Source organism: Giraffa tippelskirchi, chromosome 12 (genome assembly GCF_054371585.1).
Source record: "Giraffa tippelskirchi isolate mGirTip1 chromosome 12, T2T-mGirTip1v1.2.pri, whole genome shotgun sequence".
NCBI lineage: Eukaryota > Metazoa > Chordata > Mammalia > Artiodactyla > Giraffidae > Giraffa > Giraffa tippelskirchi.
Window position 1 is genome coordinate 10,756,410 of NC_137286.1, and position 62,715 is coordinate 10,819,124.

Sequence of the window (62,715 nt, forward strand, 5' to 3'; positions counted from 1 at the left end):
GACTGATCTCCTTTAGGATGGACTGGTTGGATCTCCTTGCAGTCCAAGGGACTCACAAGAGTCTTCTCCAACACCACAGTTCAAAAGCATCAATTCTTCAGTGCTCAGCTCTCTTTATGGTCCAACTCTCACATCCATACATGACCACTGGAAACACCATAGCTTTGACAAGATGGACCTTTATCAGCAAAGTAAGTAATATCTCTGCTTTTTAATATGCTGTCTAAGTTGTTCAAAGCTTTTCTTCAAGAAGCAAGCGCCTATGGGTAATTCATGTTGATGTATGACAGAAATCAAACCAATATTGTAAAGCAATCATCAATCAATTAAAAAGAAATTAATATTTTTTTAAAAGACAATGAGGTAAACAGTGCCAATGTAATGAAGCCTCCAAAAAAGCCAGAAGGCTGGGGTTCAGAGAGCCTCCAGATTGAACATGTGGAGACTGGTGGGGAGTGATGAATTTAGAGGGGGCACGGAGCCGTGTTCGATTTCTTGGTTTCCCCATACCTTGCTCTACACACCTCTTCCATTTGGTGTGCTCCTGAGTTAATCTTTTTAAGTCAACCAATAGCCACTCTATCACATCAACTGAGCCCAGGGAAGGAGGTCATGGGAACCTCTAGGTTATAACATGTGGGTCAGAAGCACAGGTGACATCCCAGACTTGCGACTGGTGTCTGACACAGGACTGGGGCAGTCTTGCAGGACTGAGCCCATCACCTGTGGGAGCTGACACTGTCTCCAGGTACACAGTGTCAGAACTGAATTATAGGATAACCAGCTGAGGTTGGAGCATTGCTTGCTGTGGGGAAAACCCCACACAGATGGGAATTGAGTGCAGAATCTTTACAGGCCTGGCTACGTGGTGGATGTGTGCTTCAGACCCCTTCCAGAGCCATCAGGGATGGTTCACAAACATCCACAAATAGTGAGGACAACCCAAGAGCTCCTTTTGAGGCTGGGACCTTTGTGCCACTGGCCTTGGTTAGGTCTTCACTCTCAGAGAGGCAAGCAGAGCACTCGGCTTCCCTCCCAGGTAGGCTCTGCCCCAACAGTTTCACAATGAAGTCTGAGCCCAGTGTGGAAGAACTAAAGGAATTCCCTTCGGTGGAGAAATCAGAAAAGGGAACTCTCACCAAGGCAGCTCCCTCCCCACGAGGACACAGACAGCAGCCAAGGGTGGGAAGAGACTCACTCTGACAAAACGCAAGACATATTCTGAGATAGCAGCCTGTGTGACTTTGGGGGAGTTCCTCAACCTCTCCATTCCTCACCTATAAAGGGTGAAAATGAATACCTACTTTGCAGAGTTTCCATGTGGAAGAAACAACTCTTTTGCAGAGGGGTGGGGGTGGGGGTGGGCTGGGCAGCCCAGAAGTTGTTCTGCAGGCTGAGTATCAGACCAGGGGGAAATCTGGCCTCAGTTTCACGATGCTGGGAGGAGGGTGAGCTATCTGGCTCAGGGGTGGGTTTCTGGAAGTCCACTGTCCCACAGAAATAAGCTCCATGTTCCAATATCAGCTTTATCAGAAACAAAGGTGCTATATATCCCCCATAGGCCTTATTTTTATCCTCTCATTCAGTTGGTTTGGCACTTGGGCAGAAAAGATGAAGCTATTTTTAAAAGCTTGAAAGACACCAATAGGAGGCACTCAGATGGTAGCAGCAGTCTTGTGCCTGCTGCTCTTGATTTCCTGTTTGCTGTAGCAATGGTTACGCAAGGAAGGAGCAGAGGAAGTAGAGTTGGAAAAACTGAAGCAGGACCTTGGGGCCTCTTGCAGCTTGGTCCCTGTTTCATCCTGATGGGCAGAGCCTCTACATCCATCTCACAGGAGGCATGTAGAGACATCACCTTGGCAGTGTTAAGTCCTTGAGGTTCTGAGTTTCTTTGTTACTGCAGCATAACCCAGCCTGTCCTGACTAATATAGCTAGATTTCAAGAAATTGCATTCAGAGAAGTTCTTCACCTAAGAAGCAATCCTGAAGTGATGGGCAAGACTGAAAAGGAAGGTTGAGGAGCAACCCTCAGGAGGGAACCACATTAGAAGGTGCCAGAAAGGGGTGCTAAGTACATGCCAGGGAAAGTCAGCCCAGGTGCAGTGGTGAGCACATGCCGGGAAATTTGGAGGATGCAGGACCAGGTCACATGGGACACGTACCAGCAGATTCGTCCTACAGGGGCAGCCTGACCCAGGGGGAGCTGGCGGATGATTCCCAGGACATTTGCTCTCAGCAGGCAAAGCTGACTTTCCATGGCCAGGTGCTCTCTTGCCATTTGGTATCACTTTGGTTATCTAAGGACATCATATAATGAGAAATCAGAGCCATCAGAATTTTTTAACATCATGGTGTGACTTTGACAGCGCAGTAAACAGAGCAAGTAAGAAATATACATTAGGTTTTCAAAAAGTGATTTTTTCTTCTTTAGTCCTCAGATGTCAATAGCCTTGTAAGATGGTTTGATATTTTCAATATTGTCAATGCAATTTCCTTTAGTTTTGAAGTGACTTTCAGTAATATTAGGATGAAAATGCTAATGGCGGTATAAACAAAGTAGAAAGAATTCAGGAATCCCAAAACAGTCTTCTAATGAACGTGAAACCCAGAGCAAGCCATTCGAGCTCTGTGCGCCTCAACTTCCCTTCCTGCAAAATGGGGATAACTCACTGGTTTCATCTTTGGATGATTATGCAATGTGTTTTTGTTTTCATTTCTTTGGGTGCTGGTTCTTAGTGAATATTAAATGTTAATCAAGACTACAGATTCCAAAAGTAATACTTTGAGGGCCAGCTGCCCCTTTCCCTTGATTTTGTCTCACAGCTCTTCTACTCACATGTCCTGGAGCCAGGGAGATCACCTTCCCTCTGCTAGACTCCGTTTTATCACCAGCAAATTGTGAGCATTAAGGTTGCTTGAGGTCCTGATATTCTGCAAGATTCCAACTCCATCAAGATGGTCCAGTGTCGTTCTTTCACGTGATAGCTCCGAGCCCTGGCACCTGCTATCTTGGCCTGTTATCTCCCTTTTGTGCCTGGAAAAATGGGCTTTGGAACCCAAAGAACACAGAACCCAGCTCCCAGTGTGAGGTTTCCCAAGGCTGGGAACTTGGCAGTGACAAACCTGGGGACTTCAGGCAGCTGGCATTTATTGAAGGTCAATCATGCAGCAGGCTCAGTTCTAGGATCTGGGCAGACTTTACTCACTCCTCCCAACAGCTCTGAAAGATGGATCTCGAGGAAGGATGATCCCTTGCCCTTGCATGGTCACAAGGCTCCATCACCCCATCCTGCCAGGTGGCCTTTTACCTGCTGGTTACTCTGGACTAGACCACTTCAGGGGAGAACAGCAAGGCCCTCAGATGGTATCAGGCACTCGCTGGCTGAGCTCTGGATGCTCCGCCAGACTTACTTCCTCCAGGATGGAAGGAGGACAGTTACCTGGCCCATAGCACCCAGTGTCCCAGTGGCCTGAGACTGCCCGATTAGTAGGCAAGGGTGTGCGCCAGCATGGGACAGTCTATGGGGCGAGTCCAGCTCAGCAAGCCTCCTTGAGGAAGAGATGAGTTCCATTTCCTGCATGAGTAGCTCTCCATCAGCCCATCCTGAACTGACACAGTGAGTAAGGCTGGGCCCCCTTGACAGAGGAGGAAACTGAGGCACGGGCAGGTTTGACTTCCATTTGCCGAGGTCAGCATTTGAAGGCAGGCAGTCGAGGCTTTGAAGTTCTGCCCAGCACGGTCGGTGGGGAGGATGGATTGACACGGTTTTCTAAAGTCTTTTCCCGTGTAGGTTATTACAGAATATTGAGCTGAGTTCTCCTTGCTATACTGTAGGTTTTTGTTGATTGTCTATTTTATACATATGTGCTGTGCTAAGTCAGTTCGGCTGTATCTGACTCTTTGTGACCCTAGGGACTGTAGCCCACCAGGCTCCTCTGTCCATGGGATTCTCAAGGCAAGGATGCTGGAGTAGGTTGTCCCTTCCTTCTGCAAAGGAACTTCCTGACCCAGGGTCGAACCCATGCCACCTGTGTCTTGTCTCCTGCATCGGTATGCAGATTCTTTACCACTGAACCACCAGGGAAGTCAGTTTTTTATATATAGTTGTGTGTATATGTTAAGTCTCCCAGGCGGCTCACTGGTAAAGAATCTGCCTGCCAAGCAGGAGACACGGGTTCAACCCCTGGGTTGGGAAGATCCCCTGGAGAAGGAAATGGCAACCCACTCCAGTATTCCTGCCTGGGAAATCCCGTGGATAGAGGAGCCTGGTGGCTCCAGTCCATGGAGTGGCAAAAGAGTTGGATACAACTTAGTAACTAAACAACAGCAACACTAAGCGTGTATATATTTACTCCAAACATCACTGTACACTTTAAATTTCTGCAATATCATTAAGTCAATTACGTATCAATAAAGTTGAGGTAGAGGAAGTAAATGTAATAAAATAGTTAAAGGCAAAAAATGTAGCCACAAACAACTTAATGAAAATATAACTGAACATTTAACTGAAAAATAAAAAAAGGTCCCAGCACGCAGGAGGCCCCTGTAATAACCAGGCTGGTGGACAGGGCCGTTTCAGGGTTACACTTCTCCTTATCCCGCCCTCCCCAGGCTTGGACAGAAGCCCGTAGCCTCAGCGGTCTTCACCTGCATGTCTCCCCTGCAGACGGCAGGCATGAGGCCCCCTTGGAGGGGCCCCCATTCCCATGCCACGTTCTCTAAAACGCTTCTCTGTCTCAGGAAAGTTTCTTTTCTTTTTGTGCTTGTTTGTTTTCATTTGTGTTCTGAGATAGACAACATTATTTTCTTTTTCTTTGTGTTTTATTTTTTACTTTTTGAGAAGATTCTTCTTTATTACCTTGTTCTTTTAAACTCCAGCCAGAGCCAGAGTTCGGGACCTCACCTTGTAGATTTCACGCTCCCCTTTAACCCAGATACCTCACTGGAGAAAGTAGATCCCCTTTCAGCTTCCCCCTTGATAGCCTGTCCCCCAGATTTTCAGAGGACAGCCCAAAGTCTCCCCCTTTGCTCCACGGCCCCCACCTCCTGCACCGTGGGCCCTGGCCTTGATCTCGCTCTTGGAACACTTCCTCTGAAAGGCTGAGGTGTATTCATTAACTCCTCAGATAACCCTGCTAGCTTTTCTGTCACCTCCTCCCCTTTCTTATCTGGGTTCAAGGGCCTGATCCTAAAAGCTTTAGTTTGCAAAATCCACCACTCCCTACCCGGAGAAGCTCAGGAAAGACTTCTCTCTGGGGGCTGTGTTAAGTTTGAGCAGCCTTGACACTCAGGGGCTGTTGTCAGTAAGTCTTAAAGGTCGTGGTCATCAGGCTCCTGGAAGCCCAAGGACCACAGAGGCATCTGAGCTCCAAAGGTGACAGATAAAGAGATTTTTATATGGTCTCTCAAACTTGTTGCAACCTGGGAGCCCTTGACAAGTCCCCACCTAAGAAGAACACCCCAAACTGAGTCCATTAAACACTTTGGCCCCAATGAGCAAATTCAGTTGAGAATTGCTTGACCCAAGCCCATTCTGAAATGAGAAAAGTCTCTTCAACCAGGATGAAGGAGGCTCCCAAGTGGGTGTTGTGCTCCAAGCCCTCCCTCCCTGCACAGGGGAGCCCCCCAGGGGCGCTCTGACCCCAGGGAACACTGGGCAATGCCTGGACGATTTTTGATTGTCATGCCTGGGGGCTGGGGAGGGGTTACTGGGATCTAGTTTTATCCAGGATGCTGCTAAACACCCAACAATGCACAGGACAGTGCTTCACAGCATAGAATTTTTCAAGCCATAACTAATACTGAGCTAGAGACCCCTAACTCCCTGTGGGCCCAGCCCTTTGAAGCAGCCAAGCTCCCGCCTTCAGGAGGCAGTTATCAGATGACTGGCCCCTTATACACAGAGCACCAGACCAGAAATACAAAGATCTGTCTGTCTCAGCTCTGCTTGACCAACTGCATAACCCTGAGCTCGTTAACGACCTTCTCTGAACCTCACTTTTCACATCCTATAAAATGAAGATAACAAAACATGAGACAAAATTAATCTCTATGAGTGCCACACGGTTGAGGGTGCTCATGTGATCTATTTCAACAGCCTTCTCCTGGCCTAGAACATTATAGGATCTGATGATCATCAGCTCCATGCTCTAGGGGCTTATAAAATGAGGGCTGTAGGAGTTGCAAGAAAAATGCGAGATGGAGGAACTGTGTGGAGTTAGGGAGAATCTGGGCTGGAATCAGGGAAGATGGATTCCTCACAGCTCTTCTGTGTTCTGGCTGTGTGTCGTTTGGCAAGATCCCTCCCACTTTGAGAAGCAGCCTCTCTGTCCGTTAAAAAACAGGGTTCATTGGAAGTCCTCCTAGGGCTGTTCCAGATCCAGTCATCCTTGAGCCTGATTTGGCCCGCTTCCTGGGTAATCACCCACTTCCTGTCCCCCAGCTTCCTCTTTGAAAACTAGGGGCTTCAGCACTTACACCTCGGGGTCACGGTGGAGGTTAACAGAGTCATCAAGAGCGTGGACTCCAGACCTGGACGACCTGGGGGTGTGATTCTGATTCTGCTATTCATCTGTCCTGGAACCTTGGACAAGTGACTTAATCTCTAGAAGCCCAGTCTCCTCATCTGTAAGCCCAGGGGTGTCTCTTGACCTAGGTCATAGGGCTGTTACCAGACCGTGGTGAGATAAGACAGTAAAGGGCTTCGAATGGAACTTGGTGTGCAGTAAGGGCTTCCCTGGGGGCTCAGACTGTAAAGAATAGGCCTGCAATTTCAGAGACTGAGATTTAATCCCTGGGTGAGAAAGATCCCCTGGAGGAAGGAATGGCTACACACCCCAGTATTCTTGCCTGGAGAATTCCACGGACAGTGGAGCCTGGCAGGGCTGCAGTCCATGGGGCCGCAGAGTAGAACAGGACTGAGTGACTAACACACAAGTGCCATAAAGTCTCTGCTATTGTTCTGAGTCTTTCAGTGATGCTGACGTAGGAGAGTGCCTGGCACACAGATGCTTGATGAACTGTGGTTACTTTGACCTGGCATCAAGCCGTGGCCAAGGGACTCATTGTGTGGTCTGACCCGGGCAGGGTACCCTTGTCTGTCTTGAAGGACAAAGGCATTCTCTATCAGGTGAGGCCCCTTCCTGCTGGCAGGTCTGTGTGGCAGAGTCCCTGGTACCATGTGTCAATCTAGCCCTGATATTTACAATGTCCCACACTTCTCCAAATCCACCTTCAGCCTGTACCATGAACTGGCCTGTCAGTCCAATGACAACATCATCTTCTCCCCAGTGAGCATCAGATAGCCTTTGCAATGCTCTCCCTATGAACCAAAGGTGATACTCACACCTGTATCCTGAATGACATAGGCTTCAAGCTTAAGAAGGTACCTAAGGCTGATATCCACAAACGTTTTGGTGGCTCTTCTTGAAACCCTTAATCAGCTGGACGACCAGCTCCAGCTGATCACCAGCAGTATATTATTCAGTAAGAAGAATATGAAGCAAAAAGCCTGCATTTTTTAACAAAGTCAAGAAGCTGTACCACTCATAAACCCTCTCCATGAACTTCAGGAACAGCAAAGAGGCCAAGACACAGATCAACCAATAAATAGATATAGGAACTCAAGGAAAAATTGTGGATTTGGTCAAAGAGCTTGACGAAGACACAACTCTTGCTCTGGTGAGCTACATAATTTTTGAAGGTAAGGTTGTATGTACAACTAGCCTGAGCTGGTTATTTAGATTTTCCTTGGGTATGCAGGATGGAATGTAGCTATGGATATGTTATTCAATTTTCTACACACAACCATTAAAAGACTTTTAATAGGAAATAGTGGGTTAAACAATCAAATCATCATGCTCTCAGCAGGACTTTTCAGAGCCTTAAATGTCATGTGCACTGTAAATCTCTACCAGGGAGGGAGGCAAAACACACAAAATCCCAAAATAGGGAGCCATAAAAACAAACTTTGCCAGAGAGTATGAAGGGAATAAAGCACAAGCTGGAATCAAGATTGCTGGGAGAAATGTCAATAACCTCAGATATGCAGACATACGACACCACCCTTGTGGTAGAAAGCGAAGAAGAACTAAAGAGCCTCTTGAAAGTGAAAGAGGAAAAGAGTGAAAAAGTTGGCTTAAAACTCAACATTCAGAAAACTAAAATCATGGCATAGGTCCCATCACTTCAAGGCAAATTTAGATGGGGAAACAATGGAAACAGTGACAGACTTTATTTTCTCAGGCTCCAAAATCACTGCAGATGGTGACTGCAGCCATAAAATTAAAATTAAAAATTGAAGTGTTCCTTGGAAGAAAAGCTATGACCAACCTAGACAACATATTAAAAAGCAGAGACACTGCTTTGCCAACAAAGGTCTGTCTAGTCAAAGCTTTGGTTTTTCCAGTAGTCATGTATGGATGTTAGAGTTGGACTATAAACAAAGCTGAGCACCTAAGAATTGATGCTTTTGAACTGTGGTGTTGGAGAAGACTCTTGAGAGTCCCTTGGACTGCAAGGAGATCTAACCAGTGAATCCTAAAGGAAATCAGTCCTGAATACTCATTGGAAGGACTGATGCCAAAGCTGAAACTCCTGTACTTTGGCCACTTGATGCGAAGAAATGACTCATTGAAACAGACTCTGGTGCTGGGAAAGATTGAAGGCAGGAGGAGAAGGGAATGATAGAGGATGAGATGGTTGTATGGCATCACCAATGCGATGGAGATGAGTTTGAGTAGGCTGCAGGAGTTGGTGACGGACAGGGAAGCCTGGCGTGCTGCAGTCCATGGGGTTGCAAAAAGTCGGACACGACTGAGCGACTGAACTGACTGAGATAGGTGCCCAAGGAAACAAGAACTGGGCTTCGCTGGTGGCACTAGTGGTAAAGAACCCGCCAGCCAATGCAGGAGATGTAAGAGACGTGGACTCGATCCCTGGGTTGGGAAGATCCCCTGGAGAAGGGCATGGCAACCCACTGCAGTATCCTTACCTGGAGAATCCCATGGACAGAGGAGCCAGGCAGGCTACAGTCCGTGGGGTCACAAAGAGTCAGACACGGCTGAAGCGACTTAGCACATAAGGAAACAACTGCAGTTCAGTGACTGTGAACAGAGTGCCTGGGTGGGGATGAGGCGTGTGAAAGTCCCCATCAAAGTCCTGATCCTCAAGGAGCTTAGAACCTGGTTCTACAAATAAGAGGGGAGCCAAGGAGATAGAGTGCAGGAAAATCTCTCTCCCACAGTGGGGGGCTGCTTGCCAGGGACGCTAAGGAGGCTGGCGAGGAAGAGGTGGGGTGCCCTCGTGGGTCAGACAGAGGCCTTGCGAGCATGCCTTATGTGTCCCCTGCAGGGAGGGGTAGGCAGGGATGGGGAAGAGCAGGACAAGTCGTGAGAGAGGCATGAGTGTGGTGTTCAAGGACAGAGAAGGGCCCAGTCCCCTGGAGAGAGAAGGGTTCAGGAGAGGCATGTGGGATGGTGTTGGCTAAGTAGGTGTGACCAGTTGATGGAGTCTTACAGTCACCAGATGAAGATCTTGATTTTGATGTCCTTGTTCACACACACACATATGTGTATACCTCTCAAACATGCACACACATTTATTAAGCACCTACCCTGAGTGAAAGTCCTCACAGGAAGTACCATAGTGGCCCTGGGTCCTACTATCCCATTGCACTGAGTTTTCTGTTTAGGAAACCGAGGTTTCAAGAATAGTCTCCTCCTGGAAGTGACACAGTTAGTTAGCAGGGAAAATTGGATTCGAACCCAGATTCTTTGGATGGAAAGTTGTGTTCATTCCACTACACCATGGTGATTCAGTGGTGAGTCTTGCGGTTCTTTATTTAAAATGCTCTGGAGAGAGCGCCTCCTTGAGTCCCAGGACAGCTCTCACCAAGCTGAGCCTTGCTCCCAGGCCTGGGTGAGGGGTGGTGCAGCCTGTCTCTGCCTCAGACAAGCCTCTGTGCTCTCTCTCCTCCAGGTTGTTCATAAGGCCTTGATGACCATCAGTGAGAATGGGACAGAGCACCTCTCAGGAGAGAGTACCTGGTATGAGCCAGAAAAAGAAATAAAAGACTTCCACATTGGAAAAGAAGAAGTGAAACTATGCCTGTTCAAAGATAACACAATCTGTCATGTTGAAAATTCTAAAGATTATACACACACTCACACAGAAAGCTGTTAAAACTAATAAATGGATTCAGCCAAGTTGCAGGAGTCAAGACCAACAGGCAAAAGCCAGCTGCATTTCATACACTAAATTTCCAAAGGAAATTTCAAGAACAATTCCATGTATAATAGCATCAAAAAGAATAAAATACCTAGGAGTAAATTTTCATCAAGGAGGCAAAAGATTTGTACACTGAAAACTACAGCATTGCTGAAAAAAATTAAAGAAGAACAAATACATTGAAAGACGTTTCATGTTCATGGATTGGAAAACTTAATATTGTTACAATGTCAATACTACCCATACCAATTTATTCAATCCCTAACGAAATCCCACAGACATCTTAGCAGAAATAGAAAATTCCATCCTAAAATTCACATAGAATCTCAAGGAACCCAAACATCCAAAACAATCTTGGAAGAGAAGAACAAAGTTGTGGGTTTCGTATTTCCTAATGTCATAACTACAGAAATCAAAATAGTGTGATTCTGGCTTAAAAGCAAACATAGAACAGTGAAATAGAATAGAGAGGCCGGAAATAAACCCTCACATATATGGTTAAATGATATGACACAAAGATTCTGAGACTATTCAATGGAAGAAAAGCAGTCTTTTCAACAAACGGTGTTGGGAAAACCAGATATCCACATGCGAAACAATAAGCTGGTCTCTTAATTATATCATATACAAAAAATAAATATAAATTGGATCAAAAACCTAAATGAAACTTGGAAGAAAATATAGAAGAATGTTTCAAGCATTGATTTAGCAATGATTTCTTGGATAGGACACCCAAAACACAGGCAACAAAAGTAAAATAGACTAGCTGTACTATATCAAAATTAAAAACATCTATGCATCGAAGGGGACTTCCCTGATGGCTCAGATGGTAAAGCGTCTGCCTACAATGCGGGAGACCGGGGTTCAATCCCTGGGTTGCGAAGATCTCCTGGAGAAGGAAATGGCAACCCACTCCAGTATTCTTGTCTGGAAAATCCCATGGACGGAGGAACCTGGTAGGCTACAGTCCATGGGGTCGCAAAGAGTCGGACACGACTGAGCAACATCACTCAGATGCATCGAAGGACATAATTAACAAAATGAGAAGGCAACCTACGGAATGGGAGAAAATACATGCAAATCACATATCTAACCAGGGGGTTAATATTCAGTTAATATTCAGAAACATAAAAAAACTCTTACAACTCAGTAATAACAAAAAACAACCCAACAAAAATACAACCCAATTAAAAATGGGTCAAGAACCTAAGTAGACATTTTTCCAGGAATATATAAATGGCCAATAAGTACATGAAAAGATGCTCAATGTCATTAATCATTAGAGAATTACAAATCAAAACTACAGTGAGACATCACCTCACACTATTAGGATGACTAGTTTTTAAGAAAGAAGAAGAAAAGATAAGTGCTGGCCAGGATGTGGAGAAATTGGAACCTATGCGCGTTGTTGGTATGAATGCAAAGTGGGGCAGCCACTAGGAAACACTATGGCAATTCCTCAAAAGAACTAAAATTGAATAACGATATAATCCAAGAGCTTCCCTGGTGGCTCAGATAGTAAAAGAATTTGCCTGAAAATCAAGAGACCTGGGTTTGATCCCTGGGTTGGAAAGATCCTCCGGTGAAGGGAAGGGCTACCCACTCCAGGACTCTTGCAGGGAGAATTCCATGGACAGAGGAGCCTGGCAGGCTATAGTCCATGGGGTTGCAAAGCGGGACACAACTGAGTGACAAAGCATGTCAAGCATGTCAAGCATATCATGATCCAAAAATTTCACTTCTGAATATATATCCAAAAGAACTAAAAGCAGTCTAAAGGAGATATTTGTATATTCATGTTCATAGCAGCATTATTCACAGTAGACAAAAGATGGAAGCATCCAAATGTCCATCAACAGCTGAATAAATAAACAAAATGTGGTCTACAAATTCAATGGAATATTATTCAGCCTTTAAAAGAAGGAAGATCCACGATACAACATGAATAAGCTAAGACATTACACTAAGTGAAATAAACCCGTCACAAAAGAGAAAATACTGTGTGATTCCACTTACATGAGATACCCAGAGTAACTGAATTTATAGAGAAGGAAAGCAGAACAGTGGTGCCAGGGGCTGTGGGAGAAGGAATGGGAGTTGATGTTTAATGCGTATAAAGCTGCCGTTTTGAAAAATGTAAAGAGTTCTGGAGATTGGTTGCATAACCATGTGAACGTTCTTAATTCTATTAAACTGAACACGTGAAAAGCTGGGATTAACATATACACACTATTATATATAAAGTAGATAATCAACAAGGATTATAGCACAGTTTCCTGTATAGCACAGAAAACTCTGCTCAATACTCTGTAATAACCCATATGGGAAATAGAATCTCCAAAAAGAATAGATATATGTGTGTGTATAACTGAATCACTTTACACTTGAGACTAACAGAACATTGTAAATCAACTATACTCCAATATAAATTTTTTTTAATTTTTTCATGGCAAAATAAATAAAATAAATGTTATTCTATAGTAAGTGGGCATAAGTGTTAGTGTTAGTAGCTCAGTCATGTCCAACTCTTAGCAACCCCATGGACTGTAGCTCACCAGGCTCCTCAGTCTATGGAATTCTCCAGGCAAGAATACTGGAGTGGGTAGCCATTCCCTTCTCCAGGGGATCTTCCCAACCCAGGGATCGAACCCAGGTCTCTGGCATTGCAAGCAGGTTCTTTTATTATGAGCATAAACACCACAAATAAAAAGTAATAAACTTTTCTTTTGAATTGCATGAAAAAAAACTGGTAAGATAGTACACTTTATATATATTTTCCTCAATTAAAAAAATAGCACAGATTATTTTTAAATGTAATAATAATAATTGTATAATCAATATTTTCTAAAGAAGCCAGTGAAATTTCTGACATTTTGAATTACAACTCATAATCCTATGACTTTAATGATAATTTCACATCAATCAGTTTAAAAATGGGCCTTCCCTGATGGCTCAGATGGTAAAGAATCTGCCTGCAATGTGGAGACCCAGGTTCAATCCCTGGGTCAGGAAGATCCCCTAGAGAAGGGAATGGCCACCCACTCCAGTATTCTTGCCTAGAGGATTCCATAGGCAGAGGAGCCTGGTGGGCCACAGTTCATGGGGTCACAAAGAGCTGGACACGACTGCGTGACTAACACTCACAGTCTAAAGATATATGTCAAAAAATGCCATAAACAAAGTAAAAGAACAAACTGAGAAATTATATACCAGATATGACAAAGAGAATCATTTTAATTTTAAAGAACTCTTTTAAATCTATAAGGAGACAGTAAGTAATCCAGTAGAATAATGGGCAAAGGATTTAAGCAGGCAGACTACAAAAAATATAAATACAAATGGCCAGTGAAAATATCAAAGAATTCTCTACCCATTCATTATTTTAAAAATACAAGTCAGGGTGTCACTTCTGACCAATCAGATTGGCATAAATATATGAGTTTATTTGCAGAAATTCTCACTGCTGATTTACATGTGAGGAAACAGATATTCAAAGAGTAGGTTGGTGGAATATAAATTTGTGCAACCTCTTGGAAGATAATTTTGTAACACCTATTAAAGTTAAAAAAGAAATTTGACTCAGGAAGTCCACTACTAGGAATTGATCCCATAGAAATATATACAAACAGCAAATGTTTAAAAACATTGTCTTCTTTTCAACTACAGCATTGTTAGAAGAGCAAAAACTCTTCAATGCACATAATAATAGGGAATTGATTATTTAAAATTAGATATCCCTAAAATAGAGTATCATGCAGATTTTTAAAAGTATAAGGCCAGTTCTGCATAGGCTGATGGGGAAAAGCTCATATATATAAATGTATACATATTTGCTTTTGTATATATATAAGCAAAATACAGAAGAGTGTACATAGCACGGTTTCTGAATGTAATTTCTGAATTAATGTAAACACACATTCGTTTCTCTCAGAGTTATTTACTGAGCATCTACTAGGTACCAGCACTGGCTGTGCAGCTATGAACAAGACAGACAAAATCCCCATCCACAGGAGCTCAGCGGGGGGTGCAGGGAATAAACTGGATAAATCAATACCAGGTATAGAATAGGAGAAGGCAATGAGTTCATCAACAAAAAAATAATGCAGAGACAGGGGATGGGGGGTGCTAGGGTGTGAAACACACTCGAACAGAGTGGTCAGGGAAGTCCTCACTGAGAATGTGGAATCTGAAACCCAAAGCAGGTGCGAAAAGAAGCTGTGTGGGCATCTAAGAGAAGAGTAGTCAGGCAGAGAGAACAGGAGGTGCAAAGGCCCTGGGGCAGGAATGGGTCTGGCTTGTTCAAGGGAAGCAAGGATGAGGCGGGTGCCTATCGCAGTAAAGACAATGAGAGGGAGAGAGAAGCAGAAGAGTCCAGAGGTGCGACTGCAGCACCTGGTTTGCTGAGGGCAGGGGGTTGGGAGAAGTTGTACATCATACACGTGTATGGACCAGCTTCTGTTCTGAGTGACCAGAGCCCAAAAAGGGTATCCAGCAAACGCTCAATGTGATTTTTATTTTGACACTATCACATAAAGACTTGATCTTTATGGACAGCACCACACACTGCTGTCCAGAGACGCAGCCCACCAGCCTCCTCCCTGGATGTTAACTGGAGGGCAGCTGAGGTGCAACTATCAAAGATGATAAACAGGATCGTCAGCTGGGGAGGTGGTGGCCAGGCCCTGATTATGCAAGCTCACATCACCTTGGGCCTGTTAATATTAACTTACTCTCCAGCCAGGGGAGCACCAAAAATCCCCGAAGTCACTGCCCTGATAAACGTTGTTTTGCTCGAGTTGTTGGCTAAATCTTCAACGGTACTCACTTGTACTTAGATTATGATCTTGCTGAGTCCCTCACAAATGTGTTGCTTTCATCTCCTGAAGCTATATATTGGGGAACATTTCTCCCATGGGACAGGGCAATACCAGGTGGAGGACCAAATATGAGCAGAAACCCAGCAGCAGCGACATGAATGGTCAACCAACAGCCTTCAGGGCAACTGCAACCTTGAACCATTTCAATAATTGAGCCATTCGAGCTCCTTCTGAGAAGAAAGGATTTCTTCCTACTAGGCACTCCCTGTCTTCGAAATCTGGACACTTTTTTGATTCCTAGTCATTGCTCAATAAACTAAGCTTATGAGGAAGTAGTACTAAGTGCCAACCACATGCCAGTCCTGGGCTACACATTTTGCTAGGGCCGAGTTCCGTGTTAGTTTGGAGAATAATTCTGAATTACAAACTTATTTGTAAAAAAAGGCCAAGGGCTTTGTAGAGGCTCTACCTTCCTGCTGTTTCTTTCAGAGGATTTCTTTGGGGTCAATAAGGACAGTGGTACAGGTTGTACACTGCACAAGGGTGCTGGCAGAGATAGTGTGGGGCCTGAAATCCACCCCAGCTACACTCCCCAAGTGGTGAACCCTGACATGTGGTGTCATCTACCTAGTTAAAAGATATTCTCTTTATGCCCAAAGATGCTATTATTCCAGAACATATTAAAATGTTAATGGGAGAATCTAGATGGTAAAGTGTCTACTGTAAATATTTTTCCACTTTGTTCTATGTTTTAAAACTGTCACAGGGAGGGAGGTTTTAGAGGGAGGGGACGTGTGTATACCTATGGCTGATTCACGTTGATGTTTGGTGGAAACCAACACAACATTGTAAAGCAATTATCCTTCAATTAAAAATAAATAAAACTGTCATAATAAAATGGGGGCGGGGGTTAGAATACCATTCCTCATGAGTTATGTACAAGACAAAGAGATGCTATTATGGGTTGAATTGTGTCCCTTCCAAAATTTATACATTGATCCTCAGCACCTCATTTGGAGATAGTCTTAATGCGTACCATAGGTATATGCTTAGTTGTTCAGTCGTGTCTGACTCTTTGCGACCCCATGGACTGCAGCCTGCCAGGCTCCTCTGTCCATGGGATTTTCAGGCAAGAATACTGGAGCAGGTTGCCATTTTCCTCCTCCAGAGGATCTTCCGGACTCAGGGATTGAAACCAAGTCTCCTGTGTCTCCTGCATTGCAGGTGAATTCTTTACCCACTGAGCCATAGGGGAAGCCCAGAGTCTTTCTAGAGGTCATAAACTTAAAATGAGGTCTAGGCTGGGCCCTAATCCAATATGACTGGTGTCTTTATAAGAAAGGGGAAATGTGGGCACAGAGATATGAACCGAGAGGGAAGACGATATGAAGATAAGAGAACACTGAGGGAGCATGAGGTCGGTTATAACCTACACACCAAGAAGAAAGGCCTGGAACAGACCCTTCCCTCACAGCCCTCAGAAAGAGAATCGACCTTGTCAACTGCTCGATTTGAAATCAAGCTGGAGACTCCAGCTTCCAGAACTGTGGGACAATAAATTTCAGCTGTTTAAGGCACCTAGCTGGTGATACTCAGTTACAGCAGCCCTCATGCAGATGCTTTACCCTGTTCTGCACGGAGAGAGGCACCCTGAGGGCTGGCAGTGTCCTGATCACCACCTTGAAATCCCAGAGTGGACACAAATGTAAGGAGGGCGTTGGACAGTGTTTTAGAAGAGAGATTCTCCACTGAAAAGTTTGAGAAGCTAGGAACTGACCACAGGCTAATGCTTGCCTTAGGAAGAAAAGGCATTGCCCATCAAGATTTAAAAGCCAGCTCATGTCCAACAATGGAATACAAGCAAAGAGCTTTCGCCACTCTTGACTTTTGACACCCAATGATATTCTACAAATAAAGACAGAAGACAAGATTGTTTAAAAATGCATAGGATGCTGAATTTTGTCAAAGGCTTTTTCTGCATCTATTGAGATAACCATATGGGAAAACATAGGCAAAACACTCTCCGACATAAATCACAGCAGGATCCTCCATGACCCACCTCCCAGAATATTGGAAATAAAAGCAAAAATAAACAAATGGGACCTAATTAAAATTAAAAGCTTTTGCACAACAAAGGAAACTATAAACAAGGTGAAAAGACAGCCTTCAGAATGGGAGAAAATAATAGCAAATGAAGCAACAGACAAACAATTAATCTCCAAAATATACAAGCAACTTCTGCAGCTGAATTCCCGAAAAATAAATGACCCAATCAAAAAATGGGCCAAAGAACTAAACAGACATTTCTCCAAAGAAGACATACAGATGGCTAACAAACACATGAAAAGATGCTCAACATCACTCATTATTAGAGAAATGCAAATCAAAACCACAATGAGGTATCATTTCACACCAGTCAGAATGGCTGCTATCCAAAAGTCTACAAGCAATAAATGCTGGAGAGGGTGTGGAGAAAAGGGAACCCTCTTACACTGTTGGTGGGAATGCAAACTAGTACAGCCACTATGGAGAACAGTGTGGAGATTCCTTAAAAAACTGGGAATAGAACTGCCATATGACCCAGCAATCCCACTGCTGGGCATATACACCGAGGAAACCAGAATTGAAAGAGACGCGTGTACCCCAATGTTCATCGCAGCACTGTTTACAATAGCCAGGACATGGAAGCAACCTAGATGTCCATCAGCAGATGAATGGATAAGGAAGCTGTGGTACATATACACAATGGAATATTACTCAGCCATTAAAAAAAATACATTTGAACCGGTTCTACTGAGATGGATGAAACTGGAGCCCATTATACAGAGTGAAGTAAGCCAGAAAGAAAAACAACAATACAGTATACTAATGCATATATATGGAATCTGAAAGATGGTAACGATAACCCTATATGCGGGACAGAATGAGAGACACAGATGCATGGAACAATTTTATGGACTCTGAGGGAGAAGGTGAGGGTGGGACGTTCTGGGAGAATGGCATTGAGACATGTGTATTGTCATATGTGAAACAGAACACCATTCCATGTTCGATGCATGTGACAAGGGCTCGGGGCCGGGGCAGTGGGATGATCCAGAGGGATGGGAGGGGGAGGGAGGTGGGTGGGGGGTTCGGGAAGGGGAACACATGTAAACCCATGGCTGATTCTTGTCAATGTATGGCAAAAACTATTACAATATTGTAAAGTAATTAGCCCCCAAGTAGAATAAAAAAAAAAAAAAAAAAATGCATAGGAACCCAAATAGCCAAGTATGGCCAAAGAGTGGTTGGAGTCTGAGGCTGGCACTAACTACTCACGAGCTGCATCATCTTGGGTGAGTCATTTTGAACTCAACCTTCTCATCCACAAATCCACTGGTTGTTGGGAGGATTAAGTAAGGAGTGACAGGCAAAGCTCTAAGCACATAGTAGGTGTTCAAGAAATGGGAGCAAAAATCCAGAGACAAGATAAGCCTCATGCGTACTAATAAACAGGCTCAAAGGCTTGTTTGTTCAACAAACAAATAGTTGCAGGTGAAGGTCAGCAGGACCTGTGATGTCAAAATCAATACTCAGCTGGTATCAGGTGTTTATTCCCTTTAGACGCTGCGAAAATTGGCGATGATTTCTTAGTAATCCTAAGAAAGCATGCAGTGAAGTACAAAGACTACATGCTCATGAGGCAAGACAGAGGATTCTAATTCTCTCTTTTTCCCAGTATGTGCAACTCTTGGTAAGTCCCTGTTATCTCTCCTAACCTCTGCTTCCTCATCTCTAAAATGAAAACTCGGACTAGATTAAAAATGGCAAACGTGGCCATATGCAATTTCTTCCAATCTCACATCCACAGCAGACATCACCAATCAACCATGGCCCTATTTTCATCTCCTTCAGGCATGGCCTCAGAATCTGCATGATGGATCCAAGATGGTAGCTTGGATGGAAACCATTTTCTGTCCTATCCTAGATGATCCCTAAAATGTCTTACAGTTCCTATGTTTTCTGGGCCGGATTCCTCTCTCAGCTAAACATGACTTCATTTTGCATCCTTCAAGACTTTCATGGGGTAATTATTTGGGATATTTTACTATTTGGGGTCTTACATCTTGAGTTGTCCTATTGCTCCATATCCCCTTTTCCCAGAACAGATACTCAACATTTTCACTAGTGTCCTAATTTTTGGTAACTCCATTATTTTAAATAATCTGGCTTTCTCTGTTCATGCCCAAGACAGTCATGGATAATGATTTAAGGCACTCTCACACAGAAAGATGGAGTCTCAGAGTTTTGTTTTGGTCATGCCATCAAGGCTTGCAGGATCTTAGTTCCCTAACCAGGATCTAACCCAGGTCCACAGCAGTGAAAGTGCTGAGTTCTAACCACTGGACAACCACCAGGGAATTCTCCCAAATGCCATTTCAACTTGGTCTTCCCAGGCAGCCCTTACCATAACTTGAAATTAATATATCAGGTAAAAACTTCTGGCCATTTCATCCCAGGAAAGTGCATCCAAAGAAACTCTAGAACAAATTATTAAAGCAAGAAGAAACTAGCTGTGTGTGTCTATGTGTCTTTATAGAAATCAGTTTTAAACCAGTGCTAGATGAATAATTTCATTTTCAACACTGATCCTCCAAACTACTCTTTCACTTTTCCTCTTAACTCTGTAGCAACCTCAGAATGTGCCCATTCCCAAGAAATCATCTGGTACAGTAGAATACAGATCTGGATGCTTCAAAGCTTTGGATGCCAAACTTGCCTCAATCTCTACAAACTGTTTGCTTTTGAACAAGTTACTCAATCTTTTCTGGGCTCATCTGCAAGATAGGTCTAATGCCTTCTCATAGGGTCATTTTAGGAGATAGCACATATTCTATCACCTGGAAGATAGTCAACAAATATGTAAGATTAGCTGTTATCCTTGCATATATTACTACCATGATTATTACTACTTCTGTATTAATCTGTTGATCCTTGGGCTTTTGCATAGAGAAATACATCTGAGGAAGTGCCAAAGGGGATTAAAAAAGGGTAACAAACTGGAGGAGTACTGGGTGACCACAGTGGACTGTGAGTCTACTTGGGGCACTGCTCAGAGGTTGCTTAGCCCACATTTTGCCCATCCTTCAGAACTCAGCTCAAGTCCACATCCTTGCAGGAGCTCCACTGATGTTCAATCCTCTACTCTGCCTGGTATGTCAGCTCTACTGGACTCTTTGAGACCCCATGCACTGTAGCCCGCCAGGCTCCTCTGTCCATGGAGTTCTCCAGGCAAGAATACTGGAGTGGGTTGCTATTCTCTTCTCCAGGGGACCTTCCCAACCCAGGCATCAAACCCAGGTCTCCAGCATTGCAGGCAGATTCTTTACCATTCTTTACCAGAGCCACCAGGGAAGCCCACTCTGTCTGGTGGAGGAAGCTTGCTCTTGTTATCTCTAATTGAATTCTGTTCATTCATCATAAACTTTGCCAACTCAGAATCCTTTCAGTCCGTTCAGGGTTTCCAGAGTTTTATACACTCCATTACCCATCCCTGAGGTAAGTATGTAGAAAATAGGCACCCATGGCCTCAGATGAAGTATACTTCATGAAGTCAGTGATACAATTACTCTAAATCTGCCCTCAATGCCCATCCAGGGTTAAGCACGTAGTAAGTGCTTCAGAGGTTTCCCTATGGCACAGACTAGAAAATCTGCCAGCAATGCAGGAGATCTGGGTTCGATCCCTGGGTTGGGAAGATACCCTGGAGAAGGGAATGGCTTCCCACTCCAGTATTCATGCCTGGAGAATCCTATGGACAGAAGAGCCTGGTGGGCTACAGTCCATAGGGTCACAAAGAGTCGGAAAGGACTGAGCGACTAAGCACATACACAACACACAAGTGCTTCAGAAGCGGATGAATGGTTGGGAAGGTGAGTGGATGGGAGGGTGAATGGGTGAGAGAATGGGAAAATACTTTCCTCACAGAATATGATATCTGCCCTTTCTCCTCAGCATAGTGAGGCCAACCTACTTAGGCAGGTCAGGTCAGGTCAGCACTTCCTCTTCCTCTAGTTCCTCGTGCACCGCACACTATGTACCCAAATGATGCAGGCACAGTGGTCTGAGAGCTGGAACAGGGTACAAACTGGGGAGGTATGAAAAAAGTTACATTTAAAAGGCCTAAATTATTAGAGAGTTATGCCACATCCCTGGCTTAAAAGATATACATTTAGAAAGAGAGATATTTGCCCTCAAATTAATTGTTGCTGTTTAATCACTCAGTCGTGTCCGACTCTTGGCAACCCCATGAACTGCAGCATGCCAGGCCTTCCTGTCCTTCACCATCTCCCAGAGCTTGCTCAAATTAATAGTTCTTATTGAAATCCCATCTGGATTTTTTCAATTTGGTAAATTGATTCGAAAATTCATCTGCTGTGGAATAAATCCACAAAAAAGTTGAGATTTTTGAAAAAGAAAAACAGATGGCTTGCCTTGCAAAATATACATTTTAAAGTATTTTAAAATGTATTTTTAAACTACTACAATTAAAACAGTATGGCACTGGCAGGAGAAAAGGCAAGCATATGCATGGGACCATATAAAAAGTCTAGAAGAATCTGTGATAAATTAAATTTTATATATGACAATGATATTTTTGCAAATCCATGGGGAAGTTTTGGTTTAATCCATACAGGCTATAGCTCAGTTGGTAAAGAATCTGCCTGGAATGCAGGAGACCCCAGTTCGATTCCTGGATCAGGAAGATCAGCTGGAGAAGGGATAGGCTACCCACTCTAGAATTCTTCGGCTTCCCTTGTGGCTCAGCTGGTAAAGAATCTGCCCGCAATGCGGGAGACCTGGGTTTGATTCCTGGGTTGGGAAGATCCCCTGGAGAAGAGAAAGGCTATCCACTCCAGTATTCTGGCCTGGAGAATTCCATGGACTGAATAGTCAGTGGGATCACAAAGAATCAGACATGACTGAGTGACTTTCACTTTCACTTTATACAGGCTATCAATTCACTCTGTTGTTTCTCCTGTTTGAGGAAAGGTAAATCTGTGTTCCTGCTTTACACCAAATGCAAACTAAACTCAAAACACATTAAAGAGCTAAACATAAAATTATGAAATTAAAAATCCCAGAAGAAAAAATGATGCATGCAGTTTTTTATAATCTTGGAACAGGGAAGGATTTCATCAAGTGATAACACTGGCAGATCAGAGCAGATAAAATGTTAAAGCTTCTTTATGATGAAAGACAAAATGACCAGAGTTAAAAGACAAATGACAGATGACAAGAAAAATGTTTGCAATATTTACAACAAAGGTTTAATATACCTTATGCATATAAGAATTTCCTACAACCCAATCAAGAGAAAAAAAAGATAACAGAACTACAAAAATAAGTGACATAAAAAGTTATTTTCATCCATTAGACAGTGAAAAATAAAACTATACCAATATTCAACTTCAGACAGAGTGTGGAGGAATACTCACTTCTACCCAAGTTTGTAGGAGCATAACTGGTACAGATTTTTTGGATGGCAAGTTAATAGTATCTAGGGAAATTCAAAATACACATGCCAACTTCATAAGTGAACTCTTACCGAATCTCTCACTTTTTGATATATGTACAAAGATGTTCATGGCAGCATTCTTGAAACAGCAGGAAAAAATCAACATCCATCTAGAGAAGATGATTCAATGATTTATAATACTTACTACCTAATATATATAACCATCAATACAGTGAAGTAATGTGCACCAACTAACAAATTAGTGAAGTATATCTGCCCTATGCTGTTCAATCAAAACATAAGGTTAGAACAATACATAAAATGTAACTCCACTTCGTTTTGAAGTATGGATGTAAAATTGTCCATGCATGTAAGTATGTTACATCTGTAGATAGTACATATTCAATTCGCATATAGATCCAAATTTTAAAAATTCTAGACCAACATATGACAAATTCTTAAAACCAATAACATCCGAGGAGCAAGACTAGGGTGAGCAGGTAAGGAGCTGAATTTTACTTTATATTGTAAATATTATATCTTAAATTGAATTTATTATTATTATAACTAAAATCTAAGCACACATAGAGGATGTAGTTAGGACTTTTTTTCTACACCTGTGTGTTTAATGAGTATCTATTGCATTTTTCCCACCATGTTGTCACATCAAGCCTAACACAGTTCGAGAGTCAGAGTCTGCCTGACTCCAGAGCTGGAGCCTTACCCACTGTTCCCTTTGAATTCCCCACTAAAGCTGCCCTGGGCAGTCGATGGAGGAGGAGAGCTGCAGGAAGTGTTCTGAGCGTCCTCTGTGGCTGGCTGGGCTGGGTTGAGGGTACTCTGTATCAGTTCGTCCAGGATGGATGAACCAAAGGACTCCTGATCAGGAAAAGCATCCAAGCCCAGTGACCCTGTCGGCCTCCACAACCTCCCTGAAGGACCCTCACTTTGCCTTCAGCCTGTACTGGTAGATGATAACCACACTCCAGGCAGGAATACCATCTTCTCCTTGCAGAGTATCTCCATTCCCCTCGCCCCTGCCAGGTCTCCAGGCCAGGCCAGCAGCGCCCACCCAGAGCGTGGAGGATCTGGGATTCAGCCTGGCCCAAATCCCAGACAAAGGGTTCCATGGGCACTACAGTCAATTCCTCTGTGCCCTCCTGCCACCCCCTGGGCATGCCAGCAAGACAGCATGCTGTTTGGGGCCAGAGAAAGTATGAAGTGTGAGTTGCTCGATCATGTCCAACTATAGCCCACCAGGCTACCCTGGAGTTGACCCTAGACACTGTCGGTTATATTTTTTTTAACGGTAAGTAATCCTTCAAGGATAGTTTAGATTCCGTTGCAGTTTATTACAAAGTTGATCCACCTTTTGTCTAAGATGTAATCAGGTCAGATCACACTCCCTCCTGCCTCAGCAAGACTTCATCTATTGACTAACTCCTTTCTCTCCCATACCTCCAACCTTTCTTCTAGAACCTTCACCTGCACATTCAAACTCCTGTTCCAGCCACAGTCCCAGCTCCCTCTTTCCTGCCACAACCAAAGTTCTAGGACCTGCTACATAATTTGTAGGTCTCAGTGCAAATGAGTATGTGGGGCCCTTGTTCAAAAGTCACATTTCAATGTGGTGACAGCCAAGCATTAAACCACATTCCAGACCTTTTAAGAGCCCAGGTGGCACCTCCTGGAAGCCAGCCCTGCCCACAGAAGATATCCCAAATTGCTGCCCATTCCACCAAACACAAGTCTTGCTTCTGGGCTCTTGACCTAAATTGTTTAATCAAGCTACCTCCCCAAAAGAAGCCCCTTATTTAGCAGGGGAGCCTCATCCTTGTGTCCACCTAGCTTTATGACGTTTACCTGTTTTGTTATGCTCTCCTCAGCACCCTCCTGTCTGGGCTCAGCGTGGCTTTCCTGATTCTGTTTCCACCTCACCTCCTTTGCACACACTGAGCCCATTAAATACTGATGTTCCATAGAGCTCCTCCTCAGCCACCCATCTTTTCTTATTCTCCACTCTCCCTTGGGTGAGCTTGGCCCCCTCAGTGACCTCCAAACTTCCTATGCACTGAAGACTCTCAACTCTCTATGTCCAGCCCCACTTCCCATGAACTCCAGACCCATTTCTTTACCAGCCATCTGGTCACCTCTGTCCAAATGTTCAAGAAGTGCCTCATATTTCAGTTCAGTTCAGTCGCTCAGTCATGTCTGACTCTTTGAGACTCCAGTTTTAAGAATTTTCCAGAGCTTGTTGTGGTCCACACGGTCAAAGGCTTTGGCATAGTCAATAAAGCAGAAGTAGATGTTTTTCTGGAACTCTCTTGCTTTTTTGATGATCCAGTGAATGTTGGCAATTTGATCTCTGGTTCCTCTACCTTTTCTAAATCCAGCTTGAACATGTGGAAGTTCACGGTTCACGTATTGTTGAAACGTGGCTTGGAGAATTTTGAGCATTGCTTTGCTAGCATGTGAGACAAATGAAATTGTGCAGTAGTCTGAAAATTCTTTGGCCTTGCCTTTCTTCGGGATTGGAATGAAAACTGACCTTTTCCAGTCCTGTGGCCACTGCTGAGTTTTCCAAATTTTCTGGCATATTGAGTGCAGCACTTTTACAGCATCAACTTTTAGGATTTGAAATAGCTCAACAGGAATTAAGCATATTCAAAAAAAGATGCATTTCTTCCCACTCTGTCCTCCACCCACAGGGAAAGTCCTCTCTTCCTGTTTCTTTCCTCTAAGTCTCAGTAAATTGTCCTGATTCCATGCACTGCCCAAACCAGAAACCTTGAGGTCACCTTGGTCCCTTGCAAGCAGTGACAGAGCATGGCTGACTGTGGACGAGACAGGAACAGAAGAGGAGGATACCGCAAGCCCGGGCGCCCTGTCCCAAGTCCCATATGTACAAGTTCCATGTTGACAGGTCTTCCTATTGGTTTTTTGAGGAAGGCAGCCACCCCCTTCTCTGCATGGGGAAAATGAGGATCCCATGCTAAAGTCCAAGTCAGGTGGGAAGAAGGTGTGCCTCCTTCTTCCTGCCATGCCTGCCACGCTGTCAGATGCTCTGGGCTCTTGAAGAAAAAAGAAAGCTGTGACTGAAGATAAGAGCAAAAGTAGAGTGTCTTTGCACAAGATCACTCTGAGTTATTAGACCCATTTCACAGATTAGCAAACCAAGATCCATAACAACTGTACAATTATAAGTCAAACTCATTGGTCCAGTGTGAACATTCCTGGAGGATCTATTGACCCACCTCACTCTCATGACTTTCCACCAGCTTCATATCCTCTGTTGGTTTCTGGATTTTTCTTCTCCTTCCAGTTTCCTTGCCACCTGGACAAGGTGTGCTCAGCTCAATGAAGCAGCAGGTGACAACCGTGGGTGAGGGCATTTGGGTGCCACTGGGCAGGCAGTCCCCTGGCAGGACTTGGGAAATCCACTGAGTGTGGCCTGGGAGTCTGTGTGTGTGACATAAAAGAGGGTGGGACCATCCTGTCATCACTGCCTGTTGGCATCCAAAAGGCCCAGAAGTTTACAAGGCACCAGCCAGGTCCCCTCCACTGGCTGAGAAGGAAAGCCTCTCAGGGTCTCTTTGGAAAGAAAACCTACACAACATTATTTTGTGTCTGTGTTTGGAAGCATTGGTATGCCTCAGCCGTGCCCCTGCAAAGGATGACCCAGCACCAACACTCCCCATGAGGGAATCCTCCTGTGAAAAAAGACTTGCAGGGCAGGGACTGAGCTCTTCCCAAGTCTCCATCTGATATTCAACCCTGCGTATTATCTGAGAAAGCATCCACCGAGTACCAGATGTGTGCCCAGCATGGTCCCAAGGCAGAAAGGATACAGAGATGGAGGAGACAGTCCCATCCTCAAAGAGCTATTGGTGGAGGCATGCACAGCACTTGTCACACTACAGCTACTCCTGGTGTGGGAGTAAATTTCACTACAAACAAGATACATGTTCTTTCTGGGAGTGTGTCAGATGGAATTTTAAGCTGAATGGGCAAGAAGCCCAGTGCTGACAGAATGAATCACTGTGAAGGAGAAGGGTGTAGCCTGACATCAAATCGGTGCCAGGGAACAGCTGTAGGTTGATAAGGATCCATGGGAATTTTGTTCCCACAGTCATCCCAGGCACACTGTCATTGCAGTCACCCCTTCACACGCTCAAGTATTCTACCCTCTGACCACTGCTTCTTTGCCTTCCAGCTCATTACTCTTGGTACCCAGCTCCAACAGTCCCTGAACCTCCAGGAAAGCACCATCCATGGATCCTAATAGTTTTCACCTCCCTCTGTTCCCTCAGGTCCTTGCTTCCTCCTTGTCCAGCTTAAGTTCCATGATCAATCATACCCTGAGTTCCTTTGCCTTGTCTGCCTCTATCATAGCTTCAGGACAAAACCCTCCAATTCTACCCCTATTTCGTAGCTACACTCAAACTTTTGGATGTAGCTAGAGGAAAACACAACACATTGATAGATGTCGTTTTAAATTCATGATCACTGAACCTCAAGACAGCCCTTGATCCCTGGCAGCAATCAGTCTCTATTCTAGCGCTTTCATGCTTCCTGTCTTGAGTAAATACTTCATACCTTCACATTACAGCAAACCTGCGACACTTCCTGCCCTGAATCACCTGGGGCAAGGGAACTTATTTCCTTCGCTGGCAAAATATAGGTAACCGTCTTCCCACCACCTGCGGCTCTGCTCATATGTCTATTTCCGCCCCTGTTATAATGGAGCACCTGACCTAGCTGAAGCCACCCCTCCACCTACACCCTTAGTTATATTTTATCTCAGGCCCTCAAGGACATCAAAACAGTAACCCTGCCCCTATCATCTCCTCAATCACAAATCTTCACTATCTACTAGATATTTTCTACCAGGATGCAATTTCTTCCATGTTAATCTAGATGGATGAATGGGTGGGTGGATGGATGGATGATAGATAGGTAGATAAATAGAGAGAGATAAAGACAGATCATCTCCTCCTCTAGCTGATACCATTGCTTGAAAAAATTATTCTCCTGTCTCCAAATTAGGATGATGAGCCATCCAGTTTGCCTGGGGATGAAAAATAAATTGGACTCCACTTACATAAAATGTTTACCCTTCAAAAGATATTGTTAAAAAATGAAAAGATAAGCCATAAGTTTCTTACAAAATTGAATGTGATCTTATCATACGATTCAGCAATCATGCTCCTACATATTTCCCCAGCTAATATGAAAACTTTGTCCACACAAAAAAACGATATCTATATATTTATAGCAACTTTATTCATAGCTGCCAAAACTGGAAGCAACCAAGGTGTCCTTCAACGGCAGTGATTTAGTTGTGAAATAGTGTCTGACTGCAACCCCATGGACTGTAGCCTGCCAGGCTCCTCTGTCCATGGGATTATCCTGGCAAGAATATTGGAGTGGGAAGCCATTTCCTTCTCCAGGGGATCTCCCCCACTCAGGAATTGAACTCATGTCTCCTGCATTGCAGGCAGATTCTTTACTGCTGAGCCACCAGGACTTCAATATTGAAATATAACTCAACTATCAAAAACAGAATGAAATTCTACCATTGGCAACAACATGGATAGACTTAGAAGGCACTGCTGCTGCTGCTGCTGCTAAGTTGCTTCAGTCGTGTCTGACTCTGTGCGACCCCATAGACGGCAGGCCACCAGGCTCTATGTCTGGTGAAGTAAGTCAAACAGAAAAAGAGAAACCCTGTATGCAGTAAGAAACACTTGGAATCTAAAAAATAAAACAAATGAATGAATACAATAAAACAGAAACAGACTCACAGATATACAGAACAAACTAGGATTACCAGTGGCAAGAGGGAAGGGGAGGATTTGCAAGATAGGGGTATCGGATTAAGAGGTACAAACTACTATGCATAAAATAAATAAGCTACAAGGATATATCATACAGCACAGAAAATACAGTCAATGTTTTACAATAATTTAAATGGAGTATAATAATCTATAAAAATATTGAATCACTATGCTGTATACCTGAAACTAATATAACCTTGTAAATCAACTATACTTCAATTAAAAAAAAGGAAAAGAAAAGAAACATAGGCCATTACTGTTTATCTAAAGGATAAATAAAAGAATGTTATGAAAACTTCACATACATAAATTTTAAAAGCTAGATTAAACGAGCAAATTTTCTTCTTAAAAAATATTACTTGAAGAAATAGAAAACCTGACTAGTTCTCTATGAGAGAAATTAAATCCATAAATAAAGAATTCCTTCCAAAGATAACTCCAAGCCCAGATGATTTCTCTGGCACATTCTGCCAAACATTCAAGGAAAAAAAATAATGTCAGGCTTACACACTTTTCCAGATTTTAGAAAAACAGACTGTACTTTCCAGCCTGTTAAACGAGGCTCTCATGACACGGAGACCCACCCATGGCAAGAGCAGTAGTAAAAAGGTGACAAAATAAAATTATTTTAAGGCAGAACAAGAACATTTTTAAAGATAAAATTCTCTCTGCCCGTTTAAGCCACAACCCCCCACCCCCTTCCCTTTAGTGTGTATCTGTATTACATATTAACTGGATCCCCTTGGAAGACAGAAGAATGCTTACCCACCAAAAAGAGGAAAAACATGTCACCAGCAAGGTAAATCCTTAGGAGATAAGGGTCCTTTCTCAATCCTGTAAGGGGTCACGGTGACTCATTACTCGCCTTGGACTATGTAAAGGTCAGTATGTTGCTCTGACGTACTTTGTCACAAAAACTTGCACAGCTGTGCCTTGACCTCTATCAGGTGGAACAGTCCCGGGAGTTTTCTGAAAGACTGTCTCTTAACTTATATAATCTTCAGTTTGGCTCAAATAAAATCTTCCATTTCTTTCTTAGATTGGCGATTGATTAATTTTTCATTGACAAAAGAAACTCACCAACCACCACCACATTACATTAATTGTTTTCACTCATCACCAGGAAAATGCTCTCAAGGTGGGCACAAGCCTTCCCCTTACTTACTGAACCAGAAAATTGAGGTTGGCGGAGAGTAGAGAATGAGCCTAAATCACACAACCAGCAATCGGCTGGAGCGATATTGGAGACAAGCCTAACAGACAAGAAGCCTTCTCTCTTAGGGTCTGGATTCTAATCTCCTGCCTCCTCTGTCCTCTGGGAAGCTGGGAAGCTGGGAAACTGGGATGCTAGGAAGGTGAGCCTTAGAGAAGTCAAGCGACTTGTCCAAGCTCACAGAACAAGCTGGTGACAGAACAAGAGGCAAAGCTGGGACTCAGCCCAGCCCCTGCCAGCTTCTCCTGAGGATACCTACACAGCTCGCCTGTCCGACCCCACATTTCTCGAACTTTCTCAGGCTACTGCCCACTGTGGATCTGTAGACGATGGCTGGACCAACAGGGGCATCCACATCACCATCACACCCTGACCCAATATACCCATCAGCCCTCTGGGCCCAGAATGGCACTGCAGAACTGCTCGATATTAAGACAAGAGCATCTATAACTTCTGTTTTGATGTGGGATGAGACGGGGAAGGAGTAAGGGAAGATGGAGGCAGTGGAAATTCGATAAGGGCTTTAGCTAAGGTGTGTGGGCTCCAATTCTGATTCCTCTGCTTAGTACTGTGACTTTAGGGAAGTCTTTTTGCAACAGAGAACAAATCTGACTCCATATTGGATCTATTCCTTTAGCTCTAACACCACTGCCCCTGTGCTCAGTCATGCTGGCTCTGCACCTTTGGTAAAATAAAGTAGCCTGTAGCCTGATACATGCATGGTAGTTCATGCTCAAGGCTCTGCTTACCAGGTTTAACCTTTGAAAGTATAATACTTTTACAGAAAATAAGATTTGTCTTGGAGGTTTATGGGAACATCATGAGAGACGGAGGTGGACAGCTGCAAAAGCAAAGAAGTATCACATTGCCTCTAGGAGTCTGACCAGAACCAAGAAATTTGCAACAACAAGCCACATGGCCGAATTCGGACTCTGGGAGGTGGTTCTTTAGGATCATCTTCTCAGTCTGCTGGTTTTCCAAATAAAGTCGCTATTCCTTGCCCCAGCATCTTGTCCATTGATTTCTTGGCCTGTGGTATGGCAAGCAGTAATGAACCTGGACTTGGTAACATTTGAGCTTCTTCCTGCTGGTTTCCCAGTTGCTAAATGAGACTAGAAACAACAGACATACCTCGGAGATATTGAGGGTATGGTCCCAGACCACTGCAATAAGGCAAATATTGCAATAAAGCGAGTCACACATATCAGTTTTTTTTGTTTCCCAGGGCATATAAAAATTGTTTACACTATACTGTGGTCTCTTAAGTATGCAATAGCATTGTGTCTAAAAAGGCGGTGAACTTACCTTAATTTAAACATACTTTATTGCAAAAAGATATTAACCACCATCTGAGCCTTCAGCAAGTCAAAATCTTTTTGCAATAGCAATACCAAAGATCACTGGTCACAAATCACCATAACATATATAACAATAATGAAGACATTTCAAACATCGCAAGAATTACCGAAATGTGACCCAAAGACATGAGTTGAGCAAATGCTGTTGGAAAAATGGCACTGATAGACTTCAGGACACAAGGTTGCCACAAACCTTCCATTTGTAAAAAAGACAATATCTGAGCGACTTCCTTGGCGGTCCAGCGTCTAAGACTTCACGCTCCCAATGCAGGCAGCCTGGGTTCAACCCCTAGTCAGCAAACTAGATCCCACGTGCTGCAACTAGGACCCAGTGCAGGCCAATAAACAAACAAACAAATAACCACAGTATCTGCAAAGTGTGGTAAGGCAAAGCGCAGTAAAGCAAAGTGCAATAAAACGAGGTAAGCCTGTAATCATCAGCATTCATATAGCACTTCATCTGGCACTGTTCTCTGCCCTTTCTACATATGCAATCTTCACAACAACCTAGAGTGATTCTAGGATTTCCATTTCTCAGCTGAGGCACAGAGGGCTTAGTAAGTTGCCTGATATCACACAGCTAGGTCTGGATTCAAACCCAGAGTCCCTGGTCTTGACTGCTATGTTACCCTAGATGATAATAATACCTGCCTGGTTAAGTTCATGTGAGAATCAAATAGGTCAGAACCCACAAAACACCAGAGCTGGTACCCAGCAGCGGCTCAATAAATACCAGTTACTACCCTCACTACGTACCAGACTCAATGCCCAGTGCCTTACTTTAGGCTGTGACATCAGGGCAGAGCAGGAAATGGCAGGGAAATGAGAAGGGAGATAAAAGGGGTGAGCCAGTCAATGCAGAACCTTGTTAGCAAAGTAATGGTGCCTTTGGGCTGTGTTCCTTCCTGTCCAGGAGAAGGGGGGTGGGGGTGGGGGTGGGGTGGGGATTAGATTTTTGCTTGGTCCAGGAATTGCCCAAAGGCTGAGCCCGCAGATAGGACAGGTGACCCCAGCAATGCAGGCATGCAGGAGAAGAAACCAGGAAGTCTTCTTGACCCACAATAGCGACAGGCCCTAGGACCAGTGAGGGTCAGCTCAGGTCCAGCTAGGCATGCGATTTAACCCGACCTACCCACGCCACCCCCATGCTGGCCACAAGTACAGATTGGCATCCTTTTTGCCAACACAGTTCATTATCCCTTGGGTAAACAGCTGACCAGGGCTCAGTAAATGCCATCCAAGGCTCCTCTCTGTCAAGTCTCGTCACTGCAGGTCTCTGGCTTGATGTGACCATGTCAGGCAACGGTCTTTTTTTTTCCTGGAGACCGGATTCCAGATAGCAGGTAGCCTCACAGCTGGAGAAGTTAGGAGGAAGCCTCCCCATCACAGCTTCTGCGATGCGCAGAGTTGGGAAAGAGGGACTCAGAGCAACACATCTGTAGGGTGATTTCAGAGGAAGAGATAGTCATCCTTAGAGGGCTTCAGCCAAAAGCTCCTTCCTGGATTTGGAGTGAATCCTGAAAGGCGGGTACATCTTTCAAGTGAGACCCAGGTGCAGCAGCAACTAGCCCGGGGGGACGATGGAAGCAGACCTCCTGGTAGCCAGGGAGCAGGTTGCACTCACCTGGAAGCCACTAGCCAGGGCCTGGTGGGCATAGACCAGTGGTTCAGGGGACACACAGTAAACCAATGGACTCTGACTCAACAATGCTTCCGAAAAATGTTCTTCCACTTTTTAAAATTATGTTTCTATTATAAGGGGTTAAGAGGTTGATAATTAAAGAAAAAGCCTTCTAATCAGGCACTGTCTAAGCACAATCCAGCACTTAGTAGGTACCACTAAGGGGAGATAAAATAACAGTTCTAGCAATGGGTCTCTTGACAGGCCTTACCTTGTGCCCTCTGCCATGCCAGGTTTATGGTACCATCCAGTCTTCACAGCAACCCCATGCGTGCATCTACATATATGCATATATGTACGTGTGTGTATACATATATAGTTTTTTAAAACTATAAATTTTTTATATCATGATCTTTTACCTTTAAACACTTTGATGTATATTTCCTAAGAATTTGGGGTATTATTTTTTCAGTAAAGCTATTAACTTCGGAAATTTACCACTGGCACAATACTTCTCTCTAACGTACTATCCATATTCCAGTTCTGTCAATTTTTCCACTAATGTCCCTCAAAGTACATGTTTCCTGCAGTTAAGGACCTCAGCACCACATTAAGTCATGAATAATGATTTACTGGTCTTTCTGGAGTCACCCCAACCCCTGCAAGGGGCTTGTTGCTAAAGCCCTACAAGAATTGGAGACCACTTTCTCCCCAGAAATGCCACCATTGCAAACATCATGCCTCTTCAATCTCCTCTAAGAGGTAACACATCTTCTTTGACCTTGACATATTTAAAAAGCACACTTCCTGTCATCAGTAAATGGTGTCAACATGCATATGGAAAAAGATAAATTTGACCCTTTCTTCACACCATACTCGAAAATAAATAGATAAAGCAATAGAAGCTTCATAAGAAAATGTTTCACAACATTGAAATGGGCAATGATTTCTTAAATAGGACATAAACTATCTGTGGAAAAATAAATAGAAGGATTGGACTTCATTGTGAACTATGTTCATCAAAAGATTCTGTAAAAGAGAGTCAAAGGCCACAAACTTAGAGAAGCTATTTTGCAGTATATAATACATCTAACTGGCATGTCTCCCAATGACTAAGAAAAAGACAGTCTGACAGAAACAATTTTACTAAAACAGGCATCTCTCAAAAGGTAATATCATTGGCTATAAAGGAGAAACTATGTTTTGTTTTGTTTTGACCTACAAAGTCCTGGCTCTTTTACAGGAAAGAAACAAACAAACAAAATCTAAGCTTCTCTATCTCCTCTCACATTTTACTGTAAGTAGCAGGAAGAAGCTGGAGCATACTTTCAACAGTCCGCCTGGATATCTCATCAGCCAGCAGTTCATTTGTTACATTCTCTGTTTTCATGTTTCCAGAGATGATAGTGTTACTAAATTTCCCCCACTCTTCCTCCAGCTTCTCACAACCTGATCTTCACTTTCCTTTAAGCCCTCCCGTCAAGGACCACCAGGCATCCACTAACAGTCTTCAGAAGGCCTTTTCAACTCCCATTTTCCAACTGATCCCAGGACCACTGTCACATATTCAGGCTTTTGTTATGAAGCACTCCATTTCCAGGAACCAAAATCTGTCCTAGGTAATGTGGCCTCATAAACTATCCAAAAATTTAGTAGCTTAAAGCAGCCATTTGTTACACTCTTGGGTTCTGTGGACAGGAATTCAGACAAGGCACAGCAGGCTGGCTCGTCTCTGCTCCTTGATAGCTAGGATCTTAGCTGGAGGTTTTCAGAGTTTTTAATAAAGGGAACTCATCATAAGGCCAAAAATAGAATGCGTATCTTTTAAACCCATGGGAGAAAATTGAACCTTTTCAACGCAAAGAAGTAAAAGACACAAAAAGAAAAAGAATATATAGTAAATGAAAAATATGAGATGAAGTGGTAAGTCAGTCCTAAAACAACCATAATTAAAATGAAATGTAATAGGTTAATTTTGCCAAATGAAAGGCAAAGAGACTTTCACTGTTGGAAAATAAAAAATAAATCCAGCAAAATGTTGTGTATATGAGACGCTCTTAAAACAAGAAGGCACAGATAGCTTGTAGATGAAAAGGTGCAATATACCAAGCAAGTGTGAACCAAAACAAAGTTGGGAAAGCAATCTTATTAGATAAAATAGAATTTCAGACAAAAATGTGCCACATAAAGCCAAGATAAAACAAAAATGAACAATAGAGAGAAATGATATAATAATCAAAAGTTGTGTAAGTTTTAATGGTCTCAAAGTATATCAACCAACAACTGACAGAGAGGTAAATAAATGAACAATTATGAGTAGAGATTTTAACGTTTCCTATTAAGCTTAAAATACTGATGACAGAGATTTGAAAAATAGTAAATTCCTAGTTATGTTTATATATTTCTAGTTATATATTTATAACTATTCCTAGTTATAAATTCTACAACTGGCTTAAGTAATGAAAAATCTTGAAAAGGCCAATAACTATTAATAAAACTGAAGTGCCCTCAAAACTCTCCACTGAGTTGCGGGCATTGGGGGAACATCTCCCCTCATCCCTGAAAGGTAGTAAGAGCACCATCAGTCCAGCAGAGGGCACAGTACCCAGACTCACAATTCACAGTGCTGTATTCTTCTGCACACGATCAATCCAAGGATGGGCAATCATGTCCTTTGAGGCACTGATATGAACATTGAAAAAAAGTGAGTCTCTCTCCTTCTGATATTAGACTCCCAGTTAGAACCAAGTAACCTGAAGCTGCAGTGGCCATCTTTTCCCCACCATAAAGAAACTAAAGCAGGAAAGAAGAAAGCGGAGCAAAGAAAGAATTTTAAAAAAAGAGAGAGAGAGAGATTAATTTAATGACCACCTTGGGGCTCCTGGATCCAGCCAGGCTTGAAGCCCTCCCATTTCAGAATTATCCTTCAAGAGACCCAGTATAAATTCTTTTCTGCTATAAAGCTGTTTGAGTTGGGTCTGTCACCTGCAGTCAAAAGAGAGCTGATGAATAAAAATGTAGGGGAGAGGGAAGGGAAGGTGCTAGGTTTCAGAGTTGATTGGTCTTGGATTTGAATCTCAAGAGCAGCTCCCTTAAGCTCGATGCGCCTCAGTTTCCTCGTCTGCTGCTGCTGCTGCTGCTGCTAAGTCGCTTCAGTCGTGTCCGACTCTGTGCGACCCCATAGACGGAAGCCCACCAGGCTCCTCCGTCCATGGGATTTTCCAGGCAAGAGGACTGGAGTGGGGTGCCATTGCCTTCTCCTTCCTCGTCTAGAGAATAGTAATAATAATAGTATCTGCTTCATAGAGTCATGAGGATTAAATAAGAAAATCCACAGGAAGCACTCCTCTGCTTTTATTCCACGTCTATCTTTCCCTCACACTACTGCCCCCTTGAAGGTAGGACCTTCTGGGCTGGACTCATTCCCGGCCCAAGCTCAGCGCCTGGTTCTTCACAGGTGTGAGCACCATCATGCTGATTAAAGACACCTGTGGCTTTTGCGCCCGCTGCCACCCAGGCAACCACAAACCCTGACGTAACTCCAGCTGCATTTTGCTATTAAAAAATCAAAACTCAGGGGATTAAATGTGGAATAAAGTTAATTTGCAGCATTGCTGTGTTTACTTAAATTTCCTGGAAAAGGCTCCCATTGGTTAATGACTGGGGGGAGGGGCCACCAAATGGTGAAGGCCACTGGCCCGCCTCTAACCATTAACCAGCTGGGAAGCTGGCCAACAGGATTTAGCAGCAGCGGCCCCGCTGGCTTACTGTACACATGACATGATCCAGGACAGCAGGACCAAGCCAGCAGTTGCAGCCTGAGCCCACTGCAGACCGTGAGTAACAGCTGCCCGGCCTCCAGAACCAAGCCATGACTGCGTCCTTCTTACTTGAATTTTTTTTTTAAATGGGGCATGGAGCCTTAGGGCAACCAGCAGTGACAGGAGACAACCCTAGAGAGGGTTTTCCAGAGTCTGTGGGTCACCCACAGGGGTTTTGATTTTTCCTGGGCTCCTGTCTTGCAGGAGTTGACTCAGAGCTAAGAGCCATTCCCAGCTATCACACAACGCCCCTAAGGCCAGCCAGACAGCCATTAACAGCCTCTGAGACAGAGTCTGAGAGCTGGGATGGATCAGCTCAACAGAGCGCCCCTGCCGGGGGACACAGGCAGCGGAGGGCGGTGCCCAGGTGACCCAGCACAGACTGGACCCTACAAAGCTGCACACACCTCCTCCCTGGATGACCTGGGGCAAGGATCCTGCAGATAGAATGGAACTACCAGCATCACAGCACACGGTTCGAGGTTTAAATGCACAGGGCCTAGGACTGTGCCTGACTTGTACAGAGCATCTAGAAAAATAGAGAACACAATGGGTGTGTACTGTGTGTGCAACTTCAAAAATGAGGGACAAGGAGGACATGAAATGAAATTCATGGATAATATTGATACTCTGCATTTTTACGTTGCTGGGTTTTCACGCTAGAGAAAGGCAGAACACAAGCTATGCAGTCAGACGGCTGGGCTTGGAATTTCAGCTGTCACGCCCTGGGCCTCAGTTTTCTCATCTGTACAATGGACTCGGGATGACCCAGCAAGTGAGGTCATTAAAGAAAGCACTGTTAACAACTGTGGCTGATATTCACAACAGTCTTGTGAGGTGGGTAGAGATTTAATCCCCATCTTGGAGGATGAGCACAGGAGGGGATGAGGCGTGAAATCTCAGAGACAGCAGGAAGAGAAGGGAAGAGAGAAGAACTTCTACTGGGGGCAAGCCCATCCCATTCCAGGCTGTGAACTGCATCGGGTCCTTGCCCAAGAAGGGACCAAAGACGAGTGTGGAGATGGCCAGGACTGAAGCAAAGATCTCACTACAGTCTGACAGGGGCAGTGACAGAGAGAAGCACAGAGGAGGGCTTCCTGGAGGAGGTGAGGGAGTGATCCAGGCATGACAGGGAAGGGACAGGCCAACAGAGTGCAGCGAGTAGAGCCACATGGGGCAGGACTGGAACTGGCCCATCTTTGTCTCCAGTTCTTAGGCCAGAGTCAGGCTTTGCAAACATTGGAGAATGGGATGACCTCCCTGGCGTGACCCAGGCAGAGGGATGAAAGTCTGGTACGTGCTGGGAGAACACCCCAAGAGACACAGTGTTGCTGTGACTGAGATTTCAAGGGGCCAGATTTGGGGTTGGGGGGTGAGGCAGGACTCTCTGGGCAATGTTAGTGAGGATCAGCCCTGCCTGGGAGCAACGGGAGTCCCTGACCGCTTTTCTACAGGAGACTGGCCCATCCACTTGATTCTGGAAACATACCCTGGCTGCAGAGGAAAGAAAGGTTGGCAGGAGGTGAGCAGGAGGCGTGGAGCTCAGGTAGGGGAGGAGGGACAACTGGGAGGGATGCCAAGTCCCAACCTTGGGCTGTGTTCTGAAACTGGAGGAAAGGACAGACCCCAGAAGTGCAGATGGTCAAACAGGCCAGGCCAGGGGTCGGTGCTGTTATCAACTCTATTTTATATCAATGAAACGGGCAGAGTTTAAACAGTGCACCCAGGTCACCTGGGTCATAAAGATTGTGCTGAGATCTCCATCTGACTTGGTCTGCTATGAAACGCAGGAAAATGGAAATTGTCTGTAAGCCAGGCAACTGGGCAGGGAGGGGGGGAGGTTCTTATCAAAGCCAAGAAGCCAGGAACAGGAGTTGTATTTCCACCACGTGGAGGGAGGCAGGCAGAGGGGTTGAAGGGGGCTCAAAGAGAGGTTCTCATGAAGTTCTGGGTTTGCCGTGGGCCAGTAAAGGGCCTCAGGATGTGTTCTGGAGCAGACTAGTGACTCCCACCCTCAATGTGCACGCATTCTCCTGGGGGACTGGTTTCATTGTGGGTTCCGAGCCCCCTCCCAGCATAGCTAGTCCTGTAGGTGGGGTGGTGCAGGGGGACCTGCTTCTCCTATAAGCATCCTTCCTTTATAGGAATACGGGGGCATTCCATAAAGCACAGGACTCGGGACCACTGGCCTTGCACATAGAGTGTCTGCTTACTGATTCTGACCTTGGCTGTATTTTTTGGAATCGTCTTACCAAACATTTTTAATGGCTTATAATTAATTTTTTATTGTGGTAAGATATATAAAGATTGAGCCTTTCAACCAGGTTTAAGTGTGCAGTTCTCTGATATCAGGTACATTCGCATTTTTCTGTAACCATCACCACCATCCATTTGCAGGACTTTTTCATCATCGTAAATTGAAACTCTACCCATTAAACCCTAACTCTCCATTTCCCCACTCCACACCCCCAGTGCTGTTAACTACTAACCTACCTTCCATTTCTATGAACTTGACTGTTGTAGGGCTCTCATGTGGCTCAGTCAGTAAAGAATCTGCCTGCAATGCAGGAGACATACTCATCTCTGTCCCTGGTTCCTAGCATCGAGTTCCTAAAACCCTTGTAATTCCCTAAGTGATAAGAACGCTAGAAGCATCTTTTGTTCGAGTATTTGGTCTTTGACCCTGCTTCCTGAGGCAGAGCTCCAAAATCCCTTGGCATTTCCTGGGTGACAGCAGTGTCCTTTGCTCTAATGAGGAGATGCTGGGTGACCTCTTGGATGACCTCAGGATGGGGGCTGGTCACCTGAAAGACCAAGTCACGACTGGGACTTGGAACTTTCAGCCCCAGCCTGCAGGAAAGGGCGAGGGCTGGAGATTAAGTTCATGATCAACCCCGCCTCCATAAGCATGCCAAAGGTGTGGGGTTCAGAGAGCTTCTGAATGTACATGGGCGAGAGGGTGGTATACATACAAGCCACAGGGACAAGAGCCCCTGTGCTTCAGACCCCTCTAGACCTTGCCTTACTCTCTTTATCTGGCTGTTCATCACTATTATATCCTTCACTTTTTATTTATTTTAAATTTTTAGTGGAGTATAGTTGATGTACAATGGTGTGTTAATTTCTGCTGTACAGCAAAGTGAATCAGTTATACATACACAAGTATCCACTCTTTTTTTAGCTTCTTTTCCCATGTAGTTCACTACGAAGTATTGAGTAGAGTCTCCTGGGCTATACAGTAGGTTCTTCTTAGTTAGCTATTTTATAGTAGTAGTGTTTGTATATTAATCCCAAGCTCCCCATTTATCCCTTCTCCCTCACTTTCCCGCCAGGTAACCATAAGTGTGTTTTCTGTATCTGTGACCCTATGTAAGTTCATTTGTACCATTTTTTTTTTAGATTCCATATATAAGGAATATCATATGATATTTGTCTGTGTCTGATTTACTTCACTCAGTATGTCAGTCTGTTGGTCCATCCATGTTGAAGCAAATGGCATCATTTCAGTCTTTTTATGGCTGAGTGATATCCTGTTGCATATATGTACCACATCTTTATCCATTCCTCTGTCAAAGGACATGTCCTGACTACTGTAAATAGTGCTTCAGTGAATGCTGAGGTATGCATCTTTTTGAATTATGGTTTTCTCTGGATATATGGTCAGGAATGGGATTTCTGCATCATATGGGAGCTCTATTTTTAGTTTTTTAAGGAATCTCCATGCTGTGCTCTATAGTCTGGACCAATTTACATTCCCACCAACACTGTAAGAGGGTTCCCTTTTCTCCACACGGTCTCCAGCATTTATTGTTTGTAGATTTCTTAATGATGGCCATTCTGATCTTGCATTCCAGGAATAAATCCCACTTAGACATAGTGTAACATCCTTCTACCATGGTGCTGAATGCTATTTGCTAACATTTTGTTGAGGGTTTTCTTTGTCGGGAGGTTTTCAATTACTGATTCAATTTCCTGGCTACTTATAAGTCTATTCAGATTTCCTGTTCCTTTGTGGTTTAATTTTGCTGTGTTTTGTGTTTCTATAAATTTTCCATTTCATCTAGTTTATCCAATTTTTTGGTGTGTAACTTTCAATTTTTTCATAGTATTCTCATAATTTTAAAAAAATTTCTGTGATATAGGTAGTAACAAACCTTGTGCTCACCAGGACCCTGAGACAGAACTGTGTTTGAGTGTCTCCTGAGGAGGTACGGGTCAGCAGTGGCCTGCTGCAGGGTTGGGGGCACTGAATGCAGCAGTGCATGCATGGGACCTTTTGAAGGAGGTCTCCATTATCTTCATTACCTCCACCGTAGTTTGGCCTCAGGTCAACTAACAGGGAGGGAACACAGCCCCACCCATCAACAGAAAATTGGATTAAAGATTTATTGAGCATGGCCCCGCCCGTCAGAACAAGATCCAGTTTCCTCCACAGTCAGTCTCTCCCATCAGGAAGCTTCCATAAGCTGCTTATCCTTCTCCATCAGAGGGCAGACAGACTGAAAACCACAATCACAGAAAACTAACCAATCTGATCACATGGACCACAACCTTATCTAACTCAGTGAAACTATGAGCCATGCCATGTAGGGCCACCCAAGACAGACAGGTCATGGTGGAGAGTTCTGACAAAACGTGGTCCACTGGAGAAGGGAATGCAAACCACTTCAGTATTCTTGCCTTGAGAACCCCATCAGCAGTATGAAAAGGCAAAAAGATAAGACACTGAAAGATGAAAACCCCAGGGCAGTAGGTGCCCAATATGCTACTGAAGATCAGTGGAGAAATAATTCCAGAAAGAATGAAGAGATGGAGCCAAGCAAAAACAACTCCAGTTGTGGATGTGATGGGTGATGGAAGTAAAGTCCAATGTTGTAAAGAGCAATACTGCATAGGAAGCTGGAATGTTAGGTCCAAGAATCAAGGCAAATTGGAAGTGGTCAAACAGGAGATGGCAAGAGTGAATATCAACGTTTTAGGAATCAGCGAACTAAAATGGACTGGAATGGGTGAATTTACCTCAGATGACCATTGTATCTACTACTGTGGGCAGGGATCCCTTAGAAGAAACGGAGTAGTTCAGTCCAGTTCAGTCGCTCAGTCGTGTCTGACTCTTTGCGACCCCATGAATTGCAGCACGCCAGGCCTCCCTGTCCATCACCAACTCCCGGAGTCCACCCAAACCCATGTCCATCGAGTCGGTGATGCCATCCAACCATCTCATCCTCTGTCGTCCCCTTCTCCTCCTGCCCCCAATCCTTCCCAGCATTAGAGTCTTTTCCAATGAGTCAACTCTTTGCATGAGGTGGCCAAAGTATTGGAGTTTCAGCTTCAACATCAGTCCTTCCAATGAACACCCAGGACTGATCTCCTTTAGGATGGAGTGATTGGATCTCCTTGCAGTCCAAGGGACTCTCAAGAGTCTTCTCCAACACCACAGTTCAAAAGCATCAATTCTGCGGCGCTCAGCTTTCTTCACCGTCCAACTCTCACATCCATACATGACCGCTGGAAAAACCATAGCCTTGACTAGACGGACCTTTGTTGGCAAAGTAATGTCTCTGCTTTTAAATATGCTATCTAGGTGGGCCATAACCTTCCTTCCAAGAAGTAAGCGTCTTTTAATTTCATGGCTGCAATCACCATCTGCAGTGATTTTGGAGCCCAAAAAAATAAAGTCTGCCACTGTTTCCACTGTTTCCCCATCTATTTCCCATGAAGTGATGGGACCAGATGCCATGATCTTAGTTTTCTGAACGTTGAGCTTTAAGCCAACTTTTTCACTCTCCTCTTTCACTTTCATCAAGAGGCTCTTTAGTTCTTCTTCACTTTCTGCCATTAAGGATGGTGTCATCTGCATATCTGAGGTTATTGATATTTCTCCTGGCAATCTTGATTCCAGCTTGTGTTTCTTCCAGCCCAGCGTTTCTCATGATGTACTCTGCATATAAGTTAAATAAGCAGGGTGACAATATACAGCCTTGACATACTCCTTTTCCTATTTGGAACCAGTCTGTTGTTCCATGTCCAGTTCTAACTGTTGCTTCCTGACCTGCATACAGGTTTCTCAAGAGACAGGTCAGATGGTCTGGTATTCCCATCTCTTTCAGAATTTTCCCCAGTTTATTGTGATCCACACAGTCAAAGGCTTTGGCATAGTCAATAAAGCAGAAATAGATGTTTTTCTGGTACTCTCTTGCTTTTTCGATGATCCAGCGGATATTGGCAATTTGATCTCTGGTTCTTCTGCCTTTTCTAAAACCAGCTTGAACATCTGGAAGTTCATGGTTCACGTATTGATGATGCCTGGCTTGGAGAATTTTGAGCATTACTTTACTAGTGTGTGAGATGAGTGACATCATAGTCAACAAACGAGTCTGAAATGCAGTACTTGGATGCAATCTGAAAAATGGCAGAATGATCTCTGTTTGTTTCCAAGGCAAACCATTCAATATCACAGTATTACAAGTCTATGCCCCGACCAGTAATACTGAAGAAGTTGAAGTTGAATGGTTCTATGAAGACCTACAAGACCTTCTAGAACTAACACCCGAAAAAGACGTCCTTTTCATTATAGGGAGTGAGTGAGTGAAGTCACTTAGTTGTGTCCAACTCTTTGCGACCCCGTGGACTGTAGCCTACCAGGCTTCTCCATCCAAGGGATTTTCCAGGCAAGAGTACTGGAGTGGGTTGCCATTTCCTTCTCCACATTATAGGGAACTGGAATGCAAAAGTGGGAGGTCAAGAAACACCTGGAGTAACAGGCAAATTTGGCCTTGGAGTACAGAATGAAGCAGGACAAAGGTTAATAAAGAGTTTTGCCAAGAGAACGCATTGGTCATAATAAACACCCTCGTCCAACAACACAAGAGAAGACTCTACACATAGACATCCCCAGATGGTCAATACCGAAATCAGATTGATTATATTCTTTGCAGGTGAAGATGGAGAAGCTCTATACGGTCAGCAAATACAAGACCAGGAGATGACTGTGGCTCAGATCATGAACTCCTTATTGCCAAATTCAGACTTAAATTGAAGAAAGTAGGGAAAACCACTAGACCATTTGGGTATCAGTTCAGTTGCTCAGTCATGTCCGACTCTTTGCAACCCCATGGACTGCAGCACACCATGCCTCTCTGTCCATCACCAACTCCCGGAGCTTACTCAAACTCATGTCTATTAAGCCATCCAACCATCTCATCCTCTGTCATCCCCTTCTCTGCCAGCCTTCAATCTGTCCCAGCATCAGGGTCTTTTTCAAATGAGTCAGTTCTTCCAATCAGGTGGCCGAAGTATTGGAGCTTCAGCTTCAGCATCAGTCCTTCCAATGAATATTTAGGACTGATTTCCTTTAGGATGGACTGGTTGGATCTCCTTGCTCTCCAAGGGACTCTCAGGAGTCTTCTCCAACACCACAGTTTAAAAGCATCAATTCTTCACTGCTCAGCTTTCTTTATAGTCCAACTCTCACATCCATACATGACTACTGGAAAAAACATAGCTTTGACTAGGTGGACCTTTGTTGGCAAAGTAATGTCTCTGCTTTTTAATATGCTGTCAATCTCTGTTTTCTGACTGGAGAGTTGTATCCATCTACATTAATTACTCATATGGAGGAACTACTCTGTCATTTTCCTATTTGCTTTCTATATGCCTTATAGCTTTTTTTGTCCTTTATTGAGGAACTACTCTGTCATTTTCCTATTTGCTTTCTATATGCCTTATAGCTTTTTTGTCCTTTATTTCCTGCATTACTAATATATTTTTTTTGTGTTTAGCTGATTTTCTGGATCACATAGGAAGATTTATATTCCTTAATACAAAGGAAGGGTTTTAATTACCTTCTCACTTCCCTCTGTGCATGTGCTGTGCGGTGCTCAGCTGTGTCCAACTCCTTGTGACCCCATGGACTGTACCGCCAGGCTCCTCTGTCCATGGGATCCTTCAGGCAAGAATATTGGTGTGGGCTGCCACGCCCTCCTCCAGGGGATCTTCCCAACCCAGAGATTGAACCCAGGTCTCCCACATTGCAAACAGATTCTTTACCATCTGAGCTACCAGGGAAGCCCAAGAATACTTGAATGGGTAGCATATCCCTTCTTCAGCGGATCTTCCTGACCCAGGAATTGAACTGGGGTCTCCTGCATTGCAGGCATATTCTTTACTAGCTGAGCTAGCAGGGAAGCCCCTCTCTGTGCACACTCTGTAACTATTTCTTTTCAGGTTTTGATGGAAATTACATTTAATATGGTAAAGTTATAATACTCTCATTTGACTTTATGCCAGATCATCTTCAGTAACATAAAAAACTGCTCTTATATAGTTCCATTCCCATATCCTTTCAGTTATTTAAGTCACAAATTACATCTTTATTCATTTGTGTCCAAAAAGATACATGAATAATTACAATTTATGAGTCACTCTTTTAAATCATATAGAAAATATAAACAAGTGGAATTACAAGTCAAAATTATACTAGTTTTTACACTTGCTCATATATTTACCTTTTGCAGAGATCTTTACTTCTTCTTACAGAATCTATTTACTTTCTGGTGTGCTTTCATTTTAACCAGAAGTACACCCTCTAGCACTTCTCATAGGAGAGGTCTAGTGGTAATAAGCTGCCTCAGCTTTAGTTTATCTGGAAATGTCTTAGTTTCTCCCTCACTTTTGAAGGACAGTTTTGACTGATAGAGTATTCTTGGTTGATAGTTTTTTTCTTTCAGTACTTTGAATGTATTAATTGAGTGGGTATTTAACCTTTCTGAGCATCTATTCTGCCTACCTAAAATCAAAATAATCCTTTATACTTTGTTGTTGGTGGTGAAGCAATATTTTGGGCACCTGGTTTGGTATTTGAAAATCATAGCAGGTGCAGTTCATACTTTCAGGTGAGGAAATCGAGGCTCAGAGTTCTGACTTGCCCCAGGTCACACAGCCAATGTAGAAGAAGAAATTGGAGCTTGAGTGGGGTCTTCGCTGGGGCTTCTGCCTACTGCTCACCATGCCCCGCTGCCTCGGAGGACCCACGTCTTCTAATGAGCATTTCTGATCTTGCAGGACCTGGCCATCCTGGACAATGCTGCCTGCCCTGTACACCTGTCTCCTCTGGCTGTCTACCAGTGGGCTCTGGACCGTCCAGGCTAAGGGCTCTGACACTGATATGAGCACAAGGAACCCTCACCGGGACTTGGCTCCAAACAACGTTGACTTTGCCTTTACCCTGTATAAGCACTTAGTGGCCTCAGCTCCAGGCAAGAATGTCTTCATCTCCCCTGTGAGCATCTCCACGGCCTTAGCTATGCTGTCCCTGGGTGCCAGAGGCTACACACGGGAGCAGCTTCTCCAAGGCCTGGGCTTCAACCTTACTGAGATGTCCGAAGCTCAGATCCACCGGGCCTTCCGGCATCTCCACCACCTCCTCAGGGAGTCAAACACCACCTTGGAAATGACCATGGGCAATGCCTTGTTCCTTGACCACAGCCTGAAGCTGCTGGAGTCATTCTCAGCAGACACCAAGCATTACTATGAGCTGGAGGCCTTGACCACAGATTTTCAGGACTGGGCAGGAGCCAGCAGACAAATCAACGAGTATATCAAGAATAAGACACAAGGGAATATCGTGGACTTGTTCTCAGAGTCAGATAGCTCAGCCATGCTCATCCTGGTCAACTACATCTTTTTTAAAGGTACCCCTCACCCATCCTATTCAGTTAAAGCCATCAAAACCCGGAGTGTACTCTTAGGCAAAGTCTTTGATCTTACAAAGCACATGCATGTCTGAAGAGTCTCCATTTTCACCATGATCCTATTAGAAAAGTGAATTATATCACCCTCACCAAGGACCAAAATGACATCAGAAGAACAGCTTGCCCACACTCTTGCAGGTTGGTTCAAGGTCCACAAATGTAACCATGAACCCTCTGAGTGCCTCATGGTCTACAGATATTGGCCAAGTTCTGACTGAGAGTCAGGCACTTGGGCAAGGGCTGGAAATACAGCCTAGAACCAGACACACAGCCCACACTCTCAGGAACCTCCAGATGGCCTTTTAAACACTTCCCAAGCCAGCTCTGACCAAGACCCCTCTCAGTCAAACCACAGCCCCTCCTCACCAACTTGGAGCAAGATTTTCCAAAGTGCCTGTCCATAAAAATCACCACAGAGTCCTGTTAAAATGACAGATCCCAGTGCCCATGCCAGATCTACTGGAGCAAAACTGCAGCAAGAATGTTCTAGAATTTGTATCTTTAACAAGGCCTCCCTCCCCCAATCATTTCTATGAATAGGCAGCTTGGGGATATACTAAACTTTGGTAGCTTAAATAGCACAAATTTTAGGCTAGTCACTTGTATGTGTGTTTTGAGAATTTTAACATCCGCTCTCTCAGCAACTTTTAAGTTTATGTTAGTGTTAGTGTGTCAGTCACTCAGTCGTGTCTGACTCTTTGCAACCCCGTGGAGGGTAGCCCGTCAGGCACCTCTGCCCGTGGGATTCTCCAGGCAAGAATATTGGAGTGGGTTGCCATGCCCTTCTCCAGGGGATCTTCCCGACCCGGGGATCAATCCCAGGGCTCCTGCATTGCAGACAGATTCTTTACCATCTGAGCTGCCAGGGAAGCCCCTACAGTGTTATTAACTATAGTCAACATGCTGTACATTAGATTCCTGAAACTTACTCATTTTGTAACTGGAAGTTTGTACCTTTGACCACCTTCACCCATTTCTCCCATCATTCTATTCCCTGTTTCTGTAAGTTCTATGCTTTTAGATTCCACATATAAGTGACAGCAGACAGTATTTGTCTTTCTCTGTCTGACTTATTTCACTTAGCATAATGCCTTCAAGATTCATCCATGTTGTCACAAATGGCAACATTTCCTTCTTTTTAGGGCTGAATAATATTCCAATCAGTGTGTGTGTGTGTGTGTGTGTGTGTGTGAATATAAATGCACTTTTCTTTATTCATTCATTTATCAATGGACACTTAAATTGTTTCCACATCTTGGAAACATGGCTATTGTGAATAATGCATCAATGAACATGGGAGTGCAGGTATCTCTTCAATATACTGGGTTCATTTCTTTCTGATAATTCCTAGAAATGGAGTTGCTGGATCATGTGGTAGTTCTAGTTTTAATTTTTTGAGGAACCACCATGCTGTTTTCCATAATGGCTGCACCAATTTACGTTGCCACCAACAAGGCACGAGGGTTCCCCACATCCTCACCAGCATTTATTTTCTTTTCAATAATAGTCATTCTGACAGGTGTGATGCAATCATCTCATTGTGATTTTGATTTGCATTTCCCTGGTGATTAGTGGTGTTAAGCACATTTCCTTGTACTTATTGGCCATTTGTATTTTTTTATGATTATTTATATTTATTTATACAGCCAAATATTTATTTTAATTGGAGGCTAATTACTTTACAATATTATAGTGGTTTTTGCCATACATTGACATGAATCAGCCATGGGTGTACATATGTTCCCCATCCTGAACCCCCCTTACCTCCCTCTCCATCCCATCCCTCAGGGTCATCCCAGTGCACCAGCCCTGAGCACCCTGTCTCAGGCATCGAACCTGGAGTGGCGATCTGTTTCACATATGATAATATATATGTTTCAATGCTATTCTCTCAAATCATCCCACCTCACCTTCTCCCACAGAGTCCAAAAGACTGCTCTTTACATCTGTGTCTCTTTTGCTGTCTCACATATAGGGTCATTGTCACCATCTTTCTAAATTTCATATATATATGCGTTAATATACTGTATTGGTGTTTTTCTTTCTGACTTACTTCACTCTGTATAATAGGCTCCAGTTTCATCCACCTCATTAGAACTGATTTAAATGCATTCTTTTTAATGGCTGAGTAATATTCCATTGTGTACATGTACCACAACTTTCTTATCCATTCGTCTGCTGATGGATGTTGCTTCCATGGGCCATTTGTATTTCATCTTCTTTGGGAAAAAAATATCCATTCAAGTCCTCTGTTCAGTTTTAAATTTGATTATTTGAGGCTTCTTTTGATATTGAGTTGGATGAGTTTCTTACATTTTTTTGGATATTACTCCCCTTATCTAATATATGTTTTGCAAACATGTATTTAATTCCATTCCATAGGTTGCCTTTTTACTTTGTTGACTATATCCTTCGCTATGCAGAAGGTTTTTGGTTTGATGTGATCCCACTGGTTTATTTTTCCCTCTGTTGCTTGTGATTTTGCTATCTTATCCAAAAAAAAAAAAATCATAGCTAAGATTAATGTCAAAAATCTTCTTTTCCCCTAAATTTTCTTCTAGGAGTTTTATGGTTTCAGGTCTTACATTTAAGTCTTTAACACATTTCAAGTTAATTTTTGTAAATGATGTAAGATAGGTGTCCAATTTCATTCTTTTGTACATGAATATCCTTTCCTCGGCTCCATTTATTGAAGAGATTATCTTTCCCCTTGAGTATTCTTGGTTCCCTTGTCATATATTAGCTGACGATATATGTGAGGGGTTATTTTAGGCTTTCAGTTCTGTTCCATTGATCGATGTGTCTGTTTTTATGCCTGTACCATACAGTTCTGACTACTATAGCTTTATAACACAGTTTGAAATCAGGAGGAGTGATGCTTCCAACTTCCTCCTTTCTCAATATGGCTTTGGCTATTCAGGATCGTTTGTGATCCCAATCAAAAGACGGTATTCTTTATACTTAACCATGGGAGGACCAAGGAGTCTAGGAATATTTGCCTGGAAATGTTTCTGGATGCTCTCATGAATTCTCCAGGCCGTGTCTCCCACTAGACTATTCACTCTTATGCATGGCATCCTCATCTCTTTGGGGACCCTAGTGCCTTTGCATGGTGCTTGGCACATACAAGGAACTCAATAGTGGCTCATAGAGGTTCTGCAACACCAGTAGAGAGAGGACCCTCTTGAGCCTAAGGGGAGACATAGAGACAGCTGGCAGGACAGGGGCTGACAGGGTGTCATTTGACACAGGGCTTTGCTCTCACAAGCATTCTCATGACCACAATGGGGCTGAGTTGATAGGAAATAATAGTTCCTGGTAATAAAATCAGAAAGAGTTTGAACATCTGAAAGAAGAGCAGACGTTGACAGGAGTGTGGGCTGCTTGATTATACACAGATTTTCTATGATAAAGCAAAGCTAATTAACAAGCCCCTGTTTAAGCTGTGAGGTACCCTGAACTGTTTCCAGCAAGCCAGGATAATAACAGAAATGAAGAATGGTGTGGCTCTCATCACTAAACTTAGGACATGGACAGTGTCCCTGCTGTTTTCCTTACTTAGGAAACTTCTTAACAGCTCTTTTTTGGAGAACATTAGAAATATTGTTGAAAGATCTTTCGGGGACTCGTCCTTGGTGTCTCCAATTTCCCTTCATAAATTCATAGGAATTTTCAAGAAAAAAATCCCTTAAAGTAGAGGTTAGATGGCATTCTGTATTTGGTTTTCCACCAAGCTGGATACATGATACACTTGCTTCTAGAAAAGAAATACTCAGTAAAAACCGCACAGCAAACTTTTAAGGATGAAAAACCTAGCACCAAAAAATACTTCACCCACATTTTTTGGGCTGTGAATTGGAGCCATTGGCCACAAAACACACACCCCTTTAATTCTGAGTCCAGACTTCCTTTGTTTTTGTTTAGTCACTAAGTCATGTCTGACTCTTGCAACCCCATGGACTGTAGTCCCCCAGGCTGCTCCGTCCGCGGGATTCTCCAAGCAAGAATACTGGAGTGGGTTGCCATTTCTTTCTCCAGGGGATCTTCTGGACCCAGAGATCAAACCCGTGTCTTCTGCACTGGCAGGCAGATTCTTTACCACTGAGTCACCAGGGAAGCCCATAGGATGTCTTGAGAGCCCATAAATTATCTCACGTACTGTGAGACAGCCTCAGTCATGAGAGATGGACCAGGAACAGTCCCTGAGTCTCCAGGATCTGCATCCATTGCTCTTTACGCTGCATCCTCTGGCTTCTGCCTGTCATCTCCCTATGAAGCCCTTCCAGGGTGCTGAGGCTGGCTCAGAACCAAGAGTTTTGGCCTCGTGGTCCAGAGAACCCACAGGTGGACGGATGGAGAATGGTCTGCTTGGGGCTACGCTCTGGCCACCTTCAGGCAGCCTCAGTTGGGAAACAGTGACCTCACAAGGGTTTCTGGGTTGGAGGTCAAGAGCAGCCAGAACACCTGGGGTCTGCTGGACTCAGGATCCTCATTCATCTCCAGACCTGGAGAGACAACCTAGAGCCAAGGAGGCCCTGGTGAGACTCAACCCACGTCTGCAAGTGAAAAGTGAAAGTGAAGTCGCTCAGTCATGCCCGACTCTTTGCGACCCCATGAACAGTAGCCTACCAGGATCCTCCGCCCATGGGATTTTCCAGGCAAGAATACTGGAGTGGGTTGCTATTTCCTTCTCCAAGAGATCTTCCCAACCCAGGGATTGAACCCGGGTCTCCCGCATTGTAGGCAGACTCTTTACCGTCTGAGCCACCAGGGAAGTCCAGCCTGTGTCTAAATATCCAAAAATCTGTCATCTCCAAGAGGACTTGGAGTTGCCTGGAATAAACTCAAGGGCTGAACAGGTTCAGCAGGCAGGCATTACCATCAGGCAGGCTTTAGCTTCATCTAAGGAGCAACTCCAGTGGCTCAGATGTAAAGAATCCACCTGCAGTGTGGGAGACCTGGGTTCAATCCCTGGGTCAGGAAGATCCCCTGGAGAAGGGAACAGTTACCCACTCCAGTATTCTTGCCTGGGGAATTCCATGGACACAGGAGCCTGGTGGGCTACAGTCCACGGGGTCACAAAGAGTCGTACATGACTGAGTGACTTTCACAAGGAGCAACTTCCTTCCCATCAGTACTGACCAGTAGTGGAAAGTCCCATCAATTACAGTAGTGAGTTCCCCATCACAAGAGGGACAAACAGATTGCATGATGCTATTGTGGAACGTGGTGAAGGGGATATGAGTCCAGCTGGGGGTGGGAGTCTGAGACCTTGAAGGACTCATCTTACCCTGATCCTGTCTCTAGGAAAGGTACTATGGCCCTTGGGGCCACTCAGGAGGGGAGGAGCCTCCTGCAGGAAAGTGGGTACAACTGACTGGGTGACCAGGCTGCCTGCTGTGCATCTGTGGCCAGGACATCAGGGGGTGAGGATGGAATGATTGATCAGTTCCCCCAGCACTACTTCCAGAGCCCTCCAATCCAAGATCCACTTGATCCAAAGTCTAGTTTACTGAATCCTACTCCCAAATGCCAGGACCGGCATTCTCTGTTTTCTCTCTCCTTCCGTTTTTAGAAGTCAGTCTCAGAAAGCATACTAATCCTCAGTATATCCCAAAGGAGGATGGAGCAGGCTTTACACCTCTGGGAATTTCACATCCTAGCACAAAATTCCAGCACCCCTGGTGAGGACCTTCCAGGTTGAGGAGGCCACTACATAACTTGCTTGGTAGTCATCCCTGGTGCTTGGGTGCCACCCAAGCTGTGTTTCCCTCCTGCTCTCACAGGCCTGTTTTCTCCCCTCCCCTTTCCTCCTCTCCCCAGGCACGTGGGCACACTCCTTCAACCTGGAAAGCACCAGAGAAGAGAACTTCTACGTGAACGAGACAACCACAGTGAAGGTGCCCATGATGTTCCAGTCGAACACCATCAAGTACCTGAACGACTCGGTGCTCCCCTGCCAGCTGGTACAGATGGACTATACGGGCAATGAGACTGTCTTCTTCGTCCTCCCAGTCAAGGGGAAGATGGACTCGGTCATCACCGAGCTCAGCCGGGACACCATTCAGAGGTGGTCCAAGTCTCTAACCATCAGGTAAGCCCTTAGCCAACTGAGTTTCTGCAGTTCCCAGAAAGTGGGGCGAGTAGAGAAGGGATCCATCTAGCTATCCTCCTACCCCTAGACTTGCCCTCCAGGGCTTATTATTTCCCTGTGTGTTGGGTTCTCTGACCTAGAAGTCACACTTGTTTATCCACCTGTTGATTGACACGGGGATGCTCTGGGGCATTCCACAAAGGGAGGTCCTTCTTAACCAGGAAGTTAATAGCCACCCCCTGTGTTATCACATCTTTCATCTTTTCCTTAAACTGAGTTCACCAGCCCACACTGATCCATTCTATTATCTTGCTTACCCGCCACTGAGCACTGCTAAAGATTCCTGAGAGACCACAAAAATACATAATGAAACTGACCACGGTACCCACCCTGGAACAAACGCAAAGCCTGAAAGTGAAAGTCCCTCAGTTGTGTCTGACTCTTTGTGACCCTATGGACTGTGCAGTCCATGGAATTCTCCAGGCCAGAATACTGGAGTGGGCAGCCTTTCTCTTCTCCAGGGGATCTTCCCAACCAGGGATTGAACCCAGGCCTCCCGCATTGCAGGTGGATTCTTTACCGGCTGAGCCACAAGGGAAGCCCAAGAATACTGGAGAGGCTAGCCTATCCCTTCTCCAGCAGATCTTCCCGACCCAGGAATTGAACCAGGGTCTCCTGCATTGCAGGCAGATTCTTTACCCGCTGAGCTATCAGGGAAACACACAAACCCTATGAATGGTTAAATCTCTTGAGGGATCTAATGCTTCTTCCATCAATCAACCAATCAGTAAACAAGTAAGGACATAAGTACATAATAAACTCATTTTTCCCAGGAGCCCCTGAGCTACAGGGAAATCAAAATTATAGTCAAGCTTGTGTCCAGCCCTGATCCTCACCTTGGAGGAGGGAGCAGATGTTCTCGAGAAGACAGTCCTCACTCTTGGGAGATGGGAGTTTTGTCTGTGCATGAACCAATCAACATGAGAGCTGGTGGGGGACAGGATGCAGACTCAAAGGGGAGAGGGGCTGTAGGAGAAGGAAGCTGCACTTGGATCTAGAGTCTCTCGAGAAGGCTCGTGGGCCAGGCACCATGTCATTCATTCATTCTTCCATTCATTCAGTATCCATATATGGAAGCAACTGCTATGTACGATGCACTAGGCTAAGCAGAAGGGATGTACTCTAGAGAAGAAAGCAGATTCTAGTGGAATTATTAGTGGTACAGTGATGTAAGCTCTGTCAGAGCAAGAGAGGGAAGGAGAGGCATAATGTATAAAACTCGGGGGAGGGTGGGAAACCGGACTCTGCCCCGGGAAACTGGGGGACTGCAGAGCAGAAGGCTTTCTCTTTGAACTGAGCCTTAAGCCTGAGTAGAAGTTCAGCCAGCACGAAGCACCCCAGGATCGTGGGTGGAAGAGGTAACAGCACCAGCCAAGCCGGAGAGGCGAGGACCCGAGCACCGTCAGCAGCAGAGGATAAGCCAAATCCCTCTCAGATGAACTTGGTAATCCAAGAATTCTGCAGGCAGAAAAATCTAGAAAGAAGCTCTTCTACTTTGTTATAGACATAGGCTTTGTGTTCCATGGTTTGGGACTCTTTTTATTATAAATGATCCTCTTGGAGAGCTGCTGAGTGCTGGTGCTTCTGGAGAGGTTAATCCACTTCCACGAGTGGACGGGAAGTCTAGGGCATTCTCTTTCAGGGAAGAGTGCTGTGGTCAGCTCTGTGTTCCAGAGTGATCCCCAGAGCCACATGGGGGCCATGGAAGGTATTCTTAGTGTGAGCCCATGTTTGGTCCATTCATCCATCCCTCCATCATGTGCTCAGTCATGTCCAACACTCTGCAACCCAATGAATGCCAGGTTCCTCTGTCCATGGGATTTTCCAGCCAAGAATACTAGAGTGGGTTGCCATTTCCTCCTCCAGGGGATCTTCCCAACACAAGGATCAAACCCGTGTCTCCTGCATTGCAGCTGGATTCTTACTGCTTGAGCCATTGGGGAAGCCCCATATGTTTGGTCAATAGTAGGGATCCATTTGCCAATTTTTCTGGTCAACCATCCCATCCCTCACTCTCACCCCTCGAAGGGATTCTGTAATTCAGGTACAGCCCCACCAGGTGGTGATAATGCTCTGGGATCCAAATTCTAAACCCTGATGTGTTGAAAATAAGACAAAGGATACCCTTTCTCTTTACTCCAAAAATAATCTCTAAACTAAAATACTTAAAACAACATTCATCAGTAACACGTGCCATTTCCTTCTAGATTTAAAAAAAATAAACATTCAAGGTAAAACTTTGCACCTTTAGACATCATACGTGGTTGGGCATCTACTTGATCCCAACGATGTCACCCACGGCTCCTCCCCTCCACACTCACGTGGCCATTTCTCCCTCCTCACCACTCCCAGCGTCACCGCCCCCTTCCCCACCACACTGTCCAGTGCATCCGAGCTCAGGAGCCTTCAGAGCCCAGCTGATACCCCGCCTCCCACTGGAAGCTCCTGGGCCCCACTCACAAGGTGCTCTCGCGAGGGCCTTCCCTGGGTCCCCTTGCTTGGCTGTCACCTGCCTGCTGCCGGCAGGTCATGGGGACAGCTCTTGGGGTGGGGCGATGGGGCTTCGAGGCAACAAGTCCTGGCTTCTTCACAGTCCTGCTGCTTCCCAGGGGTGTGACTTTGGAGAAATTCCTCAGCCTCTCTTTGAGTTTCAGTCTCTCAATCTGGAAATTGAAGATGTTGACTCCACTTTGTAAGGCTGCACAGATTAGGCGAGGTAAAGGAGGTCAGGAAGGTGAGCCAGGAGCTGCCTGGTATGGTTCTGCCTCCCTTACCTTCTGTTGCTATTTCTCATCTAGATAAGTCCCACAACTCATTGGCCTTGGGTTCCTCCTCAGATCCTCAGGTTGCCAGCCGCCAGGTGTCCCCAGGGCGGCTTGTGCTCAATGCAGAGGTCTCCGGCCTTCCCTTCCCCACTGGACAGCGCGTGCCCTATCGCTGACCTCAGGGTTCCAGGCATCTTCTCTCCCCCGTGTGGTGTAGATGAGGACAACCACAGAGAGGGCTGGGACTTGGCTAAAGCCACACAGCATTAGCAGCATGGCTGGGGCCAGGACTGCTGCTCCCAGCTGCCTGTTCCCTCCACTCCTCCATTTCTGCCAGGGAATGCTTGTGGGACCACAGGACATTTTTTTTTCTTTTTAAAATTAAAGTACAGTTGATATGCAATATTGTGTTAGTTTCAGGTGTACAGCAAAGTGATTCAGTTATATATATCCTTTTATCATTCTTTCCCACTATAGGTTGTTACAAGATAATGAATATAGTCACCTGTACTATACAGTAAATCCTTGTTGTTTATCTAATTTACCTACAGTAGTGTGTATCTGTTAATCCCATACTCCTAATTTATCCCTCCCACCCCTTCCCTTTTGGTAACAATGTTTGTTTACTATGTCTGTGAGACTCTTTCTGCCTTATAAATAAATTCATTTGTATTATTTTTTAGATTCCACATATAAATTATATCATATAGTATTTGCCTTTTGCTATCTGACTTATTTCACTTAGTATGATATTCTCTAGGTCCATCCATGTTGCTGCAAATGGCATTCTTTCTTTCTTTTTCATGGCTGGCTAATATTCCATTGTATATATATACCACATCTTCTTTATCCATTCATCTGTTGAAGGACACTTAGGTTGTGTTGGCTATTATAAAGAGTGTGGCAATGAATATAGGGGTACATCTATCCTTTCTAATTAAGAGTTTTCTCTGAATATATGCCTGGGGGTGGGATTGCTGGATCATATGGTAACTTTTTAGTGTTTTAAGGAAACGCCATATTGTTTTCCAAAGTGGCTGGACCAATTTACATTCCCACTGATGCTGTAGGAAGGTTTCCTTTTCTCCACGCCCTCTCTAGCATTTATAGATTTATTATTTATAGACTTTTTTAATGATAGCCATTCTGACTAGTGTGAGGTGACATCTCATTGTGGTTTTGGTCTGCATTTCTCTAATAATTAGTGATGTTGAGCATCTTTTCATGTGCCTGTTAGTCATCTGTATATCTTTTTTGGAAAAATGTCTATATAGGTCTTCTGCTCATTTTTTGATTGGGTTATTTGAATTTTTGATATTGAGTTGTATGAGCTGTTTGTATATTTTGGAAATTAAGCCCTGTTGGTAGCATCATTTGCAAATATTTGCTCCTAGCCCATAGGCTATCTTTTCATTTTGTTTATGGTTTCCATTGCTGTGCAAAAGCATATAAGTTTTATTTGATCCTATTGTTTTATTTTTGCTCTTATTTCTCTTGTCCACAAGGACTACTTTAGAGACTCGTTCCTTTAGGGTCCAGGAGTTTAGCTGGATTGAGTGGAATCAGCTCCAAGAAAGAGCTGAGAAGAAAGGACTTTGCAATTTACAGGCCCAAGAAGAAGCTGCCTGTGTGCTGGAGGGAGAGGCAGATCCTGCCTCCTGCCCTGTCCTTTCCCCTGTCCCCAAAGAGCAGGTCCAGCGGGGAGGCAAGGGGATCCCAGGGGAAACAGCAGTCTGGCTGGCCAGGCCCAGCCCAGGAAAGTCTAACCCCATCTGCTTACCTGAGCAGCCAGGTGGACCTGTACATCCCAAAGATCTCCATCTCTGGAGCCTACGACCTTGGGGGCATCATGGGGGACATGGGCATTGCAGACATGCTCAGCAACCGGACACATTTCTCAGGCATCACCCAAGAGGCCCTGCCAAAGGTGTCAAAGGTAAGTGTCTTTACCGCCCCTTCTTCCCCCTGTACCAAAACTCACAGTACAAACAATAATAAGCAACACGGAGCCTATTCATGAACAGGTCACTAGACCCCAGGCTGAGAGGTCTTCTCCAAGCCTCCAGTTTACAACAGGCTAAACGGAGGCTCAGAAAGAACGTGACCTTCCTAAGGTCACACACGAAGCTGGGGACAAACCAGTAGCACAGTCCAGCATCCACCTATTCTCCCAGGCCACACAGAGGGGGCTCTGCGGAAGACAAAGTTGTCATGGCAGGACTGCTAGCAAAAGGAAAGGTCTGCATGAGATCACACCGAATCTCCATCCTTCAGCTTTAGGTTCTGTCACTCATTCACTCAGAAAATATTACTGAACAAGTTCTATGTGTCCCCACCTGGGCTAGACACTAGGGATGCCTCAGACATGGCCCTGCCCTTGCAGGATCTTACCATCCTGTGGATGCCAAAAAAAAAAAAAAGAGAGAGAGAGAGAGAGAGAGGGAACAGGAGACTGACAGCAGCCCCTGCCCTCCTGCTCACAGACTTTGACCATTGTGATGCCTGGCACACAGTATGCACTCAACAGTGCCTGTGTGTGAAGGACTCAGTCGAACTGCTACCTCCTTACAAGGTGGCTGCAACCCCAGTTTCTCAGAGGAGGAATCTCTGGGAGAGTGAATGACTCATCGAGGTCACAGAAGCGTAAATAGGCTAACATATGACTCAAAACCTCATATTCCCAGGACACGCTGCAGGGGTTCCTAGCCCAGCTCAGCTTCTGCCTAGCCATGTGGGCCTAATTACAGAGCGCTCTCAGCCTCTGATTCCCAGCTGCTCCATCCATGCGAGTCCTGTCCCTTTGCTGTTGTTGTTTAGTTGCTAAGTTATGTCTGACTCCTTGAACCCCATGGAGCCCGCTAGGCTCCTCTGTCCATGGGGTTTTCCCCAGCAAGAATACTGGAGTGGGTTGCCATTTTCTTCTCCAGGGGCTCTTCCCTACCCGGGGGTCTAACCTGCATCTCCTGCATTGGCAGGCAGATTCTCCGCTGAGCCACCCGGGAAGCCATCTTATCCCATAGGTGGTGTTATTTAATCAGCCAGTTCTGATCTGTCCAAGGCTTTTGATACAAGCCACTCAAGAGTTTTACTGGCTTGAGAATATCTTTTAATTTTGATTATAACTAGGGATGTTTGAGAAGTCACAGATGACCCTTTCCCCTACAGAGTGAGTACAAGCCTTTTGCATAAATCGAACCCTCGTATTTACTGGCAGAGTGAAGAGGGAACCAGGTCTCCGTCCACCAGCCCAGGACCCAGTAAGGGACGCCCAATATGGATACTGAAGTCCAGTTTCAGCCCCAAGTCCTTTTATCTCCACTGGTGGGCTCCACCTGCTGGTTTTCTAGGGAGGCAGTCTAGGTGTGACCTGGGTCCGGGAGGTGGACAGATTCTGGCGCTAGTCCTGGGCTGCCACATAGATGAAGAATCAGTAAGTGCCCTTCTCAGAGCCTCAGCTTCGCAGTCCAGAAAACGGAGGGTGGGAGGAGCTGAAGCGATAGAGCTCGGAAAGCTCCGCCCAGGCAGCAGTGCTCATCCTCCACGCCGGGTCTGTTCCCACCAGGTGGTCCATAAGGCCGCGCTGCAGGTCGATGAGAAGGGCTTGGAGGCGGCCGCCCCGACCCGGGTCAGCCTGAGCGCAGCGCCCGAGCCGCTCGCCCTCCGCTTCAACCGGCCCTTCATCATCATGATTTTCGACGACTTCACGTGGAGCAGCCTCTTCCTGGGCAAGGTTGTGAATCCGACCTAAGGGTGCACTCCCAGGAGCCAAGCTGCGTCTGCCTCGGGCACCCAGACCCCACAGAAAGGGTGGGAAGGTCCCCCCTAGTCCTCCCCAGGTTCCCCTCTTGTAATAAATAACTGTCATTGCGACTGCTGACAAGTGTGGTTGAAGGGGTTGATACATTGAGTAATATCAATATAATACTGTGCCGATGTAATTTTCTGGTTTTGATCCTTGTCCTATGGTTATGTGATATGTGGAAGCACTGAGAAAGGTCTATGGAAACATTATTATTTTTGTAAACTTTTGTCAGTTTGAAATTATTTCTAAGTAAAAAGTTTAAAAAGAAGGAATCGTCCAAGTCAAAACACAACAGAAAGATGTATTTAAAGTGCTGGGGGGGAAGTGTCATATCTCTCAAAAAGCGAAAAACAACAAAAAAAATCCTTCAAGACAAAATAAAGGGGTTTTTCAGAGAAATAAGAGCTGAGGAAGCTTACCACCTTCACTAAAGAAAAATTTTAAGTAGTTCTTTACAGAGAAATAAGATGTTTCTAGATGGAAACTAGGACATATTGATGCTTTTGAACTGTGGTGTTGGAGAAGACTTTTGAGAGTCCCCTGGAATGCAAGAGGATCCAACCAGTCCATCCTAAAGGAGATCAGTCCTGGGTGTTCATTGGAAGGACTGATGTTGAAGCTGAAACTCCAATACTTTGGCCACCCGATGCGAAGAGCTGACTCATTTGAAAAGACCCTAATGCTGGGAAGGATTGGGGCAGGAGGAGAAGGGGACGACAGAGGATGAGATGGTTGGATAGCATCACCGACTCGAGGGACCTGGGTTTGGGTAAACTCCGGGAGTTGGTGATGGACAGGGAGGCCTGGCATGCTGCGGTTCATGGGGTCACAAAGAATCGGACACAACTGAGTGACTGAACTGAACTGAAAGAAAGACTTTTAAGTAAATATTATTGGGACAACTGAATAGCCATTTGAAAAATGAAAAGGATACAATTAGACTCATTCTTCACACATAAGAATAAACTAAGAATCAGAGACCTAAATGAAAAATAAGAAAGAACTATATAAGTACTAGAAGAAAACATGGGTAAATTTCTCTGTAATTTAGGTAGAGAAAAAGGCTTCCCTACCATGACTCAAAGTCCGGATGAAATTTTTTAAAGGATTGAGAAATTTGCCCATATAAAATATTTTTAATTATTTGGTCAAAAATTCATAAGCAAAGTCAACAGAAGTGAAAACCTGAGAGAAGATATTTGCAAAATATGTCACTGATAAAGAGCTAATATCCCTAATATGTGGTGTTTCAACATGTGAAAATATGTTCAACCTCATTGATAAGAAAAATGCAAATTAAAACTACATTGAGATACCATTTCCTATTCACCAGATTGGCAAAAATGTGAGAGCTTTACAGGACACTCTACTGGTTGTAGGCAGTCATTTTCATACACTGCTAGTGTGAATGCCAGTTGCTGCTGCTAAGTCACTTCACTTGTGTCCGACTCTGTGCGACCCCATAGACAGCAGCCCACCAGGCTCCCCCGTCCCTGGGATTCTCCAGGCAAGAACACTGAAGTGGGTTGCCATTTCCTTTTCCAATGTATAAAAGTGAAAAGTTAAAGTGAAGTTGCTCAGTCATGTCCGACTCTTCAGGACCGCATGGACTGCAGCCTACCAGGCTCCTCCGTCCATGGGATTTTCCAGGCAAGAGTACTGGAGTGGGGTGCCATTTCCTTCTCCAGCGAATGCCAGTGGGTCCTTGTAAAAAGAAGGATAAACTAGAAGCTAATTAAATGGTTACTTGGAAGGGAAGGAGGAGGACAGAGTGGAAGAGATTGGGGGTAAGGAATAGCACTTCTCTTCATCGACCTTCTTATATGGTTTAGACTTTTAGAATAATGTTAATATTCTGTATATTCAAAAATAAAATTAAATGAACAAATGAGGAAAGCCCTAAAACCAAGTGAAAAGAAAACAAATGAATTCAAACATATTTCAAATAGATAATATAACTACATTAAAGGGGAGAAAAAGAATCAGTCCAAGGAACTTTTCAACATAATAGTTGGACAATATGCTTCATCACCTACTAGCAGGTGCAAGGTGTGTATACGCATGTCTGTGCACACACATACTCCCTTATGATGAACCATTGGCGATGATACGGTAATCCCAAGAACAAGAATATTCTTTTCTGTAAATAGTATCAAATTCTCAAGTTCAAGAAATTTAATATGGTTACAGTACCTGAAGCTACTATATATAAAGAGAAGAGAATAGTAAAACGTGGAAAATGTTTTAAAATTAGTGAACCTGGGTAAAGGGTTACAGAAGTTCTTTGCAACTACTCTTGCAATTTTAAAGTTTGAAATTATTTAAAGATAATTTTTTAAATTAAAAACTGAAACAAATGAATAATGAACCCCAGCACAAAACAAAAAGGAAAAGGACATGACCTCCCAGGTAGAAGGACCATCTCAGTGAAAACCTGTTGTCACACTAGGTGGCTGTACTGGTTAACTGCCTGGGAATCCAGAGGTCTGGGTTCAAATTCAAGCTGTGAATTTGTTCTGTGTTCTTGAACAAGTTTACTGACCTCTCTGATCAGCTGTTTCTTTATACTAAGGAAAACTTACTACCATGTCCCTCTGACTCAGATGTCCTTTTCCCTGAACCAAAGAGAAAGCCCATCCCAAGGAAAGAAAGCTAGGTTAGTTAACCTGTCATGCTAGGCAGATGTAGGTGCTAACCAGTCAAGCCCCTAGTTACCCGGAAGTTATCCCCATCTCGCTGATCACAGTAGCGCACTTGCCTGGACCATCAGCTTTCCAGCGCTGGAGATGGAGGGATGAACCTGCCATCTTGTTAGGTGTCACTGGAGCCGGGGGAGCCAGGGTGGAGGCAGCCTAGAGCAGGAGCAGGGAGTCAGAAGGCCAGGGCGGAGGGAGAGAGAGGCCACTTGGCAAACAGCGAACCATTTGCCCCACACGTGTGCATGTCGCAAGGATTTCTGAAGCTTTTTCTCTCTCCACACCCCACACTCACCCAAGCTTTCCTCTTGATCTGATCCGCGCTGAGCAGACTAACTGTGCTTCTCTGGTTCCTGAAGCCTGATTCTGCCAATACCTGGCTCTGGTTGTTTTTCAGACATTCAGCCCCTTGGGTCCTAGGACAAATTTGCTTTAGAAGCCCCTGGATCTCGCCCTCCGGGGTGGCTCCCGGAAGCACTGTGCTGCCTGCCTACCAAGCTGTTCCGTGAAGAACGGTACTGTCTCCTCTGAGTTGGTTCTGATCATCACACACTTTCCCATCAGATGTTTCCCAATCTCTCTCTCTGCAAAGGCTGGTGACAAGCTGAAATGAAATGCAGATGGGAAGTCAGGTGACCTGGCTGTATTCCGGCACCACCACAGGCAGGAAGGGCCTTAATGAGTATGGGCGTGCATTTTCTGGGCTCCCCTGGTGTCTCTACCAGGTGGGAAATAATCTACCTGCAATGCAGGAGACCCAGGCTCGATCCCTAGGTGGAGAAGGGAATGGCTACCCACTCCAGTATTCTTGCCTGCAGAATCTAATAGACTGAGGAGCCTGGTGGGCTACAGTCCATGGAGGTCACAAAGTCAGACACCACTGAGTGACTAATATTGACGTTTTTTTTTTTCCCCCCAGCATCTTCTCCTCTGACAAGTCCAAATCCAGGGTCTGGGCTTACTGCTGAGGTTCATTCTGGCTCTGAATTTATACAACAAATACCATTCATTAGCTCTTCCCACCAAGTAGCAAGCTCTTTACCGGCACTGCTTCGTTTTAAGCCTCACCGCAATCCTAACAGCTCAGCCCTGGGAGTCCCACTTTACAGATCAGGAAACTGAGGCAAGAAGAGGTTAAGGAGCTTGTTCAGGG

At 44.5% G+C, this 62,715-nt stretch overlaps 1 protein-coding gene across 1 annotated transcript; it reads left to right on the forward strand.

The window, feature by feature from the left end:
• Nucleotides 1-36,338: 36,338 nt before the first annotated feature.
• On the forward strand, nucleotides 36,339-58,941 carry SERPINA6 (serpin family A member 6). The gene is made up of 5 exons (XM_081548113.1): nucleotides 36,339-36,408; nucleotides 45,457-46,085; nucleotides 51,969-52,239; nucleotides 56,853-57,000; nucleotides 58,627-58,941. The coding sequence occupies exons 2-5, from the start codon at nucleotides 45,476-45,478 to the stop codon at nucleotides 58,810-58,812; spliced, it is 1,215 nt and encodes a 404-aa protein (XP_081404239.1). The 5' UTR covers nucleotides 36,339-36,408; nucleotides 45,457-45,475; the 3' UTR covers nucleotides 58,813-58,941.
• The last annotated feature ends 3,774 nt before the right edge of the window (nucleotides 58,942-62,715 follow it).

Coding starts and splice junctions, on each gene's coding strand:
- SERPINA6 (XM_081548113.1), top strand. CDS start 45,476: ATGCTGCCTGCCCTGTACACCTGTCTCCTCTGGCTGTCTACCAGTGGG. Junction 46,086..51,968: donor CAACTACATCTTTTTTAAAG/GTACCCCTCACC, acceptor TCCTCTCCCCAG/GCACGTGGGCACACTCCTTC. Junction 57,001..58,626: donor CCCTGCCAAAGGTGTCAAAG/GTAAGTGTCTTT, acceptor TGTTCCCACCAG/GTGGTCCATAAGGCCGCGCT.